The following is a 72,089-nucleotide window of genomic DNA, read 5'->3' as shown; positions in this document are numbered from 1 at the left end:
CCTCCTTAAAACACATCCAACAAGAGATTACCTGGTGAACCGCAACTATCGTGAGGATCTTTTCAATGGCCGAGCTCGTAACCCTTGAGGTCTCTAAGCTCTACAACTCCTTGAGAAGCAATTCCACCATATCCCCCGTGAGCGTTGTCACACCGTCGCGTTGCACTACGTGTACTCGTCCTTCCTGTCACCTCACCTCACTTCACTCACACACACTCACTAGTATGTATTAGAGAAAGAGATTAGCAAGAGCAAGACTCTATTGCACAATGGGAGAGTCCTTTGTATTATAAAAGATATTCACTTATATACATGGCTATAAGTGTTCACACTCACTTAAACTATGGTTGACCGGGCACTTTAGGCTCATAAGAGGCCTAATGCTATTACAATAACTCATTTCATAATATATCCATGAAGTACATCACTTGGTACTTCATCTTAACTTACTACCACACGCTCTCATATCAGAAATCACCATAAGTATTCCATAGGACCATTTACGGGCGCCCGTCCAAGTTGTAGATTTGGACACCATTACTTTATATCTTACATGTATGACCTTTTGGTGTATCTACCTTGACTCCTTAATGTAAGATAATGGAGGTAGCTCTTGTTAACCCTAGGAATGGGTTAATAGGAAGCTAGAACCTGGTATGGCACCCTTCCGCAAGCTACCAAGGATGAATGGGAGATCCTCCACCAAGCTTTCTTACAAAAATATGGAAGAGGAGATACTCGAAAGGCTTCGGCAGTAGTTGCTCCTACATTCACAGGAGTCTCTTTAAGATTTTCTAAGGTATGAGACTAAATTTCAAGATTTGTGGACAAGGTGGAGTGCCTCTCTTCCACCGAAAGAAGCAACACCAAACTTTTTAAAGAGGGATAAATTTGTTACTAGCCTATTTCCTTCTCTAAGGATGAAGGTAGAATCTAAATTTCCTATGAACTTTGAAGATACACTTGGCCAAGGAAAAAGATAAGAAGTTAAGATATCAGGCACATAGGACAAGGATGGATTTAGATATGGGAAGGAGGGAGGAAGACATTTTTGAGGGTCCAGCACTTAATTTGGCACATAGAGCATCAGTGGCCTTAGGAACACCACCACCACCACCTATAAAAACCTCACAACATGAGCTTCTCTGTAAATTAACCTAGGAGTTGGAAAGATTGAATCTAATCTTGATGCAAAACCCTGGACCACAAACACCACCAGAGGCTGGGAGAGGACCAAGAAGGCAAGTATAAGAGCTCATTCGCTATAATTATAATGAGTCAGGGAATGGGATGTATAACTGCCCATATCTAAGAAGACTTCAAGGGGCTATTTATCCCATTTGTTGACCCCCCTCAACCGCTTTTGAGATATGCCCCTCTACTACAACAAGCAGCTGTGATTTCACCAGTACCACCAACACCACAACCACCACTAGTAGCAAAAAATCGAGTGGTCAATGTTTTAGGCCTCGACACACTTGGAGAAGAACCTATGAAAGAACCAGAGGCCATGCCTACAGTCAAGAGGATGAGAGCTCACCATATGGAAGACAAAGTACAAGATTCGGATGAGATCATGAGAGAGAAGAAAAGCCAAGCCAAGCCAAGGAAGAAGGCAAGAGCAGCAAGAGAGTCAAGAAAGCCAAGAGGACTAAGCGAAAGATTACTATGAAAGAGTTTCCTTTGGGTAAGGGTCTCAAATCTTATGATCTTTCTATTGATTTAAGCTCACAAAAGCCCAACATTTCTTATCCTCCACCACAACTCTCGGAGTTATTACCCCTTTTGAGGAAGCAATGGGCAAAACTATCTAACACTAAAATCCCTAGGAAAAAGCATGTTAGTCCTATCAATTTAATCAAGTCTAATCCCCACAAAGATGTTGTCCCAATTTTAGATGCTTGGGTTAAGGGTCACAAGATATCTAGGGTGTATGTAGATGGAAGGACCAAGATGTGTGTAATGTCAAAGAGAACTATGCATAGGTTAGGTCTAGAGGTCAATTCCCCATCCACATTCAAGGTGACTTTGGCCAACAGCTCTAGCATAAAGTGTTTGGGTGTAGTTAAGGACATGAGAGTCACGGTTTGTGCAGTAAAAGTGGAAGATGACATGTGATCTCTAGCAAGGGGGAGGGCTACCCGATTATATTAAGAAGGCCTTGGCTCATAGCCATGAATGTAGATCAAAGGTGGGGGACATGAATGTTGGTGCTAAAACTATATGGATATAAGGGGTCTTCTAGCCAAAAAATCGCTTATGATATGTGAAGGGGTAAAGAAGTGGATTTGAGATATGAAACCACAATAGATGAAGAGAGTAGTGAATACTCAACTGAGATTGAGGAAGAAACATTCAATTCTGATAATGATATTTCATTTGATGTTATGGGCCTTACTTTCTAAAATGGGGATGCTAAATAGGAGCTAGGGACACTACAATCAACAGATGCAGAAATTGAAGAAAGATTGAAGAGCAGATGCTAGCATCAAACCTATAACCAGAAGAGAGAAGAAGCCTACACCAACATTCGCAAAAGGTATCCCACCCTTTTCATCACTGGTTATTCAAAAATCATAGGAGTAAGGGATATTGAGCATCATATTGAGCTAAAAGTAAAGGCAAAACCTGTGGTTCAAAGGTTAAGAAGATTAGGTGTGGTGCAGAGAGATGCCTTGTTGATAGAGGTGAATAAGTTGTTGAGGGCTGGATTCATTTATCTTGTAGAGAACTCTGAGTGGGTATCACTAATGGTGGTACTCCCAAAAAGAATGGGAAGTGGCGGGTTTGTGTTGGCTACAAGCCCCTCAACGTAGCCACAAAAAGAGATCATTTCTCCTTACCATTTTAGGATGAAATTATGAATGAGGTAGCAGGTCATAAATTGTATACTATTTGTAATGGTTATTCTGGTTGTTTTCAAATAAGAATTGCACAGGAAGATCAGCAGAAGACCACTTTCATCACCCCATGGGGATATTTTGCATACAAAGTGATGCCCTTTGGTCTCGCCAATACCCCAGCCACCTTCTTCGGGCGATTTATGAATTATGTTTTTCAAGCCTAATTTGGTTCTTCTATTTGAGTCTTTATGGATGGTTTCTAAATCTATAGCTCAAGAATTCTACATCTGGCTAAAGTTGACGAAGGCCTCAATAGACTTCATCAGTTGGGTGAGCAGCTCAACCCTGACAAGAGTCACATTGCAGAAGAAAAGATGGTTCTCCTAGGCCATGTCATTTTAAAAGTAGGCATCGAGGCAGATCCTATAAAAGTTTGAGCTCTTGTGGCACTCCCTTCACCTTCAAACAAAAGAGAAATGGTGTCTTTTATATAGAAGTTCAAGTACATGGTAGGTTCATACAACTCCTCTCATAAGTAGTGTTTCCATTACAGCAGTTGACACATCAAAGTGCTTTTACATGAGGAGAAGAGGAGGAGATGCATTCTAAGAGGAAAAAAATGTTCTCAGTTCTTTGCCCACCATTTCACCACCTAGATGGGATGACATATTTTATGTTAGCCCTAGTGTTGGGGTGGATACATGAGGAGCTGTACTTATGCAAAAAGATCCCTAGACCTCATTTATGAGGCTAGTGTATTTCATTAGCCGGGTAATGACCCTTGCTAAGAAAGGGTACACATTAATAGAACAAATGGTCTTAGCCTTAATGTTTTCCTTGAAGAAATTATGCCCCTACCTCTTGCCCATACAGTTTGTGGTGATCACTATAGAGCCAACTTTCCCTTAGGTAATGTAGCGCTGACATGGACACTTCTGCTAGGATAGCGAAGTGGGTAGTTTAGATTCAGGAGTATGATTACAACTTTATCATAAAGATAGCACTAGGGCATGCCTAGATGATTTCCTCACCCATAGATGTCATGAGAAAAAACTCATTCCAAAAAAGCCAAAAGAACCCCCCCTAAGCCTTCCACCACCCCAGGCAGATTTAGAGGATGCTTACACTCTTCATTTTGATGGAGCTTTTAGGAGGAAAATAGGTCACGCTGCAAGTGGTGTTGCAGTTCATGATCCTCGAGGAGATGTCTTTCTCAAGCAAGGAGAAGTTCTGAAAGGGATAAATTCCAATAACAAAGCTAAATATGCCACTCTTGTCATGGGTCTCAAATTATGCTTGGATCATGGGGTTAAAATGTTAAATGTTAAAGGTGATACACTATTGTTAAAATTCAAGGCACTTGTGCACAAAAAAAATCCAATTTAAACGCTTGGTTAAAACAGGTGAGGAAGCTCATGCAGGAATTTGATGTCATACAAGTCACTCATGTGGCCTGGGATAGCAACAAAGAGGCAGATGCACTAGCCAATGAACAGGCTAGAAACACCTTTTTTGGGAGCTGTCAAATTTCAAGAACCCTTATTCAAAGGGCAGGATCACCTTCAAGAAATCATATAGTTTTTGGAGCTAGGGGAAATCCCAACTCACACGATAAAGAAGCAAAAACGATGGCTAGCAAGGAAGGTAGTCAGGTATAGGCTCATTAATGGTGAATTATATTACAAGGGTAAGGATTTGATTTTAAGAAGGGTACCAAGTTCTTGGGAAATTGAGTCTATTTTAAGGAGTTGTCATGATAGAGTATGTGGCGGCCATTTTTCATAAGATATCACAGGCAGGAAGATTTTAATGTGGCACGTTACACTTGGCCTTAGCATGCACAGGGATGCTTAGCATTGCTGCAGAGCTTGTAAGGCTTGCCAGTTTGCAGGGGATAAGAGGCTCACTTATGAGCCACAGAATCCCATCTTCTCTTTTTGGTCCATTTGAGAAATGGGGAATCGATGCCATTAGTCTCCTCCCAAGAACCCAGTCAGGGAAAGTTTATATTATTATAGCTGTTGATTACATGACCAAATGGGCAGAAGCAACTAGCACTAGGAGAATAATAGCTAAGGATATTGGTAAGTTCATGTTTGATAATATATACTATAGGTTTGGAACACCCTTGGAGCTAGTATTTGATCATGGACTAGGGTTCGGCAAATATTCTTCAAGAACTTCTGAAGAGATTGAAGATTAAACACAGGTATTCCACCCCTTACTATCCTGAATGAAATGGTTTGGTGGAGAAAATTAATGGAGTTTTGTGCAAGATAATTACCAAGCAGGTGGAGAACAAACCAAAGGATTGGGACAAGCACTTGACGGTAGCCTTATGGGCTTACAGAACTTCATTCAAAGAGCAGCCATGCAATTTACACCTTTTCATCTAGTGTATGGCCAAGAGGCCTTACTGTCTCTAGAAGTGGAGATTCCAAGCCTCAGGGTGTTGGTGAGGAGCCAAGTTGAGCTACGAGAGAAGTTTAAGGAACGTCTACTAGACCTACAAAGGCTTGAGTTTGATAGGGATCAAGCAATTAACTTCTACATGGAGCAGGCCACCAAAAAGAGACATAAATTCAACGTGGTCCTCAAAGACAAAGGTTTAAAGGAAGGTACGCTTGTCTTGAGGTATGACAGTAGATTGGATAACAGGATTGATGTTAAAAAAAATCAAAGGTGGGAAGGCCCTTTCATTATCCAGCAAAAGTTTTATAGATTGCAAGATTTGTCTGGCAAAATGCTCAAAACTCGCATCAATGGCTGGAGGCTCACGCCATACTACCAAAGGGTTGACTTCATGAGAAGCCTAGATGGACCTGTCATCAAAGAAGCAATACATGAGGAAGAGAGTCCTTCCCCGACCATGGCAGCAACATCAACAAGCTAGAGGCATGAATGCCTCTAGCCTAGGGGGAGGGCTAATGATCCAGGGTTTTCACACTCACCACTATGAGCATCTAATTCTAGCCAGAATCCTGGCGTATGCTTGTATATAGCAGCTTGTGCCTTCGTTTTTTCCTTCCTATTGATGCACTTGTATGCCCTACTTTCGTTTGTAAACTTTATGGGAATGGTTGTTTGGGGTTCAATGCATTATCTAGCTTATTACCTAATTGGGGTAGACAAGAATTTATGTTTTCTAATTACTTTCCCTTTAAAGTGGTGAATAAATGGCAAGGAGTCTAGCTTTTCCTTCCCCTTTTCAACTGAATGGCCTGCTGACTCTGTACATATGCTAGAGCTTCCACCTATTATATATATATATGAATATGTGTACATATAAGTATAGGGTGAGTTGTTTTTTTTAGTGTTCTTCCAAAGCTCAAAGCCCCCCCCCCCCACACATTTAAGTTCTCGTTGACTAGTACCCCTCGGGCATACCACATCTCGTGTATATATATATTTTATAATACTTTGACCTCTCTCTTGGATTGCCATTGTTTCCTTCATGGACCACCCTTTTGTGGAGGGGGGGGGGGTGCCTCATGTATTAAAATTTTAAAAAGGAAAATGGCCGACAGCCTTTGCATTAGCCACAAGCCCCATGGCCACCTTGGACCCCTCTCACATATGGGTGGTGCCCCTTCTCAACGGCAACCTTTCCTACCCTTGCAGCAACATGCTCATCGGTGTGGCGGCAGCTAATTCGAAGCACCCCACTCCCCTCTCTCAGCAACCCCATCACCCCACTCTCTCCTTCTTGGCAGCTACACTCTCGCCTGGCTCTAGATTCTCACAGTTACGCTCACACAATAACACTCTCTTGATGGCCATCACCCCCTCATAATCACCCCTAGTCTCCCACCATCACCTTCTCTCAGCTTCCAGGTGATTACCCCCCGTCTACCGCCCCTCAAGGTGACCATCACCCTTCCTCTCTCCTGCTCCTCACGCGGCCGATCATGGGCCATCACCCTGTGGGCCATCACCTTCAAGTATGCTCTGAGGCGATCACCACCCCTGCTTTCTCCTAGTTGCCATCTCCTTCTTGGCAACTGCGAACATGGCGGACCCCCTCCTTCACTCCATCATCCTCTACTCCACCGGCTCGCCCTCGACATCACCCCTGCCTCTTGCTCCTCACAGCAGCAGTGAGCCACCTTGTGCCATGGGGTATAGAGGAGGGCTGCCACGTTACCTCTCCCATCACATTCTCTCTCGGCTACTGCAAATCTTCTCTCTCCCATGACTAGCATAAAACAAGCACCTACATAAAATATATGTATATATATTAGTGCATCTATATGTATGTATTAAATCATCTTCTACTTCATAAAATATATAAATATATAGGGATTTTGACAAAAGAGAGCATCCATGTATGCATGCCCAGTTTATAGCACGTGCATACGATGAGAGAGATCCATGCCAAGAATAACCTTGCTCCCATGCAATCTAAAGTTGTGTAAGCTATGATGCATGTTACTCCTATGTATTTGAGGCATCCATCTACCCATGCATGAAAGGATGATGCACTCTAGTGAATAGTGGGGTCATGGTAAATGGACACTCTCCAACAACATAAAAAAAAAACCAAGTGAAGTAGCATCACGACGATAAACTAAAAGTCTCTTCCTTGTGGGAGTTCTTGACAAAGCAGTAAAGACGGCATGGTATCCTCACATTGACTTTTTTCCTCTTTAAGAGCCTTGTAAATCCACCCGTGTAGATTACATGTCTAGAAAATAAAATGCCTATGGCATTGCCTTTGTAAAAAACACTTCATGCCTTCTTCCTCTCACCACCCTTAGCTCTACCACAAGGGCTTTGGGTGGGGGCATTTGTATTCATTCTAAAGTCCATTATTATGGCCCCTCCATAGATTCTCCCCAACCATGGTTAGGGGCTCACAACCCATGGCTCCATGGAGCTATAAATACCCCCCCTCTTTCCCAAGAAACAAACAAGCATACCCCATATCCCCATAATCTCAACAACCCCCCTCCCCATAGGCTCACCCCAAAGTAGCCCTTAAGCACCAAATCCCACTCCCAATGCCACCCCATCACAACACCAAATCACACTCCTCTTTACTCAATGCCATCCCTAGCACACCCAAGTACCCACTACTCTCGACACTTTGCACATCATGAAGCTTTCATCAACTATGTAACGATTTGGTAGGATGTGAGTAAGGGCACCATAGAAGTCTTGCACTTAGTATCAATGATTTTGTTTTCATGCACTCTCACCCTCGCTCTCTCCATCCTCTTCCCCATGATAACCTTTGTACATGAAGACTCTTTTTAGTAAGATCACTCCTCTCCTCTTGTCATGACTCTCATGTGCTCTTGAGTTTTTTTTTTCTCTTTGTTGGGAGAGTTTTGAGTTATGTTTGGAGTTAATGTCATTTGGGGTGGTGTCTATCTTATTGCCCACTTGTTTTTTTAATGAATAACCATCATTCTGTAGGTGTCCTAGTCCACCTTCATTTGGCTAGGTGGTGCCCCCCTTCTCCATGGTTGCTAGGGAAGCCCTTCCCCTAGTGGCCCTTAGCGAGTTAGGGAGGTGGTTGGGGTGTAGAGGCCATCCCGTCCAATTTTTCTCTCAACGTGGATCACCTATTTACCGATAGAAGATTAACCACCCGTGGCATACGAGAGGAGGCTAGCACTTTGTTGATCCGAGGGACCCAACCATAGGTCAATCACATAGGAGTCCACAACCTAAGTGGTGTGCCTACATGCCCTATCTCCTTAGTGACCACCAAATGTGGCAAGAGTACATGGTTGCACCCAAAGAAGTCTACATCACCTAGGTTCATGCCAATCAAAAGAAGGTGGTATTGGTGCAAGTTCTCGTGCATGAAAGGCAAAGGTTGTCAATAACTTTCCATACATCGACAAATCCACACCACTCACCACCACATGAAGATGCATCTCCGAATGAGAAACTTTGATGACCTTTACTACACCAATGTCGTCGAGCCCTCTATAATAGACATATGCCACATGGAGATGCATCTTTGAATGAAAAACTTTAATGATCTTTACTACACCAATGTTGTTGAGCACTCTATAATAGACATATGCAAGTTCTTCCAGCTTATCATACTCATCTTTGAGGAAGTACCCAAGAACTAATGGACAAGCAAAGAGCAGCCAGCCTTGAAACTTAATGGAAGGCCCTAACTTTTGCCAAAAAATAAAGCTTTATAGCATGGTTAAATAGGGTGGTCACTTTGAAAGACATGTCGAATACTGGGTTCTCGAAACCCTTTGATATCATGCAGCGATGGCTTTCCCACTAGCCATTCATCATGTTCTTCTAATGAGACTGGCAGTATCTTTGGAACTAATGCGGGTTAGTAAGTCTCACCCCCATGTTTATGGGCTCAAAGTTCGAGGGTGCCACAAACACAAGCTACATGGAAAAAGTCAAAGAAAGCACAAAGCTAAGAGTTAAAGAAATCATGTGTTGGAGTTGTCATTGGAAGGAACTTCTACATGAGTACACACCTTTAACCCCATGCATGACACCTTTAACCCCATATACACATGGGCTTTACACACTTAATTGACACATCTAGCAAGAATAGGCATTGCTATCTCAGCACTTGCATTAAGCCTCACATCGAGACAGCCATCCGAATACATATTTGCCACCATGGTGGGCATAAGCTTGGCCCATGGTAGGTACGATCCATCGTATGGATCCTTCTCAAAACCTTCCATGGTCTCTTCTTCGACCACACCAACTCTTGATCAACATTACCTCCATCTCAAGTGCTTGATAACGCCAAAGTCTTTGAGCCACAAAGGCCGCCCAAACTCCATTGCAACTATGGGCAAAGTCCGCTTCCATGCATTAGCACATCTAAGGGTTATGAGGCCCCAATAAAAGGGATGTTGAGTAGAGGAAAGTAACTAAAAGAGTTAAAGAAAGCAGTTGAGTTGGATAAATCTTTGGGTTTTTAGGAGTACACGCACACACAAGGCACACCTTTCACCCATTGCCCATGCATGCCACCTGCATATTTCACTATGGGCATCATATATTTTTTCCCATCTTGCACCTCATTACATGCACATACACCTGTGCCTGTAATTAACCTCGTCAATGCCAACACTCTAGGTACATACACATGTCACTGTTAATTAACCTCGTCAATGCAAACACATGTGCCTGTAATTAACCTTGTCAATGCCAACACTCTAGGTACATCTATGGATGGGGCGATCTAGCCTATGATATGATTATCACCTTGAGACCAATAGACTTTGCAGATACCTCTAAGAGATTCATTACATCTATAGATAGGGGGATCTAGTCCATGATGCAATTATGGCTTGGACTTTACAACTTTCCACAAGCATAATTGCTTTTACCCACTCTTGTTGGGCCATCCTAATTCTCCAAGATTCCTAACATAACTATAGCATTCCATTGGCTTCCTTGAGGCATATTAGGTTGTAGCATACACACTTTAATATCCACCCCCCATATACAAAGACATACTAATGTTAAGCATGTAGCTCTATACAAAGATTATACCCACTACAATATCCACTCCCCATAATAAGGAGATTCAATATCATCAACATATCAACATCTCTCTATACAAAGACTATACACACTACAATATCCACCCTCCCATAAGGAGATTCTAATATAATCCACCTATCTACATGCTAATATTAAGCATGTAGCTCTATACAAAGTTTATGCCCACTACACTTGCATGGAATTCACTAACTACCTTTGAGTAGCCCAAAGGATTTTATGTTGAAAGATAAGGGAAGTGTTAACCCAAGTGATAAGCATCCCTTGACACATGGGTTTGGCACAAAGAGGTGGGGAGTTTTGTAAGAATTTGAAGTTTAAAGCACAAGTCGCATTTTTGAATAAGATGTACATTTTTAAAGTAAACTAAACCCAAGGATTAATTTTATTAAATTCAAGTTCCATAAGGCCATTCAATAAGGCCAAAGTGAGTGTGAGAGATATGTGCAGAAGTAGAGCTTTAAGTGTCAATGTTCAAGTCAAGAGCTTGCCTTAGCCTTTGCAAAATCATGTACCAAAATCATGTACCATTGTGTCTTACCTTCGAGCCACAATGCAATTCCCTAATGTGGGTGTGCTAGCTCGTCTTTCACATCCTCACTCCATTGTCACACCGCTATGCTAGTTCCTAAGGGGGTGAAGGAAAAGCTCTCTTTGCCTAGATGAAGGCAAGTAGAGATCAGTCTTCATCTCGCAGTGGTTCTCTCTCACAAAAGGCAGGGGAAGAAGAAGCTAATGCAAGAGGGAAACCTATAAACAAACTTATATAGCATGCATCCATCAAGTAAGAAAGAATCAACAGCATACATACAAGCAAGAGTAGAGGAGAGAAGAGCTTACAAGTATTCTATTGCAAGGGAATGATTGTGTATTGCTTATGTCAAATTTGATTTATATACAAGTGACTAGTTTTCACACTAGGCTGACCAAACTTAAAAAACGATCTAGCCAACAATTACTAGTTGTAAGCAAGTATGTACACGAAGTCCTTAAACTTTCCCTATTTAACATTAAGCTCAAGGTATGGCTGCTTTATATGTTCCAGCATTGTCACACAAAGATAAGCGCTATTTCAGTGGGTAAGCTAGCAAAGCACCTTACGGTAGGTTGGGTGGGTGAAAATATGTTAACCTACAAAGTAGTTAACATACCCCCATTATTTATAGTGACCACATCCTTTCATTACCCAAGTTAGTGGTGGTTGCTGCCCCACGACAGAAAGGTATGGATTGTCCATGATACACTATGAAGTGGGAATGTGAGGTGAGGTTAAGTGGTGTGATTCGAAACTAATCCATAAAGCAAATAGGTGATATGCTTTGGGTAGCCTTGGGAGGAGGCAGCTTGTTGAGGCGGCACGAAAGGTAGAGGTGAAGTATAAGTTTTTCATGAGGTCTCCCTCTATTGTTAGACATAGCTTGGGCCCTTCAAGTTCAGGCAGTTGTTCAGGCAATTGGTAGAAGTGGCATGTGCCCTTTGATTGTGGCGGAAGGAGCACCAAAACCACCAATAAATGATTGGCATGGATACATGGATGCCCAGATCTTCTTAGTGTGACATGATATTATGCCTTGTTCTCACAACGTGATGCTTAGAGAGAGAGGGCTTTTTTGTGCAGATATGTCGACTAGGGTGAGGTGTGGGTGTGTGGAATTGAAGTCAAAGTAGAGGTTTCTTGTAATGTAATAAAGCTCTTAGAGGTACCTAAAGAGTCTATGCACCAACGAGGACAAATACTTCCACAATAGCTTCCCAAACACACGACCAAAGATGAGGGGCCTTGACTTCCCTCTCTAAAGAACCAAAGAGGCTTGGTTGTTACTCGATCCCAAGTTCAACAAGGGATGGGTGTGACAAAGAACCCAAAGGACAAGTTTGACTAAAGAGACTAAGGAGTTGCAAAGGCATTACCGGAAGTAGAGAAGATGTAATAAGAAAGCATAAAACAACTCAATAGAAGAGGCAAGTCCAAGTGAGCAATCTAAAGAACCATTACAGTGCCATGATGCTTTGCTCGTATGATAAACCACTTGTCATGAACTTTCTCTAAGATAGGCGATGTTGTAAGCATCACCTATAATTCCAAAATTTGTAATCAATTAATACTTGTATGTCTCTACTTTTTATTAACTTGCTATTTTTTGACATGGATGCAAGTTAAATTTTCAATTGACATGGATGCAAGTTAAATTTTCAATTGTATTGCTACACTTTACATACGGATGCAAGTTCGTAGTTATAAGTTAACTTTTTGATTGTATTGCTACGCATTACATATGGATGCAAGTTTGTAGTAATAAGTTAACTTTTTGATTATATTGCTACACTTTACATATGGATGTAAGTTCGTAGTTATAAGTTAATTTTTATTTGTATTGATACACTTTACATATGAATGCAAGTTCCTTGTGTAATGGTTTAATTTCATATGCACATAGGTATTAATTGTTATTAATTAATGATACTATACTTTGTTTATTTTGCAAGTTGATGGTCACTTTCTATTTCTAGGTTCTACTTGAAATATCTTAGTGTTCATGAAAAACATTTTTCTTAATGATTTCTTTAACCAAAACTTTGTTTATTTTGCAAGCCGACTGTCACTTTTTAGGTTTTACTTGAAATATCCATGTAAGTAGGTAATACATAAGTGTTCATGAAAAACATTTTTCTCAATGATTCCTACAACTTGTAACTTCAAAACTTTTATTCCTTTGAAAAGTTTATCGATACTTAGTAACTAAAAGTCTTAAATTTTAATGTTTGTAGGTAAAAATGGGAATGTTGTAGGTCCATTATAAAAAAAACAACTTGTTGAAGCTAACAAAAAAGCCCAAGAAAAATTCCTTTGGAGCTGAATTTTGGTATTAACAATTTTCTTCAAAGACACCATCTAGAGCTCATTGTAGGTGTGGATCAATCATCTAAGGAGGAGGGGGAGAAGAAAAAATGGGCATGAGAGAGAGAGATCTGCTTCTTGTTATCTGAGAGATGGAACTATATATGTATATATATATATATAGAGAGAGAGAGAGAGAGAGAGAGAGAGAGAGAGAGAGAGAGAGAGAGAGAGAGAGAGAGAGAGAGAGAGAGAAGGAAATTTTTGTTTTTACTTCATTGGAAAGCTTTTGCTATTTTTAAACCAATGCTAGATGTTGCAGTCTCTCTCCAAGAATATTCTCTAGCTTTTATTCTATTAAACCACATGATAGAAATTTTTACACAAAAAAGCAACTTTTTGGTATGGCAAGGAAAAGGAGCCATTAGAAACACGTAGCATAAAATTAGTAGTTTACAATAAATTTTATGAAAAGAAATAGGCGATTATTGGTGTGGCCGCCCACACCAAGTAACGGCTAAAGTCTGAAAAGGTCATGCTCGACAGCTGCCATAGCTATGGTGGTAGCCGCCGACAATAACACCACCGCAACAAAGATCAAGTAATCTCCATCTCCATCTCCATCTCCATCTCCATCTCCATTCTGCAGATCTGCTGCGTTTTTCGATCCCTTGTAGCCATGTTTCTGTTCGACTGGTTCTACGGCATCCTCGCCTCGCTCGGGCTATGGCAAAAGGAGGCCAAAATTCTCTTCCTCGGCCTCGACAACGCCGGCAAAACGACTCTCCTCCACATGCTCAAGGACGCGGTAGGCCATTCTGCTCCTCTGTGTTTCCATTTCCATCAGAGTTCTAGTTTAGGACTTCCATGACTGCGTTTCTGTTTGGCCATTTTTCTGTAGGGTTTTCATCGATTTTGTTTTCTTAGGGTTTCTCGCTAGGGTTTTGGTTTCTGCATCTGTTCAGGCTCCTCCATCTGCATTTTTGTTAGGTTTCCAATTCTTCGATGACATGTTGATGTTTAATGGTTCCGATCTGTCTACCCTCGCATCAAGGCTTCTGCGTTCTAGGGTTTCCTGTAAGATCCGAGTGTTTCGTGATCTGATTACACACGTCTTTGGTGAAACTCATTTTTGGCCTTAGACCTAAGCTAAAATTGAGGCATGCCATGTTTCAGGCGGGCTAAATATTCTTGCTCAGATGAGATTATCATTACTTAATATAAAGTGCTGATGATTCTTGTATTTGAAGCAAAGAGCTCTTCAGCTGAACTTTCATTTTTCCCTTTTAGTTGGTCTCATCTCATGATTTTGTATTTAGATTTTCTCTCTTGGGAAACTACCTTATTTACGAAAGACATCGTGTCTATATGTATGTACGTCCATATGTGAGCATGTATGCACATACTTACAATCAAAGGAACGAATGAATGTTTGTATACATCACGAGGTGCTGATTGTATACATCGGAAGGTGCTGATCTCATACGTCGTGAGGTGCTGGCATTCACAACTTGTTAGTTCTCATGTGGCAATTGGTATTTGCATGCATGAAAGGTTTTTAATCATTGGAGCAATAAGATATTTCTTCTTTATCAGCTGCAACCAGCGGTAAATATGGTGATGCTTGCTTGCTGAAGTTTATCTGCTTTAATCTTTCCCCTTGCACCCACCGCCCTGCCCTCTCTTCGTAATTTGGAAGTAATCTTTCTAGAATTGAAACATTTTATTGCCAAGCAAAGACTCGATTTGGAGTTAGGACCAAGAAAGGGGTAGTCAATATATATATTTTAAAGAAATATGTGTTTACTTTATAATCTGATGACGTGATTCATGGCCCAACTGAACCATTCTTATTAATTGTTGGTTTCGAAGGTCATGATCTTGCCTTTTACATTGGTGGTGCTGATATTTTTTTTCCCAATTGGCCTTGGGGCCAAGATCCTCCTATAGTTATCATTTTTCACCGCCTGTAGGTGCCCCCCCATAGGCGCCTTTTTTATCGCCTGTAGTAGGCGGTGCTGCTGAGGAAGCACCTTGTGGGGTGACCTCTTAGTCCTAGTCAAACACCTTTACCACTTGAGTTGTCACCTCGCTGGTGTTATTTTTTTTGGTAAAGTAGAAATATAAAACCTTTGAATGTGTCACGTGTTGTCTTTTTATTCTAGTTAGTAGATGGTTTCCAATCATTGATACTAAATTTTTAGTGGATTGGTAATATTCAGTCGATCACCCACCTTTGAAGGATAGTTATCTGAATTTTTTGGAGGAATAGTTAACATGGTGGTTTATGACTTTTTGAGTTACCAATATGGACATATTAGTCTTTTTGCATAAGATATTCACTATTGGAGCAGTGATAGGATTGGTTTATGTTTGAACTTGTGAAAATATGGACATATCTTTATGCCCAAAAGAGAGTTGTGTACTTTGTATGTCTATATCAGGTGGATGGTATGGAAAATTCAAGAATTCAAACTTATATTTTATAGATGGCGCCACATGGTTTATGCTGATATTCTCCTGTTTAGAGTACCTAGAGCAATTTGCCAAGGGCCAACATGGTAATCAGCGTTTGTACCTCCAAGCTAAAAAAAAAAAAAGAATTGGGGGGGTTTGTTGCTTTGCCTTCTTATTGATGGAAAGTTACTTGAAAAGTTAAGAATTCAAACTTATATTTTAAAGATGGTAATATTCTCTCGTGTGGAGTTACCTAGAGCCCTTTACTAAGGGCCAACGTGGTAATCAGGGTTTGTGCCACCAAGACTTTTAAAAAATGAAATATAATTTGGGGGTTTGTGGGGGGGGGGTTTGCTTTTCTCCCTTGCTGGGGTAAGTTACATGCTTTGCTTGCGGCATTGGATGGATGTTTGGTTGATGGCTGTAAGTGTTTGCATGTGCCACACAAATAATAAAAAGGCTTCACAAGGAACACAACATAGCACAACATCGAAGACGTGGGTAAGTGTAATAACCAACTGGTGTGGAAAAGTAATGATTTGGATAAGATACGCTTGGCAAGTGGCCCCTTCTTTGATGAAGAAAGTGGAAATTCAACTATGTTTTGTTATGAAGAAGGTTGCTTAGAGGTTGGGCATGGGTTACATGGATGCGGGATGCAATAAAGTCTAGGTGAAACTGGGCCCCAAAATATTTAAAAAGAGTTTTGCATTCAGCAAGGTATATCAACTCTTGCATATCAAAAAATATGGACGATGGATTAAGTGGGTTTATACTTGTTTGGAGTGCAATTGCAAGCAATTAGTAGGGCATATGTGTTCTTGATAGGATGTCCGTAGAAATATCCAGGGGACGAAAAAGTAATCTCTTTGTTGTTTGACTAATGCTCGACTAGTGTCAACAATTGATTTTATGAATGTCAGGCAATCTTCAAGCGACACAAGTGATGTCTGCTTATGTTCCATGAAAAGATATGCAATGGCTGCTATTTGATCACGTAGTACTAGGTCATTTATTATGTGACACACCTACGAGTATATAGGACAAATCCAGACATAAGATTGCAATTGACAAGCATAGTTCGACACATAGTAGTTATGAAACGCGTTTCATACGGTATGAAATGTACGAAATGTTTTGCAAGTATGAAAATACCAGCCTAAGTTCTATCCACTTAATGTTGTAACTTGCATGTATGATGTATCATTGTATGATATTTGAATCATGATTTAAGCATGTTTTATAGCTTCTATGAGCTGTTGATTAGGACAACATAAATTTAATTGCATATATATACGATTTTTGGGACCAATATCTACTTCATCCTTGTATGAAATGTTTTCAAAAGGTATGAAACGTGCAAGTGGACGACAATAGTACTACTGGCCGAGTAAGAGCATTTGTCACGATTGTGACTTAATCTCTCTTCATTACTCTTAATTATCTTTAATTACTCTTAATCATTGAAAGGACACGAGTGAAGGGTCACAACCTGTCACATGGGTCATCACCAAAGGACACATCTCTTCAAAGGGACACATCTATTGAGCAAAGAACACATCTCTACGTCGAAAGGACATAACTATTCATTCAAGAGTCACACCCTTTCATCAAGGATGTGTCTCTTCATTTGTATCTCTTTAGGTTCTATTTAACAAGGCCTTGTGTCTCAATGCAAACAACACAGCTTTTCGCTCTTTGCCTCATGTTTACTCAAGTATTTAAGTATTAAGATGTTTGTGTCATGTTTAATTAAGCTAAAAGCTTAACAATGGTATTAGAGCAAACAAACTCCAGCTTGTAGGATGTCCACAGTCAAACCCTAACCCTAAACATCAAAAAACCCTAACCCTAATCCCAAAATCAGAAATCCTAAATCAGTAAATTAACCTTAGAATCAGATATAGCAAGAGTTGTATGGAAGAGCAACAGTCCAATGCAAAAGTTCAAAGAAAAACCAAAACAGTTTGTTACCTTTAGAAAAAAAAACAACCGCATCAGCACTCCTTTCTCCTTCGTCATGATGCTACCTTTCTCCTAGGCGCTTTGTGCATATATCTGACATGTGCGGTATTTAACCATGTAAGGTTTTCTTAGGCTTCACGACATCAAGATAGTTAAGTGTGATCAGTCCAGATATCTTGTTTTCATCATTTAAACAAAAATGTAAAATACAACACAAACAACAAACAGGACAATGTGGCACTTTAGTGTTCAAGAAAGCCACAATTCATCATCATATATCTGACATGTGCGGTATTTAACCATTTAAGTGATTCTTAGGCTTCACAACACCAAGATAGTCAAGTGTGATCAGTCCAGATATCTTGTTTTCATCATTTATACAAAAATGTAAAATACTACACAAACAACAACCAGGACAATGTGGCACTTTAATATTCAAGAAAGCCACAATTCATCATCATATGGGACTACGCACTTCACGTGTGCAAATAGGAATTTATGGTTTACATACAAACAAGGTAGGATCAAAACGTATGTACGGATCCAATCCGTACCGTACAGGGATCCGTACGTACAGATCGATCCGTACGCTTTTTTTGGGGGTGGGGTTTCGCCTGCGATAAACGTTTTATTTTTTTTGGGTTTCGCGTGCGATAGTCTGGACTCCGTACGACGTACACCTTCCGGTAAGGGCCTCCACAGTCGCACTCTCTCTCTCTCTTCGCTACTGTCGCCGCCGCCTTCCCTTCGCTTCGCCTCCTTCCCGGCTCCTCGCCATGTTCGCCATCTTCTGTGTTCGCCCCCCTTTCCCCACCCACCCTTGCTCAGGCCCCCAAGGCAGCAACATTACTCTCTCTCTCTCTCTCTCTCTCTCTCTCTCTCTCTCTCTCTCTCTCTCTCTCTCTCTCTCAGAGCCTTAGCCCACCATCTGTGGACCGTGCACTGAGCTGTCAGCCTCTCTCTCCTTCAAGTCTCTCTCTCTCTCTCTCTCTCTCGCTCTCTCTCTCTCTCTCTCTCTCTCTCTCCTCCTCTCCCTCTCCCTCTCAGCTGAGCTGCCAACTAAATATTATGCATTGCATGATTGCTGAATCCTGATTGAAATTGTATGGCATTGTGCATTGAATTTGTCAGGGCAATCATGCCGAAGCGATAGAACCCATACTGGAAGGAGCACACAAACGTCATTCGCATTGTGACTACTCCAGGGCAGGCGGGTAGTGGCACTCGATAATGGCAGTGCAAGTACTGCAATTTCACCCTCACGAGTACAATTACTCGTGTCATCAAGCACCTCACAGGCATTGGCACCACCAACAATTGTGCAGGGTGCAAGAGTGCCACAAGCATTGAGAGAGAGCATTGAGAGATCAATTAATTGCTGAAAATTTCCCTGCAATGGGGACAGCTGGAAGAGGAAGAGGCATGCAAGAGACACATGATGCGCTTCATGATGCTCTTCTTGGGGGCTTGGCCGGTCCATCCATGCAGGTTGATGAATCTCAGCCTGCCTCTTCTGAGTGGGCATCGTCTGCCAGAAAGAGGCGTTCTGTCATGCAAGATGAGGATGAGGGTGATACATATACGGAAAGGCAAACCACCTTGCCTTCTCGTGTGCATGCATAGTCTTGGGTCAAAGAAAGGCAAAAGGTGGTTGAGATGGAGATTGCTCGCACTCTCATAGAGTGCAATATCTCCTTTAATGTTTTGAGGACTGACCAATGGAAGAGGATGGTCAGAGCTATAGCCCAGGTTGGACACACGGAGTCATGGTCAGGGCTTGAGTACAAAAAGATACGCACCACGATGCTTGATGAGCAAAAGGCCTTGATAGACAAGGCATTGGTGCCAGTGAAAGCAGGTTGGCAACAATTTGGTTGCACTATCATTTCGGATGGCTGGAGTGACACACGGCGACGACACATCATCAATATTCTTGTCTCTTCATGTCTTGGTACGTATTTCTTACGTGCTGTGGATGCTGGGAAGGCAGGCGAACGCATCACTGCTGAGAGTATCTATGAGCATTTTTGCCAGGCAATTGTTGAGGTTGGTCCAGAGAATGTGGTGCAGGTTGTAACAGACAATGCTGCTAATTGCAAGGCAATGGGAGACATGGTGGAGGCGGAGTTTTCTCGCATTGTGTGGACTCCGTGTGCAGCCCATTGCCTTGATTTGCTTATGGAGGACATAAGCAAGCTGAGTTGGGTGCAACCCACAGTTTCTGGTGCCACGAAGATCACTACATTCTTCAGAAAGAAGCAGCAGGCATTGGCTATCTTTAGGAGCCACAGCAACCTAGATATGGTGCGGCCATCCAAGACAAGATTTGCCTATATGTATTTGGTGCTACACAGGCTTTTCAAATTGAGAGATCCACTATTACAGACAGTTGTGGATCCAAAGTGGAGAGATATGTATCATTCACAGATAGAGTCCACCAAATACATACAGAGACGGATACTGGATGAGACCCTCTAGACGGATGTGCAAACTCTCTTAGTGGCTTTGCAGCCAGTATTTGTACTTCTGCGAGTCACAGACATGGAGGGCTCCACTTTGGGCTTAGTATACCACCTCTTCATGCAGATGAAGAGTCATATTGCAGCCTGTACGTCCCTGACACAGAATTGGTAAGTAAAATCTTGATTCTTGATGGCCGATTACAGAATCTTGATTCTTGAGTCTTGACTTACTAATTGCTCTGCTTCTCTGTTTATTTTGCTCTTGCAGCCGAGATGATATATTGGCTATTGTGGATTATCGATGGGGGTATATGAGTCGCCCCATTCATGGGATGGCTGCATTCCTCCATCCTTTCTACAAGACGCCACTTCTCTTTCATGATAGGGAGCTGCTCACCTTACGAGATAGGTACATTAATAGTATGTATGATGTGGAGCAGCAATTGGAGATTGATGTGGAGCTCTGCAGCTGGGTCAACAACTTGGGACCCTCATTTGCTAGAGCTGTTGCTCTTAGACCAGAGGCCCTTACTTGGTGGCAAAACTATGGAAGACAGGGTCTTCCACAGCTTACAGATATAGCTCTGCGAGTGCTATCTCAGGTATGTATATCATGTATGTACTATGCCATATGAACTAGTCTTGTGAAGCTTGTTGGGAATTGCCGAGCTCACATGAATGAAGCACTTTTTTTGAATTGGAGTGCAGGATTGTTCAGTAGGTGCTTGTGAGCGCAACTGGAGCCATACATGCAAAGACACGCAATCGTTTGAGCACCTCTCAACTAGAGAGACTGGTCTATTGTAGGGCCAACATGAAGCTTGTACGAGCTTATCATGCTTTGGGCACCCCAAAATAGGTGAGTTTATTCTATTCATTCTCTTATGGGGATTGGCCTCCCATTTATATAGCTTTTATACTATAGTATACACACAGTTGAGTCGTTGACACTCCCCGTTTTCTTTGGTTTTACGTTGAATAGGTGGATCCAACACGTGTCAAGCTGGTCCCACATCCTACCACCATTGATGAGGCAGAGCAACGGTTGAGAGATGAGCAGGACGAGATTCTTTGCCTCCTGCATAGAGAGCTGGAGAGTGTAGACAGGCGGGTGACGAGATCGAGAGCCCGGGCTTATAAAATTCAGCTACATGAGGGACTTGCAGATGCAGAGAGTTCTGGTCGGAGAGGCGCCCGGAGAGGGAAGCTGCCTATTCAGACTTCTCGAGCACGTGCGAATGAGGCCGTTCGTCTCATTCACACTACCCAGCAGGATGATGCAGAGGCAGGGACTGGGACTGGGACATCTGAGGCAGCCCACCCACCTGTGCCCATGATGACAGGGCCTGAGTATGATGACGAGGGCAATGTCATCACGGAGGGTTATATGCTTGATTCTCCAGGGTCATCATCCTCATCGGATGATGAGTTTTGATTTGGATTACCTCAGTTTTGATTTGGTGTTGTATGGACATGGCACATTTTGTCATTATTCATAGATTGATTTTCAAATTTCATCATTTTTTGATGTGAATTGTGAGTTGTCCCGACTCACTTGTGACAATGTGACTTGTCTTAAGTAATAAGTATTAAGTATTAAGTACGATTAACTTATTAAGTATAATTGACGACTTGTGATTCTAATTTCTCACTTTTAAATTAGTAGGTTTTTGACCTTCTTGTGTCTCTATTTCGAAAGTTTTATTTGTCAATGTGGACATGGACTGAAATTTTATGTAGGTGGCTCATGGCTGAAATTTTTGAGATTTTATGTATTTTTACCAATGGTACGTATTTTTACGTACGTACCTTAAAATTTTTTTTTCCGTACCAAACAACGTACATTACGTACGGATCCGTACAGTACACAACGTTTGGAACCACCTTGCATACAAATGAAAACCCCTCTGCTTCCTCTTCATCGGCAACAACCAATCCCAGTGCTCTTGGTTCCAGTTGAACTTCCTCCTTATATGAGATGGTATATAACAGTCTCGCTGACTTGTAACTTTCCTTCTCTGATTCACATAATGTATGTGCTTCCCCTACTTGGTGATGGTTCTCACTAGGGCCCAAAGGCGTGAACAACCACAACCCCTGAATTCTCAATTTGCAGAGTCTTCATCTCACCCTACTATATGGAGGACCAAACCCACCACCCTGGCAATCGAGCTCCAACGGATTGGTAGCAGGCTTTGCACCAGATGCAACAACAGTTTCCACAATAACTTCAAGAGTCCATGGCCACATTGGCTTCTCAGATCCAACAGTTGCAGGCGGATCGCCATTCTCAATACTCATACCAGTTCTGTACTAGTAGTTGACATTATAGTATTAGTACTAGACAATGAAGACAACATTTTTGTCACGTGCATCTCGCACTTGGATGCCACGTAGACATATCTGTACAGAAGGTGCAGAACTTGGGATGGTAAACTGGTCCCATGTGAGCCCAGTCCGAGACGAGTCAGCCAGGGATCCATCGTAGTCGTTCATGGTCAGGTGTACATTGTCCTGCACATGAAATAGTGCCTGTCATGGCCCTGTGAAAATGGAACAGCACAAGTGTGGGCATGGTGGTTGCTGAATCAAAATATTGAATGATTCACATGAGGGGTGCTTGGACAGAGATAATGAGGTGTGGACATCCCTAGGTGTGAAGGGGGGAACTAGAACATTAGTATTTTAATGTTCTATGAATGGTTGCCCCTAGGGAACTTTAATTATTATTAAAGTTGGGGCCCTAGGACAAGTATGGGGAGGGGGCAACTCCACTTTTGGAGTGCATGCCTCTCTCTCCACTCTCTCTCTAGCTTTTGGAGAATCGTGCAAGTCTAGGCGTGGAGGAGAGGAGGAGCAACGTGGGGATTGCTGAATACTGTTCTGGCTGCTGTTTTTCTGCGCAAACCAGTCGTACAGTCCACGTGTGCAGCTCGTACAGCCTTGTACGACTGCAAGTACAGTACGGCTGTCTCTCTCTGCTGTGGGTTTCTCTGTTGGTACAGTCGGCGTTGACAAGCTGAGCAAGTTCAGGTTGAACTGTGGGTTCTGACAGAAGCCGTACAGCAGGTACAAACGTACGACTGCTGTCAGGTGGTTGTACTGTAGGTCCAGAACTGTACAGTAGGTACAGCCGGAGCAGGCGCATCAGTTTCCTCAGGCGACAGCAGAACTGTCCGTACAGTTCTGCATGGATAGATTCAGACACGTGTGCAGAGGCTGTACGGATTGGTGCAGTACAGATTTTCAGGTCTGTACAGTTGGGTACAACAGTGAAGTGGATGCAGAGAGGAAGATATAGACAGGTACACCCACACGTGTGAAGCAGAGTTGTTGAAACAAGTGTGCAAGTACAGATTGGTACAACTACTTCCTCCGGTGCAGATCCACGAGCTGATTTTGGTAAGCTTTGAATTTGTTCATCTATCTCTCTTTCTATTGCCTTATGTCTGTTGCAGATTTGAGCTATCTGGCCCCTTGTGAGAGGAGGGGTATGGAAGATTGAAAAGGGTGGAGACAGAGATTGAACAGTGAATGTATGTTTGTGCTGAGATGTTGGATCATGTGCATGAGATATGCCAGATGTATGCTCAAGGCTGCCCTGCTAAATGGTCTTGGCTGATCAGAGGGAGGCACAGTGTTGTTTTGAGACACAGATCTGTGTGTGTGAATCCTCTGTGCTAAGAGGTAATGTGGGCCGTCAGATTGGACATACATGTGTATTCTCTTGGCTGATTTTGTTGTACTTAGCCTTACATATTTTTGAAATTGAATAAAGAAATACCGCAAGGGGCGCCAAGCTTTGGGGCCAACAGGTGTCGCTTTATTTTCAGATTTGGGGCACTCTAGCTCCAATCTATTTTGTTTTCATATCTAGACTACAAGTGGACGGGTGACTACTAGTCTATCGCACTTTGGTTTCTACCAGAGGCCGGTTTCAAGGTTCCGTTCCCGGGACAATCATCAACTTTCTAAAGGGGGTGAGCTCGTGGTTGCCTCGAAGAAAGCCATTGCTGCAAAATTCAGCAACATGTCTGATACAGAGGATGAGTACTTTTATCATGAAGAGGAAGAGCAAGAGACCTCTCCTGAGAGAAATGCATCTGAGGATATTTTTGCAGGAGAACAGGCTGCAGAGGATGAGCATTATGAGGATGTAACACAGCCAGAAGATGTACTTGGTAAAGATGATGATGCTCGGTTTAAAGATCGTTTGGCTAGTGTTATGGATGTATTTATGCAGCTCACTCAAAGTGAGAAGTTTGCTGAATTTATGAGATCCCGTACAGAGCCCGAAAAGAAGAAGGTTCGTTCTAAGAGCCTTCCTCAAGGTCATAGTGGTGGGATCCAGCTTTTGGCCAGTTTCCGAACATGCAGCATGCTTATGGTGCAAACTCTCAGAGTTCCTTCTTTGGACAGCCATCCATTCCTCAGCAGAATATGCATCCAGGTTATTTTGGTGGTGGCTCTGTGTTTCAATCCACGACTGGGGGTTACCCTCAGGGAGGCATGGGTATGCTAGGGCCTTTTGGAGTAAATTTTCAGCCTGGAATGCAGGGGAATATGTATGGTGGTATGCAGTCCGGTATGCAAGGAAATATGTTTGGGAGCATGCAACCTGGAATGCAAGCAAATATGTATGGTGGCATGCAGCCAGGTATGCATAATGGAATGTTTGGAAACATGGCTGGAATGTATGGCATGCCAGGTGTGGGAATGGGTAATGTTGACCCAATGATGGGCATGAATGTTGGGGGCAGCAATCTTGCGAAGCCACTTCCATATGATAATCTAACGCCTATGGGAAAGGCGAAGGATTATAAGGAAGGGGGAGTTGCTGTGAAGTTTGATACATTCAGTGGGGCCAAAGATAAACTTAAAGCACTCACCTTTTTACAGTAATTTGATGCTGCTTTTTCTGGTGGGAATTACAGAGAGTCCTCTAAGGTGAGGAAAGCTGCCACTTTTCTCAAGGGCAATGCTTTGCAGTGGTGGTCTACTCTTCTTTTGCAGGGTATAGCACCCACTACTTGGGTACAATTTAAACAAGTTTTCTCTTCTGTATGGCTCACATCTACATTTGAGGTGGATGTTATGACTGCATGGCACAAGTTGGATGCTTCAAAATGTGACAATTTGGAAGATTATAACAAGAAGTTTTGGGAAGCTTTACTCCTAGTGACTTCTTACCGTGCAGTGCCTTTGTCTTAGCAGGTAGAGAAGTATTGTTGTGGGCTGCCCAAAGAGGTGCGAGATTATTGTATCAAGACTCGAGTAACGAACATGTCACAGATGATAGAAAATGCTATGACAGCTAATGCGTTACTCACTGGAGGTTCATCTAGGTTTAAAGGAAGTAAGAACTCGAGCAAGAAAGCTGAAAAATCTGGGCATGCTTCTCGTGATGCTAAAGGGTCTTCAGAGACGAAGTATAAGAAGTTGCCAATGCCCAAGAGAACTTCTGAGGAAAGACAGGCTTTGAGAGATGCTCGGAAATGTTTTTACTGCACTGAAGAAGGACATATGTCATTTAATTGTCCCAAAAGAAAGTCGCAAAAGGACTTTGACAATAAAGGAGAGCCCAAGTCAAAGAAACCAAAACCTTCTGCGGGGTTAGTTCTTGATCTTGTGGGGGAACAGCCAGGTGGTGAAGAGACAGAGTTGTGCAGGGCATGGGGCAAAGTGAGAGATCAGAATGCCTTGATATTCTTTGACACAGGTGCTAGAGTCAACTTCATTTCACCAGATTTGGCTGGCCGATTGGGGATTCGTGCAGAGGAGATGGGGCCGTTATATGAGGCTAATATGGCTTGTCCAGGGTATGCAGAACCCGTTACTCCTATCATTGGGAAGCTTCGGCTTCATTTGCAGGGTTATGTGGACAACGAAGAGTTTTTCATCATGCCACTTGACGGATGTGATGTTTTGTTGGGTATGCCATGGTGCCACAGAGTACATGCGGTGGTGGATACATGCAATAGGAAAATCACTCTGACTCATAGAGGGAAAGAACATGTACTGGATGTGAAACTTAAAGGGGAATCTGTTCTTATTGTATCTGCTTCGGTAATTTTATCAGTAATGAAAAAGCATCTTTCCGCGTACTTGATTTATGTAAAGGATGCACAAGATGATGAGTCTAAGTCTAATTTGTCTATGTTAGATAAGGACAGGACTGATTTCTTATGTGGGTTTCAAGATTGTTTTTTCGAGTCATTGCCAGGAGAACTTCCTCCTGAGAGGCCAGAAGATCATGCCATTGATCTAATTCCTGGTAGTACTCCACCGAATAGACCGCCGTACCGTGTTAGTGCAGCCCAATAGGAAGAGATTATGAGTCAGGTGCAGGAGCTTTTGAATAAAGGGTTGATACAGCCTAGCTCATCACCCTTTTGCTCACCTGTACTCTTAGTGCAAAAGAAGGATGGTTCTTGGCGCATGTGTATTGACTACAGGGCGCTGAACAAGAACACCATCAAGAATCGATTCCCCATACCGAGGATCGATGACATTTTGGACCGCTTACAGGGCTCCACAGTCTTTAGTCGCAGTGACTTAAAAGGCGGGTATCATCAGATACGTATTAGACCCGAGGATGTACATAAGACAGCATTCTGAACCACGTTTGGGTTGTATGAGTTCTTGGTTATGCCCTTTGGTTTGACAAATGCACCTGCCACATTTAACAGAATGATGGACAGGATTTTCAGGTCTCATAGAGCGTTTGTGGGCACATCCTTTGATGATATGATTGTGCATTCACAAACTGAGAAGAGCATAGAAGGCATTTGGTCATTGTGTTTGCAGAACTCAGGAACCATAGGCTGGTTGTTAATGGCAAAAAGAGTGAGTTCTTTTTGCAAGAGAGACATTTCTTGGGGCATATTGTGTCTAAGCATGGAGTCCGTATGGATCCAGCAAAGGTGGAAGCAATTCTTAATTGGCCAGCTTTGAGAACCGTGCATGATATACGCAGCTTTCTAGGATTGTGCTCCTATTACAGGCGGTACATATGGTACTTTGCTGAAATTGCTTCGCCTCTTCATGTCTTGACAAAGAAGGCAACTCCGTTTAGATGGGCTGATCGGGAAATTACAGCATTCAAAAAGCTCAAAGAAAAGCTTACTTCGGATCCAGTATTGGTGTTACCGGACCTCCGAAAGGCTTTTGTTGTCCAGTGTGATGCATGCGGAAGTAGCATTGGTACAGTTCTCATGCAAGAGGGACATGTGATAGCCTATGAGAGTAGAATATTGCAAGATGCCGAGAAGCATTTACAGGTTTATGAGAAAGAGATGTTGGCTGTAATGCACGCTCTTTCTACATGGAAACACTACTTGCTTGGGGCTGATTTCACTGTGCAGACAGATCATCAGACCTTGCGTTATTTCCTTACGTAGACTAAGGTTTTAGAGAAGCATATGCGTTGGGTAAACTTTTTGTCTATGTTTCACTTCCAGATTGTGCATGTAGAAGGCAAAAAGAATGTAGTGGCAGATGCTTCGTCACGCAAGCCACAGGTCTCCGCAGTTTCACTTGCTTATCATCACGAGCTTGATGAAATGAAAGAGTAGTATGCCCATGATGAGGACTTTGAAAAGTTGTATGATCAGATGTTTGAGGGTCAGCGGCATGAGCACTACAGTCTCAGAGATGGATTTTTATTGATGCATGGCAGACTGTGTGTTACCAGGCCATTGCGCCTCAAGGTTATGATTGAAAGTCATGCTCCACCGTATGTAGGTCATAGAGGTATTGACGCCACGGTAAAAGCAGTGGAGACTTTCTTTTATTGGCCAACCTTGAGAAGAGATGTTGATGCCTTTGTGCGGCAATGCATCGTATGTCAGAAGGTAAAGTTTGACCGTCAGAAGACACCAGGGTTATTACAGCCTTTACCTATTCCAGATAGACCTTGGGATGGATTTTATATTTGATCTTCCACGGACACAAAGGGGCGATGATGGCATTTGGACTATCATATGCAGGTTCAGTAAGCAGGCTCATTTCATTCCCGTGCGTAAGACGATCAAAGTGGATCATATGGTGAAGTTGTTCATGGCGAACATCTTCAAGTATCATGGCTTGCCTACGTCTATCATTAGTGACCGTGATCCAGGAATGACAAGTTTGTTCTGGAGAGGGTTGTTTAACAACATGGGTACAACTCTCACGTTTTCATCGTCATTTCATCCACAAACAGATGGTCAGTCAGAAGAGGCTAACTCTACAGTGTTGGATCTTCTAAAGTGTTATGTGTCAGAGCACAAGCAACAATGGGAAAAGTATCTTCCTTTGGTGGAGTTTGCATATAACAACACTGTTCATACCTCAACAGGCAAGGCGCCTTTTGAGATTGTGGAAGGAGGGAAGAAGGTACCGCCCATTTTGCATACAAAGGATAAGATCTTTGAGGCTGATCAGTATGTGGAGAGTATGGATGAAGCTTATAGGAGAGTTAAGTTGGCACTCCAGAAAACTCAGCACAAGCAAAAGAAAGCCGCAGACCGTCACAGACGTGATTTAGAGTTTGCATTGGGTGATTGGGTTCTTTTGCGCTTTGCCCACAAGCCGTCTTGTATCTAAACGTAGGTAGGAGAGCTCGGGCTATGCCACATTACTCCACCTCAAGGTGCTTCCATATAGAGGCAAAGAATTCGGGACACCCAAGCATACCTTGAGGGCACCATGTGAGGCCGGTTAGAAATCCCAAGAATCCCACGCCTCACATACACCCCTCTTTTAAAGAGATTGAAGTCTCTTTCAAGCCATTATTCTGGCTGCAGATCGTCCCTAACGGGCGCGATGTTGTAAAATTGCAGAACCAATGGACATGCCATTTGAATCAGGCAACCATGTGCAATCTGTCATGGGGCGGTGGTTCCACTTAACATAGATTTCCAGTGTGCCCCGTCTCAACCGCGATTTCAATATGAGCTCTGGCTCGAAAAGCATAGCGGCAGGGGTAGCACCATGAGTAAGCATTGACACATGACGGCCAAAACAGGCATTGGGGTAGAAACTCTTGAGTAGAGTGATACGAAATGCATTATGTATGTGCACACTTGCAGGCAGATCTATCTTGTAGGTAACTCCATTGTAAGATTTAAGGACTTTGTACGGGCCATAGAAGCGATGGTTGAACATCGGCGTGAGATTTGCAGGCAATGCAATGTTTTGGGCACTAACAAGGTGTCACAAACCCCTATATTCTAGGGACATGGAGATGCGTGTCAGGCCTAGAAACATGCGGATGCATGTATGTATTATACCTGGGCATGTGTATGGATCATATGAGTGGATGCATATGAGTCAAGGACATGGCAGGACATTTGTGGACTTTCGGGCGGTGCCCGTGTGGATTCCGGCCATGCACACATGGTGTGTTATGATGGCAGGCGGAATATTTTCAAGTACAAGAATGATGATAGGTGGTTCTCCAAACTACATGTGCACAATGCATAAATGATGCATGCCATAACTTTATTTTACTTTGTGTGACATTGTCTTGCTGCCTGGACAATGCTTGTTATTTTGGCTTGTGAAGCCCGAGGGACCGAGGACGCCGGGCACCTTGTGGACACGTGTGTGCACTCCTGTTTGGGCCTAAAACTGTGGGCTTATGGGTTTTGCAGGTGGTAAGTGCGTCCACACTCAATTTACAGCTTATTTCATTTACTACTAAAGTTTATTGGTTTGCAGGTCCACACTCATTAATAAGTGGCCGGACAACTTATAATGCGTTCGCATTTGGTTGGACCAAAATTAATGAAGTCCGGACAGCTTATGGCCATTTTCCATTTGGTTGGACCTAAACTTATACAAACAGGACAAATGGAGCACTATGGACTGGACACCTACCTGGACACCTTATGGGGACACATGTCAGCCAGTATGTGTACCCACCAGGCCCCTTAGGTGGCACTGGAAAAAGGCGCCTCCCTCAAGAGGCCTTTTGGGCTGTTTTATTCATGATTCAACACATTGGAGAGCTGGTTGGAGCTTTGGGAGTTACTACAGGGCTGGTTGCTTGCTTCCCGGACTCACACAAGCTTGGACAACGATCCCCACACTCTTCTAAAGGGCTGGTTGGTAAATTTCAAACCTGCAATTTTTGGTTATTGCGAGTTTTGGGCTGGTTACAGGTGTCCAAAGTCAACTTGGACAGTACAGGACAGCTCTAGGGACCTCCACAGGGTTGTAGGACCCCTTACAGGTGGATTTCTCGCGATAGAAAGTTGTTGTTTTGGACTGGTTATTGCACAAAACAGGCCGGACAGCAATGGAATATGTGAGCATGGACGTGTCTCAAGGATTCCTGGTGTAACAGGTGCTTAGGGCAAGCATTGGGAACACTTGCTCGCGGAGAACACAGGTTTCTGGATCAGTTTCTCGCGTGGAAACAGGGCCTAAAGATCCATTTACATCTTGTGCAGGGCGGAGTACCTGTGAGGATTGTGATACTCTTGTGCAGGGCGGATGTACCTGTGAAGAGACTTGTGCAGGGCGGGTGTACCTGTGTGTAGGGCGGATGTACCTATTGATTCTCTTGTTTGAAATGTATTCATTCATGATGTATTTGGAAGAATCAGGTGCAGGCTGGTGGTGAATCCCCAGGCACCCGGAATCTTGTACTTTGCAGACTCTTTTGGTAATATAAAGGGGGGGGGGTCAGCCTATCATCGGCCCCTTTATGTGGTGTATTGTCATTTTCAGCTTTGTGGTTGTAATGCTCAAGTGTTAAGTGCTCAGAATCTTGTTCACATTTATACGATTCCAATACACGCGTCCGCCTCCCGTTACATTGGTATCAGAGCTCAGTTTTTTCCCTCGTTGGAAAACGGTCTGAGGCTTGGAATCATAAGTGGTGACCTGATTTGAGTGTCATGGACAGCCACATTTCTGACAGTGTGGAGAATACACAGGATCGTGAATTTCATGGTACAAAGGATGCAAGAGATGCTGCAGGCAATGATGTCTATGGAGATGCAGGTACTCATGACACTATGCATTCTGATTTGGAATCTTTGAGGCGTCAAGTGCGACTCTATAGGGCTGAAACCGAAGAGCTTAGGTCATTGAAAAATGACCCAGATGTACAAAGGGTGTTGGCTGCGAAGGCAAAGGCTTCGGTCCATGAAGTCACTTTTGAAGCAATTGCAAAGGAAATGGATGTTGAGAAACCCCGAGACCTTGCACTTGCATACCTAATGGTTAAGGGTGATGTATATACCGAAGCAGATGGTAGTTTGGCTTTCAAGAAGCCACCCCTCATGGCTGCCCGTGGTGATGCACATGATGCACAACAAGCAGAAAGAGCACAGCAAGTGCCAAATGCTGAAAGGACAAGAGTCCCTGGTGCTGGGCTTGATGCAGGTCAAGAGAAGAGTAAGGATGAGGGATCCTCTACTCATTCCCGCTTTGCTCCAAGAAGACATATCAGTTCTCGTGTTGAGCTTTCCACTCATTTGGAGAGTGTGGCTCAAGAGAGAACGAAGAGGGATCGTGAATCTTCATCGCGGCATCATCATCATGCAGATGAACAGGATGTACATAGGGATGCATATAGAAGGAAGAAGCCTCGAGAGTTCAAGTCCGGTGACAAGGATGTAAAGTTTGAAAACTTTCAGGGACGGATAGACTCTACCAAAGCACTTGCTTTCATTAGACAGTTTGAGATAGCTTTTTGCAATGAAGACTTTTTGGAAAAGTCTATGCTCAGGCATGTGGGAATGCATCTCAAGGATACGGCAAGTGATTGGTGGCTTGCAAAAATACTTGATGGGTGCTGCCCCAACTTGGTCTTCTTTCAAACTTCAGTTTTATGATCAATTCTTACCACCAAACTTTGCAAAGGATGTACGCAAGGAGTGGGATTGGCTGTCCCAAGATGAGGGAGAGTCCGTTGCTTCACACATAGCAAAGTTTTGGAAAGTCCTTCTCAAGGTTACTCCCTTCATGAAGATTGGAGAGGACGAGAAGAAGAGAAAGTTTGAATCGGGGCTCCATCACATCATCCAACAAAGCTTGGGAGTGTACCCAAATAAGACCATACAAGAGCTTATACACTCGGCCATGATTGCGGAGAACTTGCACATAAAAGCACCCACAAATAAGCCATTTGCAGGTCAAAACAAGAGCAAATTCAGGGTTGGTTATGACCAGAAAAAGGGTGGACAGCCACCTAAGAATGCTCCCAAAGATGGCCGAGATGCAAAGGATGACTCCGAAAAGAAGCCGGGGGGTAAACGCCACAATTTTGGGCTCTCAAAACAGCAATTGGAAGAGTACAGGATGGCTGGAAAATGCTTTAAGTGTGGCAGTAAAGATCATATATATCCTAAATGCCCACAGAATCCTAAGAATGCTGAGCCTAATGTGGAAAAGCCTCTTGTGAATGTTGTACCCGATGTGCAGGGTAATACAGGGTATGAGCCCAAGAGTAGAGTCATATGCAAGGCTTGGGGCAAATTGAAGGATCAACCCGCTTTGTTTCTTTTTGATGATGCTTCCACAGATAACTTTATATCCGTACAGATGGCTGCCGCCATAGGTCTCAATGTGGAAGACATGGGAATGCAAATGAATGCAGATGCCGCCTTTGAGGGCAAACAGGTTGATGTAACTCCGGTCATTGGTAAACTCCATGTACAAATACAGGACTACCTCGACCATGAGAGCTTTTTAGTGGCTCCTCTTACAGGTTGTGATGTTTTGTTGGGGATGCCTTGGCATCACCGTTTAGAGCCTATTAAGGCTTACAAAGAGAAGAAAATCAGCTTTATACAGAGGTCGTGAGCACTCTATAGATGCTGGTACTATTGGAAGTACCATACCTCTTGTAAGCCATGTACAAATTAATAAGGCAATAAAGAAATTAGCTTGTTCTTACTTGGTTTTTGTACGTGATACCATTGAACATTCTAGTGTTGATGTTAGTACATTAGATCAAGACAAGCTTAACTTTTTGAATGAGTTCAAAGATTGTTTTGCGAATGCTTTGCCAGCAAGGTTGCCACCAGAGAGGCTGGAAGATCATTGCATAGATCTAATTCCCGGTAGCTCTCTACCTAATAGGCCACCATACAGGGTGAGTGCTAGTCAACAAGAAGAGATTATGGCACAGGTGAACGAACTTTTGGAAAAGGGTTTGAGTCGGCCTAGTTCCTCGCCATATTGCTCGCCGGTACTTCTTGTTCAAAAGAAGGATGGTACTTACAGGATGTGTGTTGATTACCGTGCCCTCAATAAGATAACCATCAAGAATCGGTTTCCCATTCCGCGCATTGATGATATCTTGGACAAGCTTGAAGGTTCGGCATGTTTCAGTCGAATAGACCTCAAGAGTGGGTATCATGAAGTGAGAGTGGCACCTCAAGATGTACACAAGACTGCATTCAGGACAGCCTTTGGTCTTTATGAGTTTTTGGTGGTGCCTTTTGGCCTTACAAATGCACCCGCTACCTTCAACAGGATGATGGACAGGGTGTTCAGAAAGCATAGAAAGTTCACGGGTATATTCTTTGATGACATTATTGTATTCTCAAAGAATGAAGCCCAACATCGTGAGCACCTGACTATTGTGTTTAAAGAACTTAAGGAAAAATCAGCTCTACATAAATGCAAAAAAGAGTGAATTCTTTCTCCGAGAGATTCACTATCTTGGTCACATTGTATCAAAGGATGGTGTGCGCATGGATCCCGCAAAGATACAAGCCATGCAAGAATGGCCAGAGCTGAAATCAGTCCATGAAGTGAGGAGCTTCCTTGGTTTATGTGCTTACTACAGGAGGTTCGTCAAGCATTTTGCTTTCATTGCCGCTCCGTTACATGAGTTAACGAAGAAGAAAGCAATCTTTAAATGGACACAAGAAGAGAGAGATGCCTTTCAAAAGTTGAAGAGTGCAATCATCTCGGGACCGGTACTCATTATTCCGGATTTGCACAAACCTTTTGTGGTGGAATGTGATGCATGTGGGGACTGCATAGGGGCTGTTTTGAACCAAGAAGGACATGCCATTGCCTATGAGAGCGGACGCTTGCAACATGCAGAGCTTCACTTATAGGTTTATGAGAAGGAGTTGTTGGCTGTAATTCACACCCTTACTATTTGGAAACACTATCTTTTAGGGGCTGATTTTATGGTCAAAACTGATCATCAAAGTTTGAGATACTTTTTGACTCAAAGTAAACTCTCAGAGAAGTATATGAGATGGGCAAATTTCCTCTCAATGCTTCATTTTCAGATTTTACACACTCCGGGAAAAAAGAATGTGGTGGCAGATGCCTTATCTAGACGACCACAGGTTCATGCTATTACAGTTGCATACCATGAGGACTTATCGGATATGCGTAATACTTATCATATGGATGAGGATTTTGCACATGTATGGGCTGATTTGCAAGAGGGTATTGCTGCCCCATCTTATGTTATAAGAGATGGATATCTCATGATGCAAAATCGTATGTGTGTGGTAAAGAACCTTCGCCATTAGGTTATGGATGAGTGCCATGGTCCTCCATATGCAGGTCATAGAGGCATTTTGGCCACAGCACAAGCTTTGGAGAGGTATTTCTTTTGGCCACATATTCGCAAGGATATTGAAGCATATGTACGTGAATGTATGGTATGTCAAAAGGTCAAGTTTGACCGACATAAAGCACCTGGATTGCTTCAGCCTTTGCCTATACCAAATGAACCATGGGAAAGCATTGCTATGGATTTCATTATGGATTTGCCAAGGACGCCACAGGGAAATGATGCTATTTGGACCATCATTGACAGGTTTAGCAAGCAGGCACATTTCATTCCCGTGCGCAAGACAATAAAGCCAGATCATATGGCTAGGATGTTTTTGGCACAGATATTCAAACACCATGGCATGCCTAAATCTATTGTTGGGGGATAGAGATCCTAGAACCACAAGCTTATTTTGGCGCGCATTGTTTGACAATATGGGTACAAAGCTGAACTTCTCATCAGCTTACCATCCACAGACAGATGGGCAAAGTGAAATAGCAAATTCAGCCGTCCTCGAATTTATGTATCCGATCGCAAATCGGATTGGGAGAAGTATTTACCACTTGTGGAGTTTGCCTACAACAATACGGTTCATACTTCTACGGGCAAGGCGCCCTTTGAGATTATCTATGGCAAGGTGGTACTACCACCCATCCTTCGTACAAAGTGAGATTTTTGCAGCAAATGAGTATGTCAGAGACTTGGATACTGCATTTGCACAGGTACGGACAGCCATAGAGAGGTCTCAAACCAAGATTAAAAAGGCAGCTGACAAGCATAGAAGGGATGTACAATTCAAACAAGGTGATTGGATCTTGCTGAAATTTGAAAAGGCACGCCTTCGGAAGAGGCCAGGGAAAGAGGGAAAGTACCCTAAACTTTCCAACAGGTACTATGGACCTTTTCAGATCTTGGAGAAGATCAATGATGTTGCATTTCGGCTTATACTTCCAGATCATTGGAACATGCATAAAACTTTTCATGTGAGCCTATTGAGGCCTTATGTGGGACCGACACCGTTTGAGCCGGTTTTGGAAGACCCACCCGAGGTGGATGAGCTGGAAGAGATTCTTCAACTTGAACAGATTGTTTTTCACAAGGAACGAAAGCTTGCGGGAGGCAAACTTGTTCGTAGGTACCTTGTGAAGTTCAAGAATTATTCAGCTTTGGATGCGAAATGGATGGATGAGGCCTACTTCGAGGATTACCCAGATCTTTTCAAGGCCTATCTGGAGGCTTTTCAGTTGCGGTCAACTGATTAGAAGCCGTGGGGATGTCACAAACCCCTATATTCTAGGGACATGCGGATGCGTGTCAGGCCTAGAAACATGCGGATGCATGTATGTATTATACCTGGGCATGTGTATGGATCATATGAGTGGATGCATATGAGTCCAAGGACATGGCAGGACATTTATGGACTTTCGGGCGGTGCCCGTGTGGATTCCGGCCATGCACACATGGTGTGTTATGATGGCAGGCGGAATATTTTCAAGTACAAGAATGATGATAGGTGGTTCTCCAAGTTTACATGTGCACAATGCATAAATGATGCATGCCATAACTTTATTTTACTTTGTGTGACATTGTCTTGTTGCCTGGACAATGCTTGTTATTTTGGCTTGTGAAGCCCGAGGGACCGGGGACGCCCGGGCACCTTGTGGACACGTGTGTGCACTCCTGTTTGGGCCTAAAACTGTGGGCTTATGGGTTTTGCAGGTGGCAACTGCGTCCACACTCAATTTACAGCTTATTTCATTTACTACTAAAGTTTATTGGTTTGCAGGTCCACACTCATTAATAAGTGGCCGGACAACTTATAATGCGTTTGCATTTGGGTGGACCAAAATTAATGAAGTCCGGACAGCTTATGGCCATTTCCCATTTGGTTGGACCTAAACTTATACAAACAGGACAAATGGAGCACTATGGGCTGGACACCTACCTGGACACCTTATGGGGACACATGTCAGCCAGTATGTGTACCCACCAGGCCCCTTAGGTGGCACTGGAAAAAGGCGCCTCCCTCAAGAGGCCTTTTGGGCTGTTTTATTCATGATTCAACATATTGGAGAGCTGGTTGGAGCTTTGGGAGTTGCTACAGGGCTGGTTGCTTGCTTCCCGGACTCACACAAGCTTGGACAACGATCCCCACACTCTTCTAAAGGGCTGGTTGGTAAATTTCAGACCTGCAATTTCTGGTTATTGCGAGTTTTGGGCTGGTTACAGGTGTCCAAAGTCAACTTGGACAGTACAGGACAGCTCTAGGGACCTCCACAGGGCTGTAGGACCCCTTACAGGTGGATTTCGTGATAGAAAGTTGCTGTTTTGGACTGGTTATTGCACAAAACAGGCCGGACAGCAATGGAATATGTGAGCATGGATGTGTCTCAAGGATTCCTGGTGTAACAGGTGCTTAGGGCAAGCATCGGGGACACTTGCTCGCGGAGAACACAGGTTTTTGGATCAGTTTCTCGCGTGGAAACAGGGCCTAAAGATCCATTTACATCTTGTGCAGGGCGGAGTACCTGTGAGGATTGTGATACTCTTGTGCAGGGCGGATGTACTTGTGAAGAGGCTTGTGCAGGGCGGATGTACCTGTGTGTAGGGCGGATGTACCTACAGATTCTCTTGTTTGAAATGTATTCATTCATGATGTATTTGGAAGAATCAGGTGCAGGCTGGTGGGGAATCCCCAGGCATCCGTAATCTTGTACTTTGCAGACTCTTTTGGTAATATAACCTAGGGGGGGGGTCAGCCTATCATCGGCCCCTTTATGTGGTGTACAGTTATTTTCAGCTTTGTGGTTGTAATGCTCAAGTGTTAAGTGCTCAGAATCTTGTTCACATTTATACGATTCCAATACACGCGTCCGCCTCCCGTTACACAAGGACCAAGTCTCCCATGAAACTCATCATCACGTCTCTTTTTGTTTGTATGCTTTACATATTTGACTTTGCTCTTTTCCAGATTTTGCTGTGTAACCCGCATTCTTTTCTGTCACTTTTGAAAGGAATCCTTTGCATCTGCATCTTCGGCATGCACATCTCTCGTAGCAATTGCTCCAGGCATAATGACCTCTTTTTTGGTGGCCAACTAAAACGGCGTATACGTGGTAGCATTGTGCACTGAATTGTTATAATGAAATTTCAAGATTTCGAAGTAATTCACCCAATCCTTCTGATCAGCACGAACATAACTGCGAATATAGTCTTCTATTCCCTGATTGATTCTCTGAGTCTGACCGTCGACTTGCTGGTAATATGCTGAGGACATGCGCAACTGAGTATCCATTACCAATAGCCATTGTGTCAGACAAAGAGCAGATTCATGAGTAACATGTGGAGAGAATTGTTCAAGTTAATGGATACTCAGTTGCGCACGTCCTTAGCATATCATGTGTCAGACAGAGACAGCAGATTCATGAGTAACATATGGAGAGAATTGTTCAAGTTAATAGATACTCAGTTGGGCATGTCCTCAGCATATCATGTTCAAATTGATAGTCAGACTGAGAGAATCAATCAGGGATTAGAAGACTATATTCGGAGTTATGATCGTGCTGATCAGACTGAGAGAATCAATTAGGGATTAGAAGACTATATTCACAGTTATGTTCGTGTTGATCAGATGGATTGGGCGAATTACTTAGAAAAATCTTGGAATTTCATTATAACAATTCAGTACACAGTGCTACCAGGTATACGCCGTTTGAGTTGGTTATCGATAAAGAGGTCATTACGTCTCTAGCAATTGCTACGGGAGATGTGCATGCCGAAGATGTAGATGCAGAGGATTTCTTACAGAAGTGGCAGAAGAGGATGCGAGTTGCACAGCAAAATCTATAAAAGAGCAAAGTCAGATATCTAAAGCATGCAAACAAAAAGAGACGTGACGATGAGTTTCATGAGGGGGACTTGGTTCTTGTTAGTGCCCAAAACATTGCATTGCCCGCAAATCCCACGCCGAAGTTGAACCATCGCTTCTATGGCCCATACAAAATTCTTAAATCTTACAATGGAGTTACCTACAAGATAGATCTGCCTGCAAGTGTGCACATACATAATACATTTCATATCAGTCTACTCAAGGGTTCTACCCCGATCCCCGTTTTGTTCGCCATTTGCCGATGCTTGTTGATGGTGCTACCCCTGCCACTATGCCTTTCGAGCCAGAGCTCATATTGAAATCGCGGTTTTGAGGCGGGGCACACCGGAATTCTATGTTAAGTGGAAGCATCGCCCCATGACAGATTGCACATGGGTGCCGGAGGGTAAAATGATTCAAATGGCACGTCCATTGGTTCTGCAATTTTACAACATCGAGGTCATTGGGGACGATCTGCAGCCAAAATAATGGCTTGAAAGAGACTTAAAGTTCTTTAACATGGGGGTGTATGCGACGTGTGGGATTCTTGGGATTTCTAACCGGCCTCACATGGTGCCCTCAAGGTATGCTTGGGTGTCTTGAATTCTTTGTTTCTATATGGGAGCACCTTGAGTTGGAGTAATGTGGCCTAGCCTGACCTCTCCTACCTGCGTTTAGATACAAGACGGCCTGTGGTATGCTTGGGTGTCTTGAATTCTTTGTTTCTATATGGGAGCACCTTGAGTTGGAGTAATGTGGCCTAGCCTGACCTCTCCTACCTGCGTTTAGATACAAGACGGCCTGTGGGCAAGAGATCCCGGGCCTTGGATACCGATAAGTCTCTTCTCTCATCACTCTTGTGATCCCCATTGTAATCTCGTCGCGTGTCGGCATTGAATCAATACAATCTTTTGGGTTCGAAGCCCGCGTTTGGCTTGATACAATTTTCAACTATAGCTTGTACGTTTTTGGTCATATCTCCTTCGTCCGGTGTCCGTTTTCGAAGTTCTAGTACTCAAAACGATCGGCTCGTCGCTCGCTTTGAGACGAGCTATAGGTGTTCGTGTACAGCATTCAGCATGTATTCTCTGTTTTCAATTTTGAATTGGATTTTTTTGATCCCAAGTACTTGAGTGGGCATGGGGATAGTGTAAAACCACTCCCATGAGGGCCAGGAAGGCCCTGGCTGTACCCACCAGCCATGAATAGGCCATGGAGGGGCTGTAGGACAGCCCTAGGGGCAAGCCAGGGGAAGCATACAGGTGGTACAGCCTATTTATGGCTGTAAGGGCAAGTATGGTGCAGCCCATACAGGCTGCCCATGCTCCAAACAGCCTGTAAATAGTGCCTAGAACTGTTAGAAATACAGGCGCCCAACGTTGAGCCATCAAGGAAGAGATGCGCAGCAATTTATGGAATTTATCTAGCATTTAATGCTAAATAATAGGTCGTGGGCTGATTTTTGACAGGTGCCTAGATTTATAGCTGGCCGATTGCCTTTTATGGGTAGTATAAATAGTGCAGGCCTCAACGCATTGTGTTATCTCATCAATCACCAAGAGCTAAGGCAAACAAGGGCCAGGACAGCCAAGAAGTTGCTAACACAAAGGGGTGAAGGAGTGCAGATCAAGGGCAGAGTTATCTCAGCCAAGAAAGGTCAAGTTTTCTTGTATTTTCTTTTAGATTTACATCATTCTAATAAAGCAAATACACTGGGCCCTACAGAGGGTATTTGGAACGCAACACTGTTTTATCTCGTCTCTCCCTATTTTTTGCACATCTTCATTTAGTTTTGTGCGTTAATTCCGTTGCGAAAAGTGTGTTGATTTCTAAGCATTGAAGTTACTGATCTCCCCCGAAGCTTCCGTTTGTTACAGTGGTATTAGAGCTTACTTCAAGTGCAAAGATTCAGCAAAGAAACCATAATTTTTTCTCGCTCGTGGGGTTGGTTTTCAGACGCCGGTGTACTATCTCTTTCGGAGTGACTCATGCCCCTCGAAGAACGGTTGGTTTTCAACCTCCGGAAGGCTCCGAACGTCTCCCACACACATAGTGGATGGTCAGATTGCGCTCTGGAAAGGAAGCGCGTTTTCTTGCTATGGCGAGTTTTGACGACGAGAGAGACCAAGAACCGTGGTATCAGATTGCATTGTGCTGCCCAGCTAGGGCACGAGGCTTGAGTGTTACAGATATGTTCCAGCAGATGATGTGAGCAATCGCAGACCAGACAACCAAAGTTGGAAGAGCAGAAGGCGTAGATTTTGGCTTTGGAAGAGCGTACTCTTTCTCCAGCGTCGCGTTTTCCATCTCCTCCTGCCTCTCCTTCCGTATCCCAGATTCCATATCCTCGACACAAGGACCCTTTCGTGAGGTCACGACCGCAACCGAACTCTTTGCTTGAGTTGTAGATGCGTGCATTGGAGATCCGACAACGTGAAGACGAAGGCATGCGACGCGTGGAACACGAGCGTTACCTAGCAACTTTGGACGCTAGATTGACACCGGCGGCACCCTCGAATCATTTTTCCGAGAAAATGAACTTCAATAAGTATAATGGTAAACTCGACCCCACAACTCTGTATTCATGGTTGCATCAGTTTGAAGCTTACTTTGCCGTAGTTAGAAAGACAGATACTGACAGAGTGATCTTAGCTAGTTGGTACTTGGAAGGTGAGGCCATTTCTTGGTGGACTCGGTGGGCTCATGCCCACACCAGATTAGGTATGGCAGCTTATGTGTGGGATGAGTTTGTCCGCGACCTTAAGCAGCGGTTTCTACCGCCCCACTACCTTGAGCGACTCGAAGACGAGTTCAGGGGAGTGCGTCAGAACGTGCAACCAGTCCTTCAGTTTGTGAACAGAATTTCGACTTTATGTTTGTAATTAGGCTTATTTGATGCGGACAAGAAAGGGCAATTTTTGTAAGGCCTTTGACACGCAAATCAAATGGGAGGTGCGTATGTTTAGGCGAGCCATCTTGGAAGATGCACACTCGCTTGCGCAGAGTGTAGAAATGAAGCATAATGGTGGCAAGCCCAAGGCTTCCTAGCCGGTTACTCCCAAGGCTACCGCTTGGGGGGAAAAGTTCAGAACGAGATGGGGTCTTACCCAGGACAGAGCACGGGAGCCTTTGGCTCCAAGAACTCGAAGAATGTGTCTAAGCTTTACTCCAGACCAAAAAGCGGAGGCAGGCCAAGACAGGTGGCAAGTTGAGTGTTGAGGAGCTTTCTCAGTACAAGGAGGAGGGTAGATGTTTCTTTTGTCATATAAAAGGACATACTTCTCGGGAGTGTCCTAAGTAGCCTCGAAAGCTCACCGCCGCTGTCTCCACAGCTTCCGTGGTGAGCCCAGCTCCCACACAGACCTTGGTGGCTGTCCCTAGGTCTTCAAATCTCGGTGCTTCTGATGAAGTTGACTTGGCTATATTGCGATCTCGGTCGACAAGGTTGTACTTTTGCACATCAATATGAAGTGTGGGATTTAAATCTTCAGTGAAGGCATGAAACTCATCCGCTAAGGACAAAGATTCAATCTCCAGTATCAGATTAGTGAACTACGAGATATAAGAAGCCAAAGAACCATTTTGGTCTAAGTGGCGTAAATGTGTTCGTGCTTGAAAGTCCGTATTGGCAGGTATAAACTGCTTACGAATCACGCGCTCAAATTTCTCCCACGTCATAACCGTTTTTCCAACATGTTGTTGCCATTGACACCAAAGTAAGGCAGTATCCTCAGTAAGGATGTGACAAATGTAATCTTCTAGGCATCCGTAAGGACCATCGAGTCAAAATACAGGCGAAGTTTGTAAAGCCATTGTTCAAGTGTACGCTTATTGCGTTATCCTCCATAGGACTCAAGGGGAATGATGTCTTACAAAAGACGATAAATAGTCTTAAGATTGTCATCTTCCACCCCAGGGGGAATTGTAACATGCGGAAGCTTGGGGGGAATCGGTAACTTGAATGCTCAGAAATCAGCACACTTTTCGCGACAGAATTAACGCACAAAACTAAATGAAGAGGTGCAGAAAATAGAGAGAGAGAGAGAGAGAGAGGGACAGAGGAGAGGACACAGTGTTGGGTCCCGAATACCCTCTGTAGAGCATTCCTTGGTGGACTCAGTGGGCTCATGCCCACACCAGACTAGGTATGGCAGCTTATGCGTGGGATGAGTTTGTCCGTGACCTTAAGCAGCGGTTTCTACCGCCCCACTACCTTGAGCGACTCGAAGACGAGTTCAGGGGAGTGCATCAGAACGCGCAACCAGTCCTTCAGTTTGCCAATAGAATTTCAACTTTATGTTTGTAATTAGGCTTATTTGACGCGAACAAGAAAGGGCAATTTTTGTATGGCCTTTGACCATAGTTGTTTCTCGTACGCGTACGAACCTATTCGTACGTACGAGTCGTACGGTACGATACCGTACGAATTCGTACGATATCGTACGGTACGAGTTAGTTTTTTTTTTTTTTTTTCCAAAAAGTTTTTTTTTCCTTGAAAAAAATATTCCAAATGCTAAAAAAAAATAGAAACCCTGCTTTACGAAGATCCCAAATGCTAACAATACTTCGCAACTTTCGTGTCCACTAAGTATTCCATATGGGGTTGTGGAGAGACCTAAAAAATCTGGCGAGGTAGACTGGTAGTGTACACTTGATTGGTAGGATGAGAGAATCTTGCTACATCACTTGGGGATCCCTGGTATAGGTAGGCTAGACAATTAGATTCTCAAGTTATGCACAAGGGAGAACATTTGGACATGGCCATTTTGATCTAGAGAGGAGTCCCTAAACTTATCACCCTAGATGCACTCCTCGTATTTGTGCAAGGACGGTCCCTTAGTCATAAACGCTACACTGGGAGACCTTTGGTATTGCATTACCCATCCAGGTTCTTTTTTGGAGACAATCGGGAGATCCAACCGAGAGAGACACATATCCATGTACTGGTTTCTCAAGCACTGTAGACTCCTCCCCTCCCAACCTTCCCTCACATTCAAGCTTGAAGCTCCATAGCTTGTAAGTGTAAAAAATAAAAACCGTATTTTATCGTACCGTATCCCAAAATTTCATATCGTACCGAATATTCCCGTACGGTATCGTACCGTACGGTATCGTATTTTCGTACCGTGACAACTATGCCTTTGACACGCAAATCCAATGGGATGTGCGTATGTTTAGGCCAGCCATCTGCGAAGACGCACTCTTGCTTGCGCAGAGTGCAAAAATGAAGCATAATGGTGGCAAGCCCAAGGCTTCCTAGCCGGTTACTCCCAAGGCTACCGCCCCGGGGGGAAAAGTTTAGAACGAGATGGGGTCTTACCCAAGACAGAGCACGCGAGCCTTTGGCTCCAAGAACTCGAACAATGTGTCTAAGCTTTACTCCAGACCAGAAAGCGGAGGCAGGCCAAGACAGGTGGCAAGTTGAGTGCTGAGGAGCTTTCTCAGTACAAGGAGGAGGGTAGATGTTTCTTTTGTCATACAAAAGGACATACTTCTCGGGAGTGTCCTAAGAAGCCTCGAAAGCTCACCGCCGTTGCCTTCACAGCTTCCGTGGTGAGCCCAGCTTCCACATAGACCCCAATGGTTGTCCCTAGGGCTTCAAATCTCGGTGCTTCAATTGGAGTTGACTTGACTTAGTTTAATTCGGATTTTTCTACATCGCAATATAGCCAAGTCAACTTCAAGGCCAACATTTGGAAGGAGACAAAGAAGAAGACATTAAAGAATAATGCTACAACTTGGGATTTAGCATATAAAGTAGGAGAGCAAGACAATAGAGGAAACTTTTTCAATATTTCTCAATGCAAGCTTCACCACAAGTATAAATAATGATGAAGATCTTTAGCAGAAGTCTCTTATTTAGCCGGAGTCTTATTTTAAGTGGGAGGGAATGTCACGATTGTGACTTAATCTCTCTTCATTATTTTTAATTACTCTTAATCATTGAAAGGACACCAGTGAGAAGGGTCACAACCTATCACATGGATCATCACCAAAGGACACATCTATTGAGCAAAGGACATATCTCTACGTTCAAAGGACATAACTGTTCATTCAAGAGTCATATCCTTTCATCAGGGATGTGCCTCTTCATTTGTACCTCTTCAGGCCCCATTTAACAAGGCCTTGTGTGTCAATGCAAACAACACAGCTTTTTGCTCTTTGCCTCATGTTTACTCAAGTATTTAAGTATTAAGATATTTTAATCAGCATAAGTCTCTTATTTAGCCGGAGTCTTATTGTGCCCCACCAAACCCTTACCTCATCGCATAGGGATGAAATCCCTCACTTTAATCACTAGATTTTTATCATAGATTCACAACTCACTGGTTTGCTTCTCAGCATGAAGGCATGCACATGTGGCTAAAATAGAGGCTATATTTGCCCGTCTTGATAGGATGGAGTCGGCTAGTATTCTGGATTTGGAATCTACAAGTGCTTGTAACTTGCATATTTATAGGCTCCCAAATGTCCCTATCTACAATCGGCCAGGAGAGGACAAGCAAAAATACACATAAAATGTCAAATTGCTTGTAACTGCCCTCCAACTCGTTTTGATTGCCTTGGGTAAAATCCCGAGCATAAATCCTAGTTGGACAATGCTTGAAAAGGTTCCTAATCATAGCTAAAATTGGGATTCCACATGCCATGCATCTCTTGTTGAGCTTGATGACGAGAATCTACCTTCCTTCTAGATGACTGTCATCATCTCTTTAGTGCATGTGGACTCCATCCTTGGCATCTTGCTTCCAAAACTCTAGACCACTTGGATCTTGTCTTGAAAACCTTTTGCTGTAACCTTGGATTGTTCTAATCACTTGTGCTCTGTTTTGCGTTGAGAAACGTGCACATGTTCCTCTCGTCCACTCCTTGAGTTTGTACCTTTCTCGGGCTAAGAGCTTGATCCTTTGTTGAAAACCTGCAACTCCTTGTTTCTCTGCTCATCCTTACCATAGCGGCTTGGCTAAGCATCTGGGGGCTTCCTACCCCATGATACCCACCTCAGGGCTCTATACCCCATCCACCATGATATCTGATCTTGAAGAACCACTTGGCTGCATTTTTGTGTCTAGACCAAAAACAATCACCTTTGTACTGTACATTTTCTAAATCTGCACCGATTCAACACCTCTAGGACTTCTGCCAGGCTCTAATACCGATGTCACATGTTGAAGAATTGACTGTATTAAAAACTGTGCAAAAACTCTTAAAATGAATACAGAGAGATGTTGCTGTAACATTGTTTTTTGTATACATGTATCAATATAAACATAGATCTTGGTCAACATGGCCTCCAAAAGGAAACATCTAAGCCTATGACCTGTCCCACAAAACTTGGGATTAGATGAATACAACGGGAATGAACTTGTCTATTTATAAGCACCCAAATACTGGAAATGTACTTTGATAATAATAAAATGTGAAGTACAAAGTTCTAAATCTAAAAGACCAACACACAATAAGTGTGTTCACACGGGAAAAAACCCATGTTCAGCCATGGTAAAAAGTGCTCGAGTAGAATAGTTCACAGCTGAACCTCTATGAGGAGAAATGGCTAACAAGCCCCTGTCCAGCTGGACACAACGCTCCTTGCTCACCCCCCCCTCCCTTTTTCTGCAGCCAGCCGCCTGTAAACTCCCCGACCAGCCTTCCAAAGGCGTGTGGAGGCCCCCAGCGTACAGCCGACTCTGGCGAGAGAAAGATAGCCCCATGTGCTGTTCAGAAGGAGGCGTGTCTTTTCAGCCGCCAGCCTCTCCATAAGCATGTGTGGCCCCTCAGCATGCAGTCCAGTCCTCCGTGTGCCAACCGAAAGAGGGAGAGAGAGAGAGAACATGTGATGTCGCTTCAGCCCACCAGCCCTCCTTCAGAAAAAGCACAGGCGTGCCCTGCCCGCCAGGAAAGACCACACCCATGCTGCAGCCCAACTTCCTCGTAAAAAGGGTCTCCCCCAAGAAAATCCTCGAAGGGCCACCGAAGGTTTTAAAACCTTTTAAATTAAAATCTCTTTGTCCCCTTCACACTTGGGGTTGTCCACACATGGGTTTCCTTTTTAACTCCAAATTGATGCCATTCACACTGTCCACCATGTCCCCGTGCACACCTGCATACTGTCAAGAGAAAAACAAAGGGTCCTGACATACCCCCCTCTTGAAAAATAGCAAGCGTCCTCAATTGCACTCAATGGCACAGTAAGGCATCTTATGAGCAAAGACTCCCCATATGACAAAAGCAATGGTCCTCAAGTCCATCTGGGTGATGAAAAAAAAATCATCCTGCACAATAAGGCCACACCGTCACGTGAAAGTGACAATCAACTCTTGCTTGTTCCTTCAAAATGTGCAGCAAAAGTCTAAAACCAAGTGGAAACACGTAATCTGTGTTAGCCAAAAACAAAACCATGCATCATTCTACATACGACACACATAATGACACACATATGCATTCCTAAACAAGATGCTCCTCAAAATGCTCTACCTACTCTAAAGTAACAGTCTAAGGGTTGCTTGCAAGCCTTACGCCCATGGGCATCCCGCAGGACCCACGATTGATGGTACAACCTGAGCATATGAAAGCACTCAATGCATCCAAGCAATACATCCACTAAGTACTTCCCACATGTCTCATGGCCATCCCGTAGGAGTCACACCCCATGATCATAATAAAGTACTTGATGTATCATACCAATATACATGCATCACACGACACAATCCAGAGTATTACCCAAAGTATTCTCAATGGTACCAGGATCCAATGGCACCATAATACAATAATACCTCAAAAAGTGTATGCATACATGCACTAATAGAGTCCAATCCATATATCCATGAACCAAACCAACTCTAGGATTGCTCGCAAGACTTATGTCCTCCATAGAATTATCCATAGTTGCAGTTATAGTTCATGGTGCGGCCGACTTCGAACCATAACTCAACTTTACCATCTCATGTGACTAGTACACAATATCAAAGAAGTCCCATAAGCAGATGTACTGGCAGCTATCTGTACACTCGGGTGAATACAAAGATGTCACCAAGCGACTGCTAGATGACAATTGAGCCTGTCTGTAACAAGGTAGCGGAGGCCTCTTGAGCATCAGGCAATGCTCCAGACCTATGCTCTGCTGAATCTGAACGAAGAGTCGGCTCCAACTCAAAGGCATCGAGATAAAGCTGCAAAATCCACTTCGCATCCATCAATGAATAGTTCTTGAACTTCACAGGATAGCGACGGGAAACTTTACCTTGTACCTTTCTTTCCTTATGTGCCAGTATCTGCTCGAGAATAAGAAGCTCATCAAGTTCCTCCACTTCTGTTTTAGCCTCATCTGATACATCCTCAGGTACCCAAAACCTGCTTGCACTCCACCCAAGTGGTAAGCACAAGTCCGCAATGAATCATAGTAGATCACCACTGCTAAACATAGAAAGAAGCTGCCTTACGAACCCATGAAGCCTCTGTGAAGATACCACCAGTGACAGTGTCGAAAGCCATAGCCTTCAACCCATCTTTTGCACCATAACACTTCAAATGCTTCTTGTTTCTGGCTGACTACTTCTTGTCCTTGGTGTCTTTTCTCCTGAGCTTCATCCTTAGTTTTTGCACTTCACCTCATATAGGCAAAGACACAATCCTGCACTGCCTCTTGCACTTTCTTTTCACTTTCCACATGTTGAAGCTTTTTATGTGACTCTCATGAGACAACCATGAGCTCACCCCCTCAAGAAAGTTGGCGATTGTCTCGACCAGAGCAACCATGGGCTAGCCTATTTGAGAAAGTAGACGATGTCCCGGCAACGAAACCTTGTGAAAATGGTCTCGGTCTTCAGATAAAACCAAAGGGCGGTGCAAAAACAAACTTGCACACAAAATACTTGATTACCTTTGAGGACCAAGAAAAGGAAAACAAACAGGTGCTGCTAGAGTGCTTCTACAAATAGTACACGGACACCGATTGGCCCCAAAACGCAATGGCATCCCTTGCGGTATTTCTTTAATTGATTATAAGAGAGCTTTGATTACAATAAGGCTGGAAACTTAGCCGTCACCGTAGAACTCCTGAAGCCTGCAAAGACCCTGCATCATGGCTTCATATCCACTCGGCATCCACAAACAAGTCCAGCCATTGTTCACATCAAAAGACTCTTTCACATTGAGTCTGCATACAGAAGCTTTCTCCTATGATCAGGGCTGCCACAACCATCCATAGCCTCTCACCCTATGAACAGCATCACACCCTGACACAGCGAGTGCTTCTGCATCACAACAAAGACTCCCAAACTGTCTCTCAAAAGAGAACTCGCATCACATCACAGCATACCATACCATATAGTAGACACATCTGTACCAACCCTCTCTACCTTCCAAGGGTACTATTCATCTCTGTCATGGATTCCTTGTTCTGTGTCCAATCAGTAGCAAGGCTGTACCAAACATGTGTCCATTCCTGTACCTTTTGCCTGCATGTGACCTATCTCGTGGAGAACCATAAACATGTTTCCTCGAGAAACCTACGACCTGTTTCCACATGAAACCCTTTGGCATGTTTCCCTTTGAAACCTTTGTCCTGTTTCCATGCAGAACCATTCACAGCACCATTCAACAACAGTGCCAACAACGGCATACATCTAGTTACCTGTTCTCTCATGAAACATCTGGAAACATAGAGATGCCCATAACTGTGGGTCCCTCTGTTCCTTTCCAGCAGGAAGAAAACAATCTGCTCCATGAGCATGCAGCCATGCGAGCTTGCATCACTCCCATGCCAAGGAACACATTCAAGTGACCTGTACTTGCAGCCAACCAAAACATCCCATATACAATCTCAAAACAGTCTTGGCTGTTGGCCTCCTTCAGCCCGTTCCTTCCAAGAGAGAGAGAAAGATAGAGAGAGACCTGCTCAGCCTGTGCCTCTTTCCTGCAATAGCCTGCAGTCCTGGCTGCCTTCTATGGGAGAGAAAGAGGAAGATAAAACAGTCTTGCGTCTCCTGTGTTCAGCCCAGCACCTCCCCTCCTAAAACAGCCTGCAGTCCTGGCTGCCTTCTATGGGAGAGAGAGAGGGAGATAAAAAAAAGTCCTGCGCCTACAGTCCAGTTTTTCTGCAGCCACCGCCTGTAAACTCCTCGACCAACCTTCCAAAGGCGTGTGGAGGTCCCCAGCGTACAGTCGACTCTGGCAGAGAGAGAAAGCCCCATGTGCTATTCAGGAGGTGTGTCTTTTCAGCCGCCAGCCCCTCCATAAGCATGTGTGCCCCCTCAGCATGCAGTCCAGTCCTCCGTGTGCCAAGCGAAAGAGGGAGAGAGAGAGAACATGTGCTGTCGCTTCAGCCCGTCAGCCCTCCTTCAGAAAAAGCACACGCGTGCCTTGCCTGCTAGGAAAAACCACACCCATGCTGCAGCCCAACTTCCTCATAAAAAGGGTCTCCCCCAAGAAAATAGCGTAACCCCTCCAAGGGCCACCAAAGGTTTTAAAACCTTTTAAATTAAAATCTCTGTCCCCTTCACACTTGGGGTTGTCCACACATGGGTTTCCTTTTTAACTCCAAACTGATGCCATTCACACTGTCCACCATGTCCCCGTGCACACCTGCATACTGTCCAGAGAAAAACACAGGGTCGTGACATCCATGTAGGTAGCATCTTGTTGAGCCATGAAATGCATGAACCACCAAGAAGAAAACAGTTTCCATTGGTAGACACTCGCATGTCATAGTCCTACCCAGTCATTGTCTGTAAAGGCAATCAAGCATAATTTAGAAGAGTTGTCGCAAAACAATGCAAAGTCAATGGTGCCTTAAAGGTAGTGAACACTTACATGCATGTCTGTGGACATCAAAGCACGCTGCAATTCAGCTTTGAAAGTTGAAATTTTATCCTCATCAAGACTAGTAATGAGCATGGCATCCAAAGAAAGAATAAGGATCAATAGATTGTTCCCATCTCTGCAAACGTAGAGAGTACTCTCATTGGACTATTTTGAAACCCATTAATAGTCAAGTAAGCATGAATTTTTTGGTACCAAGCACAAGGAGCTTGTTTAAGGCCATGAAGTGCTTTATGTAACTTGCATACTTTCTATTTTGCCCCTTTTTGAACAAAGCTAGGAGGCTGAGATACATACACTTCCTCTTGCAAATCACCATTAAGAAAGGCAGTCTTAACATCCACCTGATGTACATGCCAACCCTTGTGTGCAACCCAAAGCAACAACAGTACGAATGGTAGTCATACGCAAAGCAAGAGAAAAAGTTTTCTCATAATCAATTGTCAGAATGCACAGCGGAAATGAAAGACAACTGTTGTAGAGAGCAAAACGCAAGAGAGAGAGAGAGAGAGAGAGAGAGAGAGAGAGAGAGAGAGATGAAATGAAATGTTATATTAACGTCTTCAAAAGGCCAAAGTGACCTATGAGACGTAAGTTACAACCATGTGACATTTGATACACTGTCTGGAAAAGAAAAGAAAAGAAAGAATTGAAGGTAAGTATCTAGCCCTACAATACATCAGTAGGGAGCATCCGGAAGCAGCAACTAGGCCTACAATACATCAGTAGGGAGCATCCGGAAGCAGCAACTAGGGAGAGTGGGAAGCTAATGCTACTAGTCAAAATGGGGTACATGAGTACATGAATACATGAATATGGGGGAGTACAAAAGTGACAGTGAGTACAAACAGTATATGGCTGGAGTGGTAATCATCCTAGGAGCTCTAGCATGGGTCTCTACCGGATGGCTTGAATATCTGCCATAGTGAGATGCGTGGTCGGACGAGCCCGATGCCTCGCAATGATGCTCTGAATCCTCTGGTGTAGGCACCGTCTCCGATGTGAGGATCCGCGAACCTCGGGCGTCTGGATCTGCCCAACTGGATAGCTCTCTCAACTAGAGTCCCACAGGGTGCCTGCTGTTGGGCTGTCGGCTGTGTGTCCTCCCGGGTAGTCTCTCTAAAGAAGTCAATAACCTGTCTCTGTGTGGACTCCCTGCCAGTCGGGCGTCTGCTCTTGATAATGGATTCTCTGAGCTTGCGGATCTCTAGGAGATAAAAACCCAAGCATCTCTGATCACAATAGTCCATGACTCTAGCCAGTGGTCCAAATCCCTCTCTGAAAAGGCAATGGTAGCGCCCTCGAATCTCATAATATGCTGTGCAGCAGCGACAGATGTAGTGCTCCTCCGTCTCTGGCTCTATCCAACAAATCTGACAAATCCTGTCCCCTAGAGGTATGTCTCTAAATCTACTCGTCTCTATCTCTAATTGATGTGAAGAGGTGCGGATCTGCCCAATGGCGCACCTCAATCCATGAGACAGATGGGTATCCATGTAGCTTGGTCTAAGTATAAAGCCATCCTCAGTGGTGCGGAGAAGATGGTCTCTATAGAAAAGCCATCTTCGTCCCCCAACTCTTGTGAGGGCTCTAGCCATGTCCTCCTAGTGTCCAATTGAATGAGGTCCTGTCTGATGACTCTACTAATCTCAGAATGTGTCAAGGTTAGAGAGGGTGCGATGTTTTCTCATCCTCAGAAGAAAGAGGCCTTAGCGAAGGCTCGTTGAAGCTCCCGCCTCCACCCTGCTCTGCGCGCCATCGCTCCCCCCCCCCCTCCTCGCGGCCTCTTCTTTCTTTCCTTCCGCCCCCCGCTTGCTCCCCTCTGCTCGCCGCTGCGCCCCCCCCCCCTCCTTCCTCGCTGCTGCGCCTCCCCCCCCTCTTCGCCAGTTCGCCCTCCCTCCCCGCTGCCGCCTGTTCGCCCTCCCTCCCCGCTGCCGCCGGTTCGCCCCCCTCCCCTCTTCGCCAGTTCGCCCTCCCTCCCCGCTGCCGCCTGTTCGCCCTCCCTCCCCGCTGCCGCTAGTTCACCCCCCCGCCTCTTCGCCTCTTCACGCCCGCCTCCTTTCAGCAGCGCCCCGCCCCCCTCCCTCTCGCGTTGTCGCCGCCCCCCCCTCTGGGCCTCTCCTCCGTTTTTTCGCCCCCCCCTCCCTCCTCTGTCGTGCTGCTTTTCACCCCTTGGGGGTTTTTTGTTTTTTTCCTCATCGTCATCCGTCCTTCCGCCTCTTGGTGTGCAGCCCGCTTCTTGCAGGTTTTCCGCTTTCGCCTCGCCTTCGCTTGAGCTTCAGACTCTGATGGAGACTCCTCCCGCCTCGCCTCAGAGGGACTCTTCCGCAGCCCCCTCGCCCGCCCCTGAGGTCATCCCCATCAGGCTTTCTCTTTCGCCGGAAGAGGAAGCGAGCCTCACCGCAGAGGTGGAACGCCTTCAGGTTCACTCCACCATCTGCCGTATAGTCGGCACTCGCCCCAGCAGAGGGGAGATCAGGGATCTACTTCAGGCTCGCCTTCTTGCAGATGTGGGCAAGATCCTTGATGTACAGCTCTTGGGTCGGGGACATTATCAGATCGAGTTCGAGGCCGCCCAGAGCGTTGCCAAGGTCCTTGCCATGAGTCCTCTGGATATCAGGGGTGCTCGGGCTTTCTTCAGGCCTTGGCAGCATGGATTTGACCCAGCTGCGGCGGAGCAGGGAGAGCGCCTCTTCCATATTACAGTTTGTTTCCCTGGTCTCCGCCGGGAGTATCTTCCGCTCCTCTCCAGGCTCGGAGCATTGGTGGGCTCGGTTCTTGAGACGGGCCCCTCAGCAGCTTCAGTGGTGGCCAGAGCAGTTGGGCTACCTTCGGTCAGAGTGTTGGTATCTGACATCTCCTCCCTTCCTAAGGTCATTCAGCTACCTAGGATAGGGGGGGGTGGATAGATCAGAGAGTGGAGTTCTCGGGGCTCCCGAACCAGTGCTTCATTTGCAGGCAGGTCGGTCATTTGGCCAAGGCCTGCCCTCGCAGGAGACCTCGGCCCTCACCACAACAGCAGGCCACGGATGGCCCGCCCACAGATTCGGCTCGGCAGGCTGCCTCAGGGTCACCTGCTCAGGCCACAGAGACCTCGGAGTGGCAGCCTGGACAGGGGCGCCGTCGAGGGAGACAGCCACAGCAGCACGCCCAGATACCGCTGCAGCAGCAGCCATAGTCTCAGCCTCACTGGGTTCCCGTGAGGAACAGATTTGCTCCCCTTCAGGAGGAGACCCCTGCAGCGACCGAGGACCAGGAGATGCCAGCTCCCCCTCCTTCACCTCCCCCACACCCATCCCCTCCCACCGCCTCGCTTCCACCATCGCCTCCTCCCGCCCCCGCTCCGGTCTCGGCAGCGGCTCCCTCTCCTCCTCCCTCGCCTCCCCCTCCTCCCCCTCCGCCCGCCTCGCCTTCCCGGGAGGTCCTGGCAGTTCCCTGGCGCTCACTTGGAGTCCGGAGGGCGCTGAGCACTGACCTCGCTCGAGCATCACAGAGGAGACCTATGCCGATTAGGGCCTCACGGATTTTATCTATCCGCAGTCGACTGAGTCACCTTGGCATTCGACAGCGCTCGGAGGCGTTTGATTATACCTTCACACGGCTTTTTGGAGCAGAGGGCCCCCATGAGCCAGCACCCATCCGAGTGCATGTAGTGATACCTCCGGCCCGCGGGGAGGAGGCACTAGACTCAGCGGTGGCCTTCTCGTTCCCTCTCTGTGGACCTTGTGACAGGGAATGGACTCTAGAGCTCGCTCTCAGCACGTTGAAGACTCAGGCAGTTGAGTTTTCTCATCACATGAGCGATTTGGAGGTTACAGATGTGATAGGCCGACTTTGGGAGTTGGCTTATTTTTTCTTGGATCCCGGGAGTGTGGATACATCCGGGATTCGGCATTTGGTCGTGCGCATAGTTGCAGATTTGGCATGCGACCCAGGATATGTGAGTATACACGAGGTTACTATGTCAGAGCAAGAGGCAGTCGCCATGGGTCACAGCCACTGGCGCCTGATCCGGGATTCTTGCAGTACACCGGGTGGGCAGACTCGCAGCCGTTCGGATGGGGACTACTCTCCATCCAAGCCGCTAGCGAAGGCCCGCCGCACGGCTGAGACAGCATCCACCTCAGTAGGACATCCATGAGGATCATCTCATGGAATGTACAGGGCCTTGGCGGAGCACACTTTATACGCTATCGAGGTTGCTTGAGGCAGGAGCTACAGAGATGCCTGGTTGGTGGCAGCATTGACATTCTGATGATGCAGGAGCACCACTTGGGTGAGAGCAGGATCCGGAGATATGGTTCGGTGATGCCTGGTAGATGGGACACTTTCTGGTCTGCAGGGTTTGGTCCTTTGGGTGGACAGGGAGGAGTATGCATGGTTATTGCAGATGCATGGCGGCAGGCCATTGTGGATCGAGGGATCATTGTGCCTGGTAGAGCACAGTATGTCATTCTGAGGATGCATGATGAGCTATTGGGTGTGCTCAACATCTATGCGCCCAATCATGCTAGTGCCAGAGCAGAGTTCTGGACTCAGGTTACAGATGCATTGCCAGAGGCTGCACATTGGTGTGTTGGGGGAGACTTCAACATGCTTGAGGACCCGGCAGATAGGGTGGGAGGCAGTCATGTTACAGTGCACGGCACGGAGCTTGCAGCTTGGGACCGGTTTTGTATGTCACTGAGGATCACTGATGCATGGCAGCATGGGGCTTTCTCCCGGTCTCAGGACAGTCTTAGTTTCTCTCGGTCGGATCGCCGGCAGGGAGGGACTAATCTATCTCGGATTGATCGCTTTTATGTGGGCGATTGGTTGGGGGAGCGAGGGGGCTCCGTCGGCATTCTTGCTGGCACCTCATTTTCAGATCATGCGCCAGTTATATTGACTTTGGAGGAGGGGACACGGGAGCCCAGCTTGCAGTTGAGGATCCCAGAGAGGGTACTTGCAGACCCAGTCTCGCTGAGGACATTGAGAGGATCTGGCATGATAGTCAGTGCTCTGACCAGGATGCAGCGGGCCAGTGTGCCCAGGGACTCATTGATCTTAGCTCTTTTCTACACGCTGCAGCTTTGACACGATTGGGAGAGATTCGCGAGCGGGAGCAACGGCTGAGACGCAGCCTTGCTTCGCTACAGCGCCTTCAGGAGCAGCAGCCTGCATGTGAGTGGGTGGCGTCCCAGCTGAGCCAGGCACGCCAGGAGGTTAGAGAGGCAGAGGAGCAGAGACATGAGTTTTACTATCGTCGTCAGGCCTCTCAGTGGACGCAGCTTGGTGATAGAGTGACTGGGGAGTTTTTTGAGATCACTGGACCCCGTCACGCGCGAGCAGGGGTTCGCCAGCTTGGTAGACCGGATGGATCGATAGCTACTGAGCTCGGGGAGATCAGAGCCATTGCCACTGCTTTTTATAGTGACTTGCTTTCAGCGGAGCCAGCCACTGAGGATCGAGATGTATGCAGACAGACTGTGTGGGCCCATGTGCAGAGGAGGGTCACAGACCATATGCGCACAGTTCTAGGTGCGCCTCTGTCAGAGATTGAGCTTGCCGAGGCCTTGAGGGTCCTACCGCGACATAGTTGCCCAGGGGAGGACGGACTGACGCCGGCCTTTTTTATGTGCTATTGGGACCTTTTGGGGCCAGGCCTCCGCAGGGGCTTTCAGCATGTTTTGGACACTGGGGTGATGCCGCAGAGCTTTTCAGAGGGCTTGATCTATCTTATCCCCAAGGGAGAGGGAGTATCAGATGATATTCGGCATTGGAGGCCTATTACGATCCTCAATACTGTCTACAAGGTCTTGGCAAAGGCCTTGAGTTTGAGGATCCAGCCCTTCCTGGGGGAGTTGATTCATGCTACTCAGACAGGATTTGTCAAGGAGCGCAGTATCCTTGACAACATCTTTACTTTCTGGGAGGCGACGGCCCGAGCTAGGTTTCTTGGCGAGGACTTGGTCGTGATGCTTCTCGATTTTGAGAAGGCATACGATAGAGTTGATTGGGGATTCTTAGAGGGCACTATGCTACGCCTGGGCTTTGAGCCAGGATGGATCAGAGGGGTGGCAGCTTTGTATTCCACAGCTCGCAGCCAGGTGCTGATTGCAGGAGGTCGGGGGCCGAGTCTTGAGCTGACCAGATCAGTCCGTCAGGGGTGTCCTCTCGCCCCTTTCCTTTTTCTCTTCTTTGCGGAGGCTATGAGTATGTATTTGACGGCAGAGGAGGTTGGTTTGAGAGGACTTCAGCTCCCAGTCCGGGGGGAGGATTTGCTTGATGCTGAGTTTGCAGACGACACGGGCTTATTTTTGCATGGCCAAGAGGCCAATCTTATTCGGGCAGAGCAGTCGCTCCAGGTTTTTAGTGCAGCTTCGGGAGCATTGATCAATTGGCGCAAGACAGTGGCCTTTTGGATCAGTAGTGCTCCCACTCCGGCATGGAGTCCGGACCCCGGTTTTAGATGGATTCCTCCCGGCACAGCAGTGCGGTATTTGGGATGCCAGATTGGCCTCGATTTGTCACTTGAGCAGCAGATTGCCCCACTTCTTCTGAGCATTCGGAAGAAGCTATTGTATTGGAGTACAGCTCGACTATCCTTGGCTGGGAGGGTGGTGGTGGCAAATCAGGTGCTGTTAGCGACTATGTGGTACATTACGTCTTGCTGGATTTTCTCGAGCTCTTGCATCAGCCAGGTACAGAGGCTGATCAGGAACTTTCTGTGGTCCGGGCGGGACGGTCAGCCAGCTCGGGCAAAGGTTGCATGGGCAGTTATTACACTTCCGCTGGCTCAGGGCGGTTTGGGCATTATAGATCCAGTCGATCAGAGTAGAGCCTTATTGGGGAAGCTTATTGTTCGGGGGTTGCTTCCAGGCGCTGAGCCTTGGAAAGAGCTCCTCTTGCAGCGACTGTAGGCCCGGGCGCCTCCTGCAGGGGGTACTTGGGCACCAGAGATTTGCTGGATCTTCATAGAGATGAGGAGGACAGGCCTCAGTAGAGGATGGGAGGACAGATTTGCTTTGAGTATCCTGAGAGCTTGGGAGCTGCTGAGACCGGGGCTCTCTCAGCGGCCTCCTTCTTGTGTTGAGGAGCGGGCCTTGCAGCCGCTCATCTGGAGCCCAGCGGTTCGTACAGAGCAGGGTCATATGCTGGGTTCTCGGCCTCGTCTAGCCTGGGGACCTTTAGCGGCAGGCCCAGCTCGTAGTTTTGGAGATTGGCAGGCTTTCTGCAGTCTACCAGAGGAGACCCAGGTGGAGAGGCTGAGTCACTTCAGAGGGGGGTTGATTATGAGGGATGATATTCAGCAGACACTTACAGAGGAGTGGTTCACACCTCTCGAGCCAGTGGTCCCACGGTGGATGGGAGCCTTTACACAGTTGGAGATCCTGATTGCTGTCAGAGCTAGCACTGAGGATGGCAGATGCCTCTATTATGAGATTCAGGATGAGGGCAGACTCCAGAGAGTGGAGGTGGAGTCGCCTTTGGTTGCAGAGTGCACCTTCAGAGGATTCGGGTAGTGGCTGCCGCTTCTCGGAAGTGGCATATTGACCCCGACCCTGCTGACGTGCTCCCGGATTGGCGCATATGGGCATATGCAGCGCGCCCCTTGGCCCGGCTACAGTGGGACCCCGGAGAGTACGAGTGGCATGATCCTTATGCATCCCTTGAGGCCACAGAGATCACATTTTTCCAGTATACTGTTCGGCTGGGACGGCATATTTTGACGGCGAGGAGGACGGTTTCTTTAGCGGCAGCGGGGCATTGGCGATTGCAGGGACTATCACAGGAGTTCCTCGAGGATTTCTGGGCTCGGCTCTGGGCTAGTCGACAGGCTCGCAGGATCTCGGCTTTTCAGTGGCTGGTCGCCCACAGGGGCTCAGCAGTTGGCACTTGGCTTGTTTACAGCGGTCTTCCGGCGGCCTGCGTCAGATGCGGCCACCCTATGGAGACACAGAGACATTGCCTTTGGGACTGCCCTCAGGCACAGCAGATTTGGCTGCGGATGCTGCGTATTCTAGCCCCCCTCTCTCCAGAGGGTATGTTTACGTGGGGTGCCGCTGCTTGGTCGACTTCGTCAGGGCTTGCTATGGGCTATGAGATGGAGCAGGGCAGTCAGGCCATTAGATTTATTAGGGGCCAGCCTCGCCTGGTTCCGGCACCGGATTTCTCGTCCGCCAGCTCGACACAGGAGAGGGATTTACAATGGGAGCTCCTCAGCAGCCTCACCATCTGGTTCACCTGGAGGGCCCGGTGCTTTACGGCCTTTGAGGGGAGATTAGAGCCACCAGCAGGGACTGTTCGGGGGAGTTGGCAAGAGTTGATCCACACCCTGCGAGGACAGCACGACCGCATCCGGGGAGACTCGGATGAGGCGATCTTACGGCGCCAGGCCTTTCATACCACTTGGCGCTGCGGCCCGTTCTACACCCTACACACGGGATCCCCCCGTTGGCACTACAGGCCACCTGTTTGGCTCTTTCCCCCCCCCCCATTGTATGATTTAGCCGCTCAGTCCTTTAGACTGATGCTTGTATTTTGCAGCACCTAGGGAGAGTCTCCCGGTCTGCCATGATGTATTCACTGCTCTTCTCTCTGTTAGGAGCAGGAGAGATCTCTTTTGTAGCCCTACGGGCGTTTTTACATAACTAATGAAAGGATCTTTTCTCGGGAAAAAAAAAAAAGGTTAGAGAGGGTGCCTCTAGAGAGTATCGGAAGGGTGGAAGTCTATCTAAACTGAACCCATGGAGCTCAAACTAGGATGCTATCTGCGCATACCAACATGAAGTGTCTCCCTCCATGGCTAGCTGATGAGAGGACTCTAAAGCAAGTCGTGCATACCGGTAGAGAGAGAGAGAGAGAGAGAGAGAGAGAGAGAGAGAGAGAGAGAGAGAGAGAGAGAGAGAGAGGCACCATGATCGAATCGCGTCGCGGAGTGAGTGGAGGCTCGGTGGGATCCTTAGAATGCAAAAATTTCACTTAAGGTTAAGTCTTTAAGGAACGAGAAAGAGGTGAAAACGAGATTTGAAAACATGGAACATGGGTTTACCAACTTTACCTAATCCCCTCCATAGGAGTGTCGGGGTCCTCCTCATCAAGCACGGTGGTCGCACGAATCTCCGCTAGAGCCTCTCGCATGAAGTGGGTGAGTAGCCCCAATGTGGAGCCCTCCATGTCGGCCATGCACAAAACCCTATACAAGGGAGTCACCGCAATGACAATGGCACGCACCTCGCGCCAAAAGGACTCTCTCATGCATGGTCATTGAACGGAAAATAATGTACAGTGCCCAGTCTTTGGCCGCCACGTGTATTAAATAAGTCCTGCTCAATGTGTACTCACTTATAAGTTGTCCGGTCACTTATAAGTGACCGGTCACTTATAAGTGAGTGTGAACTTGCATCCATAATTATTAACATGTGAACTCATAAAGCTGTAAATTGAGTTTTTGGGAATACACTTCACTTGCAAAACACATGTAGACCACCTGTCAGTCCCAAACAGGTGTGCACATACACGTCCACAGGGTGCCGAGGCGTCCCGGTCCCATGGACAACATAGGCAGAAATCTCAGGCATTGTCCAGGCAAACAAGATGAGTCATCCAAAGATGAAATCAAAGTCATGCATGTGCAATTATAATGGAAGAAACACCCATCTGCTCTGTTGTAATGTCCAGGGCTCATGATGGAACCTTCCCATAACATAAATACACAAGATCTCCAAGATAGCTAGTTCCAGAGACTTTCATCATGTCAGGCTCCATGGCCATACATATACACCATGTCAAGCCCCACAAGCCACACATGTACTATGATGTCAAGCTACACTAGCCATACATGTACTGTCATGTCAAGCTCCATATGCCACACAGACACACCATGTCAGGCTACACCAGCCATACATGTATGTCATGTCAGGCTCCACATGCCATACATGAACAGTAGAAAAATAGAAGCTGTAAGGAATTTTGTGACATTCTCTCCGGCTTCTAAGCAGTTGACCGCAACTAAAAAGCTTCCAAGTAGGCCTTTAGAAGTTTCGGATAATCCGCAAAATAATCCTTGTCCATCCATTTTGCATCCATGGCCGAATAGTTTTTAAACTTCACAAGATACCTGCGCACTAGCTTGCCACCCGCATGCTTGCGCTCTTTATGAAAAACTATCTGCCCAGGTTGCAATACCTCTTCAAGTTCATCCACTTCAGGTGGATCTTCCAAAACTGGTTCCATAGGAGGTGGTCCCACATAAGGCCTTAACAAACTGACATGAAAGGCATTGTGGATTTTCTAGTGATCGGGCAATACCAATCTATATGCCACTTCATTTATTTTCTGCAAAATTTGGAATGGCCCGTAATACGTGTTTGAAAGTTTAGGAAATCGGCCTTCCTTACCTGGCCGCTTCCGAAGACGTGCTTTCTCAAACTTTAGTAATACCCAATCACCTTCCTTGAAAACCACCTCTTGCCTGTGTTTGTCAGTTGCCTTTTCCTGTGTAGCTTGAGATCTTTCTATGGCTGTCCGAACCTGTGCAAATGCAGTATCCAAATCACGGACATACTCATTTGCTGCAAAGATTTCTCTTTTGTTTGTAAGATCGGTGGAAGCACCACCTTGCCATAGACTAACTCAAATGGAGCCTTATTAGTTGAAGAATGCACTATGTTATTGTATGCAAATTCAACCAATGGCAAATACTTTTCCCCATCTGACTTTTGCTCAGATACATAACATTTGAGCAAATCAAGCACAACTGAATTTGCTATTTCACTCTGACCATCTGTCTGAGGATGATAGGCTGATGAAAAACTCAACTTTGTGCCCATATTATCAAACAATGCTTGCCAAAATAAACTGGTAGTCCGAGGATCTCTATCCCTCACAATAGACTTGGGCATGCCATGATGTTTGAAAATCTGAGCTAAGAACAACTTTGCCATGTGATGTGGCTTGATTGTTTTTCTCACAGGAATAAAGTGTGCCTGTTTGCTAAAACGATCTATTAATAGTCCATAGAAAATCATTTCCATGTGCCGATTTCGGAAGATCCATAATGAAATCCATAGCAATGCTTTCCCATGGTTCCTGTTCAATGGGTAAGGGTTGAACAAACCAGGTGTCTTGTGTCTGTCAAACTTGACTTTCTGACACACTATGCACTCTCGCATATAAGCTTCAATATCCCTGCGTAAAGTTGGCCAAAAGAAATATCTTTCCAAAGCCTGTGTAGTAGCCAGAATACCACGAGACCAGCATATGGCGGAGCATGACACTCTTCCTTAACCTTTTGGCGTAAATCACACACTACACAAATACGATTCTGCATCATCAAAAACCCATCTCTAATCGAATAAGATGGGACAGCAGTACCATGATTCAAATCAGCTCAAATAAGCTGAAAATCTGTGTCCAAAGCTTAAATATCTGGCATCCCTGATAAGTCTTAGTGGTAGGCGGTAGTTACGGCATGCACTTGTGGCCTGTGTGACAAAGCATCCGCCACCAAATTCTTCTTGCCCGGGGTATGCAAAATCTGAAAATGAAACATGGACAAGAAGTTTGCCCACCTTAGATGCTTTTCCGAGAGTTTAGGCTGTGTAAGAAAGTGCCGTAAACTTTGGTGGTCTGTTTTTACCATAAATTCAGCCTCCAAAAGATAATACTTCTATGTTTGAAGGGCATGAATAACGGCTAACAACTCTTTCTCATACACCTGCAAATACAATTTCGCATGTTGTAGGTGGTGGCTTTTAAAAGCCACTGCATGTCGTTCTTGGTTCAAAACAACCTCCAAGCAATCTCCACATGCATCACACTCGACCACAAAAGGCCTATACAATTCTGGAATAATAAGAACTGACCCTGATATGATGGTATCCTTTAACTTCTGAAAAGTTGTCTTTTCGGGTTCCGACCAACGGAATGCTACTTTCTTCTTCGTTAGATCATGTAACGGTGAAGCTAAGAAAGCAAAGTGTCGAATGAATCGACGATAGTACGAGCATAAACCAATAAAGCTCCTAACTTTATGCACATTCTGCAGTTATGGCCAATCCTTGATTGCTTGAATCTTTGCGGGATCCATGTGTACTCCATCCTTGGAAACAATATGCCCTAAATAGTGAATTTCTGACAAGAAGAATTCACTCTTCTTCCCATTGATGAAAAGCTTATGTTTCCTTAGCTCTTCAAAAACAATGGCAAGATGCTCTTTATGTTCAGTCTCCCTCTTTGAAAAACGATAATATCATCAAAGAAAGTTTCTGTGAACTTGCGGTGAGGTCTCAAAATTCTATCCATCATTCTATTGAAAGTGGCGGGAGTATTCGTAAGTCCAATGGCACAACCAAATACTCATATAATCCAAATGATGTTCGAAAAGCGGTTTTGTGCACATCTTGAGGTACCACTCGAATTTGATGGTAACCACTCTTAAGATCAATGCGACTGAAACAAGCAGCTCTCTCAAGTTTATCAAGAATATCATCGATTCGGGGAATCGAAAACTTGTTCTTGATAGTAATCTTGTTAAGGGTCCTATAATCAACACACATCTTGTATGTCCCATTCTTTTTCTGCACAAGTAAAATTGGAGAACAATAAGGTGAAGAACTTGGCCTTATCAACCCCTTCTCAAGTAAATCAATTTACTTGAGTCATGATTTCCTCTTGTTGGGCAACACTCATCTTATAAGGAGGTCGGTTAGGAGGAGAGCTCCCAGGGATTATGTCAATACAATGATCCTCTGGTCTCTTTGGACTCCAAGTGACATAATCCCTGAGAGCTCTCCTCCTAACCGACCTCCTTATAAGATTATGTCAATACAATGATCCCTGATTGCATGAGTGAGGACGAGAAGACAAGAAAGTTTGAGTGAGGGCTGCAACGGATCATTCAAAAGAGCCTTGCAGTGTACCCCCACAACACTTTACAGGAGCTCATATACTCGGCAACTATTTCTGAGGAGTTGCATGGCAAGGGAGCATCAAAAAGACAAGAATAAGGGAAAATTCAGAGTTGGAAATGAGCAAAAAAAGGGTGGACAGCCACCTAAGTTTATGTCTCATGAGTCCAAGGATGCAAAAGGGGACTCAGAAAAGAAGCCGGGGGGTAAAAAGGATGATCCTAAGCTGTCCAGACAGTATATCTTTGATTGCATGAGAGGGGGGAAATGTTTCTCATGTGGAAGCAAAGATCACATGAAAGCTCAATGCTCCCAGAATTTCAAAAAGAATAATGTGCAGGATGCCAAACCAAGTGTGAATGTTATACTCGATGTTCAAGGTAGCACTGCACATGAACCAAAGAGCAAGATTTTATGCAAAGCTTGGGACAAGTTAAAGGACCAAACAGCTTTATTTCTTTTTGACAATGCCTCAACAAATAACTTCATATCCATACAGATGGCTGCTGCTCTTGGGTTAAAGCCTGAGGAATTCGACATGGACTTTCATGCAGATGCTCCCTTTGAGGGCAAGGAAGTTAAGGTCACTCCCATCGTTGGGAAGCTTCGCATACAGATTCAGGGATATTTGGATCATGAAGACTTCCTCGTGGCACCACTTACAAGATGTGATGTGTTACTTGGGATGCCTTGGCATTACCGTTTGGATCCCAAGATTTTGCACAAAGAAAAGAAAAATATGTTTACTCATAGGGGTAGGAAAGTTTGTATTGATGCGGGTACTACTGGGAGTACCAAACCCGTTGTAAGCTATACATCCATTTCAAAGGCAATAAAGAAATCCGCTTGTTCTTACTTGGTCTTTGTACGTGATAATGTTGAGCATGATGCTATAGCTCCCGTAGATCAAGACAAGATTAATTTCTTAAGTGAATATGCTGATTGTTTTGCCGATTCACTTCCAGGACAGTTACCTCCAAACTTTTCACACATGAGAAACATTTCCCCTCTCTCATGCAATCAAAGATATACTGTCTGGACAGCTTAGGATCATCCTTTTTACCCCCCGGCTTCTTTTCTGAGTCCCCTTTTGCATCCTTGGACTCATGAGACATAAACTTAGGTGGCTGTCCACCCTTTTTTTGCTCATTTCCAACTCTGAATTTTCCCTTATTCTTGTCTTTTTGATGCTCCCTTGCCATGCAACTCCTCAGAAATAGTTGCCGAGTATATGAGCTCCTGTAAAGTGTTGTGGGGGTACACTGCAAGGCTCTTTTGAATGATCCGTTGCAGCCCTCACTCAAACTTTCTTGTCTTCTCGTCCTCACTAATCGTCATGAAAGGTGTGATCTTAAGAAGAATTCGCCAAACCTTTGAAACATAAGAAGAAATGGATTCGCGTTCATCCTGTGCTAGCCAATCCCATTCCTTTCGTACATCCTTCTCAAAGTGAGGAGGAAGGAACTGATCATAAAATTGCTCTTTGAAAGCACTCCATGTACGGGCAGTTGTCCTATCCAAAAACTTTGCCATCCACCAATCACTTGCAGTCTCGTTAAGATGCATACCCACATGCCTGAGCATAGATTTCTCGGTAAATTCCTCAGTGCAAAAGGCTAATTCAAATTGCCTTATGAAAGCAAGTGCCTTGGTAGTATCCAACTTTCCATTATAGCTCTCGAATTTAATGTCCTTGTCTCCTGATTTGAACTCTTTGGCCTTCTTGCCATGACGGGCATCCCAACGCTCTAATACATCATCCTCCTCGTCATGCCTACGTTGGCGACGATGCCTAGATCTAGGGCTGATTTCCCGCGTAACACCCTCCACTCTGGATGGAACTTTAGGAGCAGGAGTATACCTAGAAGGTGGAGATACCACTGACAATGCATGAATATTTTTTGCATCTCTCAAATGGGCTGAAAACCCCTCATCATTCCCATGAGCTACATGTCTATGTACATCATCTCCTTGGGCTGCATGCCCTCTTACACCAGTGGTGCGGCCTGCATGCCCTTTCACAACATCATCGGAATTCCCTTCACGGGATAGCCTGTGAGGCTGTCGTGTGAAGACCCACTTGCCCTCATCATCGGAAACAACTTCGCCACGGCTTTTTAGATAAGCAACAACCAACTCTCGAGGTTTGTCGATTCCCATTTGTTGGGCAATTGCATCAAAAGTGACCACATCAGCCTTGACATGAGACTTTGATTCTATGACCCTCTGTACATCAGGATCTCTTTGCAAAGCACGGAGCTCTTCAAGCTCATTCATCAAGGCATCAATATCTTGTTGATCCTCAGCCCTGGTAGATAACGGTGGATCGTTACCCGCCGAAGCCCCAACGTGATCCCTGTCTCTATCTTCTTCCCGCATGCGGCGAATACGGGTGATAGAGTCTTCCACAGAAAGATCAGATTGATTGGCCATAATATATCTTTTAGCTTTTCAGAAAGAAAAGAATTTTCCGTGCACCGGAATCGCTCTCTACTTGTTTCCCAAGTATGATACCAAATAGACTGCAAGGGTGCAACAGCGCCCCTACACAAACAGGAGGGCCACGAAGTCTTTCCCCATGCTCGCTATTGCTTAAACCAAAGGTAACCTCTTTCGAGGTGAGACAATAAGATGAGGGCTACCTCAGAATCCCAACCTTCTCTCACGGATAATGACTCCTTACAGCCATATCTGGCATCATATTAGGCACAACTGTGTAGAAAGCAAGGCTCTGATACCAATGTAAACGGAAGGGGCAACTGAACATGGAAAATCTAATCAATCATGAAATCTGAAAATACACATGCATACCATATAAAACAAGATGACAAAGTGCACAGAACACCACACTAGGGGCCATACCCCCCCCCCCTTCTGTTTATGGTTAGATTACCAAAAAGGAGTCTGCTTCCAATACAACTTTGCGGGTGTCCAAGGTTCACCACTGGCTGCACCTATTTCTTCCAATACCATATGAAAACAAGAAAAACATCACAATATCTGAATTTGTTGAGAATTTTAGCACAAGTGAGCATTCCTGGCATCAAGCACATGTAGGACAACTATGGACAGTCCATAGCACTCTCACATCAGCCCGGGACAACTCAACATCAGCATCTTCCTCCTGTCTGGCTCATAAAGCAAGTCGACCAGCCCTTGGTAGTGACCAGCAGTTGTGCACAAGCCTGCAAACCTCCGGTCGGAAGGAAAACTGTCTAGAAGCCCACGACCAACTCTTCCTCCTTGTTTTTAACCTCTGTCCAGCCTCTATTCAAGCTGTAAATCCACCGGCCATCAGTGGGAGAACATGCAGAAGGAGTCGGCCAGCTTCTCTCATGCATCCGGTGAACTTCAGTCGCGATGGATGGTTGTAGAAACTTGCCAACAGGCTGAAAACCAACCCTCATGCACTCTTGAAAAGCATGCGCCCCCCCTCCAATCTGGAGTTTTGTCAATAATAGAGGCTTCCCCGCTGAAAATAGCCCACACGTGTGCTTTTTTGGTCCAGAAGGGAGTCCAAATAATGTCCAGTGTCCGGTCTTTGGCCGCCATGTGTATTAAATAAGTCCTGCTCGATGTGTACTCACTTATAAGTTGTCCGGTCACTTATAAGTGAGTGTGAACCTCCATCCATAATTATTAACATGTGAACTCATAAAGCTGTAAATTGAGTTTTTGGGAATACACTCCACTTGCAAAACACATGTAGACCACCTGTCAGTCCCAAACAGGTGTGCACATACACGTCCACAGGGTGCCCAGGCGTCCTCGGTCTCATGGACAACACAGGCAGAAATCTCAGGCATTGTCCAGGCAAACAAGACAAGTTATCCAAAGATAAAATCAAAGTAATGCACACACATGAGTGCAATTATATTGGAAGAAACACCCATATGCTCAGTTGTATCCGATAAAATGTCCAGGGCTCATGATCCTTCCGGAACCTTCCCAGAACATAAATACACAAGATCTCCAAGATAGCTAGTCCCAGAGACTTTCATCATGTCAGGCTCCATGGCCATACATGTACACCATGTTAGGTCGCAGAAGCCACACATGTACTATGATGTCAGGCTACACCAGTCATACATGTACTGTCATGTCAGGCTCCATATGCCACACAGACACACCATGTCAGGCTACACTAGCCATACATGTATGTCATGTTAGGCTCCACATGCCACACATGAACAGTAGAAAAATAGAAGCTGTAAGGAATTTTGTGACACATGTCCTCAGAAGATATATCTCCTTCCTAGGCTGAAGAACCTCCTGTTGAAGAGCCTGCAACTTGTTGACATGTTCTCACATTGTCCAAGACTTTGCGGGATTCATCACCCGCATCTGCACTTCCAAGGAGATCCGCTTCATGGGTGATACCCTATTATACAAAGAAGCCAAATTCTGTCAAATCCCTCTGGCCAGTGTCATATGTTTTATATGATAAACACCTGTGGTGTGCAATTAAGGAAGATGAAAGAACACACACGGGCATTGACACGATCCCACAACTGTGCTTGAGCCTCTCGTTCTTTCCGAGTAGAGGGTAAAAGCTCCCGGTCCTCCAACTCCGGCTGTGGAACACCGATCACAATGAAATCAGCCAAGTCATAAAACTCCAAGAATGACTCCATCATTACCTTCCATATGCCGTAGTTGTTCCCGTCCAACTGTCAATCCACTGGGAATGTGGGGAGAGTAGGGATCTTCACATGCTTCTCAGCCATCTCAAGCAAGTCTGCCATCTCAAGGGCTCACAAGGTCTTGTGAAGGGAGGGTGGGTGGGAAAAAAAATGAAGAAGCTGCAAATAGTATGCAAGGTGGCTGTCCAACGGTGATTGCTGCCTTCTACTCGATCTTCAACTCTCGAACTGCCCAAGCAATCTCCAATTAGCACCACAAATCAGCAAACCCTCAAGCTTCCGCTGTCTCCAAGCTTCAAGCCACCTGGGGCTTTGATACCATGTCAGAATGCACAACAAAAATGAAAGACAGCTGTTGTAGAGAGCAAAATGCAAAATAGAGAGAGAGAGAGAGAGAGAGAGAGAGAGAGAGAGAGAGAGAGAGAGAGAAGCTGTAGAAACTCTGCTCTATACACAAGATCTTAAGCTTAATGCATAGATAAAGCTCTATGCATATAGCTTTATGCATAGATTAATGCATTAATCTTTATGCAGTACAAAAAGGTGTGGGGGAGCAGGGCCAATATATATGGCCCCAGGTTGTTGGTTGGCCAGCCCAATAACAGTCGACAGTAGCCAGAGATGCTCACGACCAACAAACAAATCAGTCGGCCAGAAGAAAGGCAGTCAGCTAGTACTGAGGAAGAAGTCGGGTAGTACCAGTCCAGTCGGCCAGCAGTAGACACAGCCGACAACCCTCCCACAGCTAGAAAAAAATGGGAAAATGAGGAAAAATGGGGGAAGACCTAAAATGGGCGGGCACACTCACAATAGAGGCCCTGGTGTATACTATACAGACAGGAGATGACTGCTAACATCAATGCCCTCACGTGGAGCATAACCTTTGGCGACCAAACGAGCCTTGTGACGATGAATTGAACCATTAGGATTACGTTTAAGCTTATACACCCACTTAGTGCCAATAGCACGCTTGCTGGCAAGCAAGCCACATAACTTCCAAGTACTGTTCTTTTCATGATTTTGGCAGTCTTTTGTGTCTTCTTAGGTGATGATGGTTGATTTTGGTAGTCTCCTGGATGTCTTGGATTTTCCATGGTTTTATTGGTTAGGCACCCGTGAAGGTTGGAAAATCAATATGGGCTTAGTGGTTTAAGGGTTCAGACAAATAATGCTTTATTTAGGGTGCTTTCAATAGCAAAGCTCTCGTGCTAGCTGGAAAGTTATCATGTGATTTATGGCTATCTTTAGAAGAGGATCTGGGGGTTGCTCAGTTGTAGAACATTAGATGGTGTGCTATGGACAGGGAGGGGTTCATTGTGAACCAGTACAGCTATTACACTCCAAGATCCTAGCTGGAGTGTCTGCCCATATGTCGAAAGAACTGTGGATGAGTTTGTTTTCAGAGGTTGATGGAATTGCAAGATTTTACGTTTGTATTCGGCTGATTTTTACATGCATGCTTAAGGGCTTGCTGAGTAGGTCAATTGGAGGGAGATGAAAGCCTGTTTTTGCCCTCAAATTTAACTAGGGACCTCTCTTTATATCAACCTTGTGGACAGTTCCTGAAGGTTTTTGAGCTTTAGATCAGAATCTTTTGCTACTTTTTATGCTTTTGAGCTTTTTAATGTATCTGTGGTATCCCATTGTCTTGCAGAGATTGGCCCAGCATCAGCCAACGCAATACCCTACCTCAGAAGAATTGAGCATTGGGAAAATCAAGTTCAAAGCTTTTGATTTGGGAGGTCACCAGATTGCCCGCCGTGTTTGGAAAGACTACTATGCTAAGGTAATTGACATTGGAAAGGGTTTTTGGGGTGGGAAATCACAACATAGAGACTATTATGCTAAGGTAATCGGCATTGAGTTTGTTTATGCTTCTTTACGCCCTATAGTGGGGTTCAGTGACAGATTTCCTGCGAATTCGATGGCACCTTTGACAAACACGAGTTTTCATGTTTATTTTTGTGTTGCCACATGCCATCATGTGAAGCCATCTCTGATTTCATGTAGGTTGATGGTATAGTCTATCTGGTTGATGCTGCCGACAAAGAGAGATTTGCTGAATCCAAGAAAGAACTTGATGGGCTCCTTTCAGACGATTCTTTGGCTCGTGTGCCCTTTTTAATCTTAGGGAACAAGATAGACATACCTATTGCAGCTTCAGAGGATGAATTGAGGTATTACTTGGGGCTTTCCAATTACACAACAGGGAAAGGAAATGTAAACCTCGGTGACACCAATATTCGACCTATTGAGGTTTTCATGTGCAGCATTGTTCGGAAGATGGGGTATGGTGATGGCTTCAAGTGGCTGTCACAGTACATAAAGTGATTTTGCTGGCACTGCTCCTTTTTAAGGAGAGGTGAAGCTGAACAAATATTTTTTACAGATCTGAGACTTGTGTTTGTAAGGGGTGTGTACTTGGAAGGGGCGAGGCTCTCTCAGATCATTTGGCACTCCAAGTGTGTCTCCAGTGTGGGGAGTTAAGTGGCATAGCAACATCTCAGAGTAAAGTATTTCCCTATTCATGTTGGTGTTTCAGAATGTAAATGTAGAGGGAGAACGAAACTACTGCACAGGGTTCTCAATGCCTTTTTAATTGTGAAGTCTCATAGTGTCATCTTTACTAACATACACATGCAATTGGTAGTATGAGAATTGTGCATTTGCTAGTTGTGCTGTATTTTGCTAGCTGGGCTGCTTAATCTGGAATTCGTAGCTAGACAGCATGGTGTGACTCAAAACGAAATTATTATCTTGCTGCTTAATTTAGAAAAACTGAGACCTCAATGTGTTATTGTGTGGGTTTAAAGTGTGGGAATGGTTACTCCAAGGGGGTATGATGCCAGCTTCACTGGATCATGAACCAAATAGGGTATTGATGGAATGGTCCATTGTATTTTTATATCATGCAGGTTATGATATATACCTCAGTGTTTGGCGGAAGTGTTAAGTGGCTGGCATAAACATTAATGTGCAATGTATTGATTCTTTTTGAATGAAAATCAGTTGCGTCCACGAAGTCCTTGATCCTTTGCGTGCTGTCTAAGTCTAAGAAGCGCCATAACCAGATGCAGCCGCTAAATGTGGCACTCTCTTAGACTCCAGGTGCAACCCAATGTGGGCTAGACTGCCTCCACAAAAGGCTATCAGGGGAGGTTAAGGACACTTGCTGCCTCCACAAAAGGCTATCAGGGGAGGTTAAGGACACTTGCTGCTGTTAGTCATTTTTAAAGAGTCTACAGGGATAATTTGGCTTGTCAAAACTGTAATTTAAATTACATCAAGGTGACTTGCTGTTACTAGTGGTTTTTAAAGAGTTCTACAATGATAATGTTGACCGAAGACTGGAGTGTTATGGGTTACCGTTTGGGAATACAATTAAAGCCATCGAAGTAGGCGAGTGAATGAGCTAAGAACAGTGTAAACTAATGGAGTGGACTTTAAGCATGCATCAACTCAATGTTTTTCAGAAGCACCAAGCATGCATCAAAGGAATATATGCAACTGTAAATTTTTTTATGTATTCATTCAATGTTTCCATGTGGAACACCAAAGTAGATGGACTTGGCAAAAGTACTAAACATGCTGTATTTGATACAAGGGCTTGACCAAGTGGATTGTCCTGACAAAGTAGTAAACATTCAGTGTTTCCACATGCAACGCCGAATGAATGTTTCAACACGCAACACCCAAGTGGATTGACTTGACAACGTACTAAACTTGCAGTATTTGGTACAAGGGCTACTCAAATTTCAAAGCTCACCAAGTTTCTTGCAATCTAGATATTTGTTAGAGTTCTAGAGCATGCTTCCAAGGGTGCTTTATGTAAATAACTATATTAAATTTTATACAACTCGAAAAATGATTTCATTTGTATGTCCTATGGTTCTTTTTAAATAGGTGTAGTTTTCCTTTGTTTATACTATACACGTCTCAGTGATTTAATGAAAGCTATTACTTTCAATGTTTTATAGGCAAAAATGGTGTAGGCTTCCTCAATAAGAGGATCAACTATGATAATAGGTCCAAAAGCGAATCAATTGCAATTACGGCTCGAGATATCTGATGTTTGTTTTTTTGACAATCAAAGTGTTTTGGAACCTCCCAAAAAATCAAAGTAGTTGAATTCGGTACACCATGTCAAACTTGGATTCTTTTAGATATATTGGATTTATGAGGTTGTCTTGTCTAGCCCACTTAATGGGACATGATTATATCTTGGATGTATGGCTTGAAGCTTAAAGTTGAGCCAACTTTGGGAGGATG

General features: G+C 45.0%; 2 protein-coding genes across 2 annotated transcripts; both read left to right on the top strand.

The window, feature by feature from the left end:
• The first annotated feature begins 13,697 nt into the window (after positions 1-13,697).
• LOC147622218 (small COPII coat GTPase SAR1A-like) lies at positions 13,698-70,485 on the top strand. The gene is made up of 3 exons (XM_086823308.1): positions 13,698-13,999; positions 69,475-69,606; positions 69,831-70,485. Exons 1-3 carry the CDS (start codon positions 13,871-13,873, stop codon positions 70,149-70,151), a joined length of 582 nt encoding a protein of 193 aa, XP_086679434.1. The 5' UTR covers positions 13,698-13,870; the 3' UTR covers positions 70,152-70,485.
• Positions 20,138-21,187, top strand: LOC147622219 (uncharacterized). The gene is made up of 4 exons (XM_086823307.1): positions 20,138-20,243; positions 20,344-20,677; positions 20,784-20,934; positions 21,058-21,187. The coding sequence occupies exons 1-3, from the start codon at positions 20,155-20,157 to the stop codon at positions 20,880-20,882; spliced, it is 522 nt and encodes a 173-aa protein (XP_086679433.1). The 5' UTR covers positions 20,138-20,154; the 3' UTR covers positions 20,883-20,934; positions 21,058-21,187.
• Positions 70,486-72,089: the final 1,604 nt, after the last annotated feature.

Source organism: Cibotium barometz, chromosome 29 (genome assembly GCF_041138505.1).
Source record: "Cibotium barometz isolate CiBa-2024 chromosome 29, ASM4113850v1, whole genome shotgun sequence".
Classification (NCBI taxonomy): domain Eukaryota; kingdom Viridiplantae; phylum Streptophyta; class Polypodiopsida; order Cyatheales; family Cibotiaceae; genus Cibotium; species Cibotium barometz.
The sequence above is the reverse complement of the archived record's forward strand: the minus strand, read 5'-3'. Positions and strand labels throughout refer to the sequence as shown.

Coding starts and splice junctions, on each gene's coding strand:
- LOC147622219 (XM_086823307.1), top strand. CDS start 20,155: ATGGAGGGCTCCACTTTGGGCTTAGTATACCACCTCTTCATGCAGATG. Junction 20,244..20,343: donor ACGTCCCTGACACAGAATTG/GTAAGTAAAATC, acceptor TTGCTCTTGCAG/CCGAGATGATATATTGGCTA. Junction 20,678..20,783: donor CTCTGCGAGTGCTATCTCAG/GTATGTATATCA, acceptor ATTGGAGTGCAG/GATTGTTCAGTAGGTGCTTG.
- LOC147622218 (XM_086823308.1), top strand. CDS start 13,871: ATGTTTCTGTTCGACTGGTTCTACGGCATCCTCGCCTCGCTCGGGCTA. Junction 14,000..69,474: donor TCCACATGCTCAAGGACGCG/GTAGGCCATTCT, acceptor ATTGTCTTGCAG/AGATTGGCCCAGCATCAGCC. Junction 69,607..69,830: donor GGAAAGACTACTATGCTAAG/GTAATTGACATT, acceptor GATTTCATGTAG/GTTGATGGTATAGTCTATCT.